The following is a 72,089-nucleotide window of genomic DNA, read 5'->3' as shown; positions in this document are numbered from 1 at the left end:
AGCCTACCCAGGTATCACAAATGCACGTATATTTCACAAACGGATTGTCCAAGACAATATATGACCGCTGAGGCTCAAAAGGGACATCTCTACATGTAAAACCAGTGGTAAGATTGTATATTTATTCAATGTTTAGTCCCAGATATTGACTGTAGAATGACATGGTATAATTTTAAAAAACTTTGTCTCGTTTATTTCGTTATTCAGTGAGCTGCGTTTTCACTGCTGTATTGGCATATTTTAGGGCTAATGTCGGGTTTATCTTGTTGCTACGGAGTATTACATTACATTACAGGCATTTGGCAGACGCTCTTATCCAGAGCGAGGTTAAACTGATTAACACTAACACAAACAAGAACAGCAACAACGCAGTCTATGCTAAAATACAAGCAATAGTTAAGACGAGTGCATTAACTAAGTCACCTACGAAACAACTACCTAGTTACAACCCTAAGCTTACAGTCAATTTAGAGATTAAATTGAGAATACAATTTCTCTCAGCATAATGACGGATTCAAAGACTAAACGAACTCGCCCGATATTGTCTTCAAATGGATCCATGCCAAAGAAAAGTAATGATTCATCCTCTCAAAAAGCTTTTACTAACAAACTTTTAGTAACAAAAAACGAAATATCAACTCGCCACCCCTGCTACCTGCTTCCTACGCTCAGAGTACCGTATTATTTATGTAGACATTGGCAGACTACAGCATAAATTGCGTCTTTTGTTTATATTCAATATTAGTAATTGCAGTGAGAAACTGCAGCTGTAGATACAAGAGTTTGTTATGGTAGCAACGGAACGAAGCGGACTATATATGTATTACCGTCATTGTTTTATTATACCAGCGTGTTTTCGTGCGTTAGCACAGAAACTCAAAACCTATCAATAAAATGGTTTAGCTATTTCTCAGCATAAGGACAGATTCAAAGCGTAACGAACTCACCCGATATTGTCTTCAAATGGATCCATGCCAAAGATAAGTAATGATTCATCCTCTCAAAAAGCTTTTACGAACAAACTTTTAGTAGCCTAGCATGCACTCTGGCTGGCACTGTCTTCCGTTGCTTCCCCGACGTTCAGACCCTCCCCTCACTGATAAAAACTAGACCCTACGGTGTCGGATTACTTGCGTCGCCATGGATGTCTTCTAGCCGCTTGCCGTAATGAAGTTTACTAGATGTCGTAACACTTTAGATTTGGAGGTAAAGCTCTTCCGCACCCCAACTAATAAAAAAGTCCAAATGGCGGGCAAACAATATGGCGGACATAGGTGGTCCCAATAGCAAAGTAGAGCACATTCAGATGCATTGGTCCATGAAGTTTTGTGTTGATCTGACTTATGGTGTGGGCGTTCTGGCCTTTTGAAGTATGACCCTTTGTTATAGCGCCACCATCTGGCCGACATAGGTGATTTGTAGTGCTTGAGTAGTGGGGGGCCATAGGAACCCACCTACCAAATTTGGTTGGTCTACAACTTATGGTTGCTGAGCCTCAGACATTTGAGCGGAGAAAAATAAGAATAATAATAATAATCCTAACAGATACAATAGGGTTCCACCAGCTTCGCTGCTTGGACCCCTAATAAATTATTTTGTCTATGTAGTCATTTCAGTAGGGAAAAGTAAAGATGGCATTTTGAAATCTTGATTTTCTGTAGGGTGTTCGACATTTGTTGGGTAGTTACTTACCGATTATGTGTGAGGTGGACACCCCTTCAATATCTTTCTACGTGCATGTTCTATTTAACTTATTTATGTAGGTGTGACATCCACGCTGCGTGTGGAACTTGCTCTTTCGTTGCTTAGCAATGTCTATGAGTAAGTAATGCTAGTCGAACCTATGCTGATTTGGACCCAGGAGATGAATGATCAAAATGAGTGTATTTATAACGTGATGAAACCAATCCTGCTCAGTTCAGTTACGCCATGCCATTGTTATGAATCAGTGATAGACTTGTGCATTTCTTTCATCTGAGCAACACTGAATCATTTTACTACGTGAATGGGATCATTGACATTGTATGATATGATATTCCCTAGTTTTATTTTGTTTAATGAAACTTCAATGCTCTTGTCATTATTTCTTAGTTATAGCATAGCGTGTTTAAGGTAATTGGATACAGGTTTAATGGGAAATTAAAACGGACCTGTAATAAACTTTTAGCCAATGTTTTAATTCTGATGGGAGAAAATTTGAACTAAAGAACATCTTGAGAAAAAAATCTGATTAGTGTATCATCCACGGCTTCCATTACAGCCGTAGACTATTGAAATTGGCAGTACATCCTGTGCAACCCGCATGGTTTTCAAAGGAAATGAAAAGACAAAGTCATTTGATTGGCTATTAATAGATCTAGCTGCACCACTTCCACTGATAAATATATTCAGGATAACCCAACCCTGTTTCCAGGTGCGCCACACACTTTTCACTCTCCCCATGTTGAGATGCCAAAATTTGTGCGTTGTCCAAACTTTTATGTCCAGCAGTTTTGTTTTTAAAATTGGTTTGAGGATCTTGGTCTCCACCCATTTCCTGCCCCTCACCTGTCCTCAGGCTGTCGAGGCAGCACAGCTGGCAGAGGACCTGAAGGTGCAGCTGGAGCACACCCAAGCTAAACTTCGGGAGATCCAGGCTTCTGTATTGGATAACCGCATAGCCCGTGAGAGGGAGAGCTTCAACCTGAAGAAAGCACAGGTACATGCACATATCCAAATCCATGTGTATACATTATTAACCCTTCCTCTTGTAGTTTTTGTTTTTCTTGGGTTGGGAGGGGGGAGGTTGGGTGGACTCAACGTAATTCATAGGGTTGTATATGCATTCAAGAATAACGTTTACATATATAATTATAACTAGCTAGATCATGATTTCTGTTTACCAGTTACTATCTGGCATTCACTGAATTTATATCTTTCTTTTTTTTAATTTGATGTTTTGAAGGACAAGACAATGAGTAGTGATCACTGATGGGATCAGGAGTTGTAATCGGTAATAAAAACAAAATTACAGCTATGTGCTCACGTGGCATGCACAAACCAGTTTTCCCATTATTAGTCACAATAGCATTACCAGCCTGGTGCCTGTATATTAAAGAGTTGGAATGTTGAGGAAAAACGGTGAAAATGCTTCCACATTAGCTTGAATTCTGAGAAAGTGAATTCTCGTCAACAGGCTTATGATCCATCAGGCTTATTTGATTGCAGTACAGCGATAACAATTCCCAAACCTTTTTTAACCCTGTGTCAACTTGACAGCCTGAAATTTGCTACTGGAAATGATGTTGATAACTGTATATGGTAGGCTTGAGCCATATCCAGATTTTCACGCAGCCGTTAGGTATACCTTATAGAAATTATATGTCCCCATTGCAAGCGCAGATGTGTGTCCCAAGAAGAGACAGATAATGGGTAGCTCAGGCCCCCTAAAGAACAGGGAAACTTGTAACAAAGCACTCCGATTCCCCCCCAAAAAAGCCTGTCATGTTCAAGTTGAATTATCACACATTCATGCAATAACCAGGAGAGCCTTGATTTCATAAAATTATAACTTGCTAACATTTACAGTATGATGTGAATTCCATCAATTGTGTTGTACTGTATGTGATCGTCAGTGCCCATGGATAGCTATCCCTGTAGGGTATCAAGCATACTTCAAGCCTCATTTTTAGTTAAATGTAATCAAATTAGCTAACTAGTATAAAATTAGAAACCGCTTGCATTGTCGATACCTGGGAAGGTATACACATGCTATGGTTATTAGGCAAGTCTCTTAGGATATTAATGACAATAATGTTACACTATAATAATATAATAACGTTCATAATGATGGAATTTAGAATGCGTTGAATGATCAGCTGCATGCAGTAAAACTAATGGACCATAATGAAAATTGTACCTTTGGTATTTTTATATACAATTGGCAATGCCAATGTTACACATTATAGCAACCTAGTTTACTATAGTAGCCGATTGGCAGTGGGCACTTAGCAATGTTGAGGGCTGACTTGGTTCTTTGAACGTCAAGTGCTCATATGCAGGTTTGAAACTGTATTTTGCACTTCAGCAGTTGTCCATCTTTACAAAAATGCCATTAAGAGAACATTATATCAATCGTTATATTAATCATGAATTTTTAATGATGAATTGATTGTATAATTGCCATTGGGTATGCTAAATGTTTGGATCTGGTAGTGCATTGCCTCCCTCACACTCTCACTTTCAGGAGGACCTGTCCAGGCTACGTCGAAAGCTGGAGAAACAAAAGAAAGTGGAGGTGTACACAGATGCTGATGAAATTCTGCAGGAAGAGATCAATCAGTACAAGGTTAGTTTTTCAATTAAAATAATAGCTTATAAAAGGCTATGACAGAGTAGATGTTTTTTTTTTTGGTCACCTAGCAAAAACAGATTTCACCTTTGGCTGCAATTGTTGTGAAGAGAAAAAATTATTTCCATCATAGATTCAAACAGTATAGATTTGCTTATCATACATCCCTCTTAATGTTGTCCAGGGAGTGAAAACAATCAAAACCTGGGTATGTAGTGAAATGCTCTATATTTTTGGAGTGAAAAAAGATAATCAGAGAGCTATTGAGGTTCTGTTCTGTGTGTGGATGGGCCCCAAGAAAAATGGGCCTACACAACCATGAAAGTGATCCTGGAATTATAGGACCCCAACATGGCACAGAACCCGAGCATGTGCATGCAGGGGTAGGACGATCGTAACTATACGCTGAGGTATATTGTTGGAAAGAGTAGGCAGGTTGAGTGCCCTGTTACAATCAGCTAGGTCTATCAGCAAACATTTGCCTTAGCCATGCTCAGAAGTTTTCAAGAATAATATTTTCCAAAAAATGAAGAAAATCAACTCCTACGTTTCGCCTGGTACAGTGTCTTTTACTGCTATCACAGAGTAAATATGTAAGCCGGCGATGATTAGACAAAACTTTCGGTTACGCTGGGCTATAAAACGCTATTCCAAAAGTTAAATTAGACATGTTATACATCGTTAGAAAGCTTATAGTGACACCTATTGGATAAAATAATTGTCAATCAAGTCAGACTGTACTAAAAAGGTTGAAAACACTGTAATGTGTGGACAGCTATGCATGTGTGGACAGCTATTTTGAAAGATACCCAGGCATTATAAAGGAGTGTATATTAGACAAACTGATTTTCCTAGACAATATGACCACTTCAGTCTTGAAAGAGACATCTCTGCGCGTAAAACCAATGGTAAGATTGTATATTTATTCTGTATTTAGTCACTGATATTGACAGTCGAATGACAATATCATTTTAGAAAAATTTGTCTGGTTTATTTTGTTATTCAGTGAGCAGTGTTTTCCCCCATTTTATTGGCATATCTTAGGGTTTATGACGGAATACAAATTTTTGGTGGTGAAATTATATTTTTATGAATGCCCATCTAGTTACTATTGTCCACTGTGTCATGTGCGGGGGGTTTAGTTGCAGATGAGACTGCAGGGAGAGGGTGCTTGTTAAATGGACGACCTGCCGACAATGGTGGGGCTTAGAAATTGTGCATAGTGGTCGTGTATCGTCTACCAATAAAGCTAGAAGACAGAATTTGTGGTTTCATAGTTTGGTTGCAGGACCAGTGAAAGTCTGAATTCAACAATCTCAGGACATCATGGGCGTCATGGGCACTAAGGGGGACTGCACGTAGGAGTTAAGTTATTTGAACACTTGTTTAATTGGATTCAGATCGGTTAAATAACTTGGCCATTCAATAATTTTCCAGTTTTTATCTTTGAAAAACTCCTTTGTTGCTTTTGCAATATGTTTGGGATCATTGTCTTGCTGTCTGATGAAGCACCATCCAATTCTTTTGGAGGCATTTCGTTGAACTTGAGCAGATAAGAACCTTCTGTACACTTCAAAATTCTGTTGCTGCCATCAGCAGTTACATCATTAGTGAAGACAAGTGTGTGAGTATCTGTGGCAGCCATACATGTTCAAACTGTAATGCTCTCCACCACTATGTTTCACAGATGAGAGGGGTTACTTTGAATCTTAGGCAGTTCTTTTCGGCCTCCACATTTGCTCTTGCCATCACTCTTAATAAAAGTGAATAGTGATCTCATCTGTCCACAAGATTTTTTTCCAGAACTCTGCATACTCTTTTAGGTACTGCTTAGCAAACTAACCTGGACGTCCTGTTTTTAGTTTGCAGCTAACTAGTGGTTGGCATCTTGCAGTGTAGCCTCTGTAGCTCTTTGTGAAGTCTACTGTGGACAATTGTCGCAGACACATCCATGCCTGCATCGTGAACAGTGTTTCTAATCTTTTGGGCTGTTTGGAGGTTTTTCTTCATTATAGTGAGAATTCTTCAGTCATGAACTGCAGAGGTTTTCCTTGGCTTACCAGGCTCTGTTTTCTATGCTCACCAGTGTTCTCTTTCTTCTTTTTGATCTTCAAAATGTTTGATTTTGGTCAGCCTGACGTTTGGCATATCGTCAGTTTTTACCTAATTTCTCAGCCTTATAATGGCCTCCTTGACTTTCACTGGCATATCGGCAAATGGCAATAACAGACTCCAAAGACAATCCACAGGCTATAATCAAGAATAGGTACTGTGAACGCTCTCATACCTGCACTAAGGAAGCAATTGAGCATACCTGACTAATCAGAAACACCTGACACACCAATTGTCACAAATGATGCCATGAAATGGGGGGAGTATTCATAAAAAGTACATCTCCATGGAGGCGCTGATGTTGAGCAATAAGGCCTGGCTTGCACTCAATGTTCCCATTAATTCCAAAGGTGTTCGATGGGGTTGAGGTCAGAGTTCTATGCAGGCCAAACCAAACTGAGCAAACCATTTCTTTATAGACCTTGCATTGTGCACAGGAGCATTAGCATGCTGAAACAGGAAAGGCTCTTTCCCAAACTGTCGCCACAAAGTTGGAAGCACACAGTTCTCTAGAATGTCATTGTAGGCTGTACCATCAGAATTTCCCTTCACTGGAGCTAAGGGGCCTAGTCCAAACCATGAACAGCCCCAGACCATTATTCCTCCTGCACCAAGCTTTACAGTTGCCACTATTCAGGCAGGTATTCAGAACAACTTTATAGTACACAACTTTTTTACAGACCAGTCAAGTTCCTCTACACCGTTCTCGATTGAACCATTTCTATATGGACGTTGATGTGTGCATGGGGGCATTGTTTGCAGAAAGGGCCTTCCCCAAACTGCAGAATCGTGAATGTGAAGGGGTGTCCAAATACTTTTGGTAATTGTCAATCAAATAAACCGTTCTGTTTGCTTACCGGGCTGTAGAAGAAGCAGCTTCTGCCAGCTGATCCTTCTTCACCTGCAGTGCACTGGTGTATCTGGATGCTTTAGCATCGGCACGTGCAGTTCAGGGTCAGGCCTTCAAAACACGTATAATGTGTCCTCGTTTACGTCAATGAGACATCCATGACTTTTGGAAATGTTATGTAAGAAAGGGCTGCATTGTAATGTTTCATATAACTTATCCAGACATTTGAAGCACATTTTCAGGACTCTAAATGTCCTCTGTATTACAGGGCGACAGCTCAGGAGGTAAGACCGATTGTCTGGCAGTCGGAGGGTTGCCGGTTCAAAACCCTGCCCTGGGCGTGTCGAAGTGTCCTTGAGCAAGACACCTAACCCCTAACTGCTCTGGCGAATGAGAGGCATCAATTGTAAAGCACTTTGGATAAAAGCGCTATATAAATGCAGTCCATTTACAGTGCAGGTTTTTGTGGGTTTTCAATTTTATTCATTACTGCGATTACCTAATTCGGATCAATATTATGACTAACCATTGGGATATGTATTATTAGTGTATTCTTTAGTAAACACAGTAAATAGTCTTTCACATTGTAATCTTGATATTTGTATGCATGTTTGTTACTGTCTTAAAATTGTGCCCTTAAAATGACAAAGAAACCACTGCGAAATGACTTAAGAAAAGTCTTTTGTTGGCCTGGTCTTAAGTTGACCAGCCACCTGACACATGGGTGCAAGTTCATTTGCTAAGGTGGGCACCAGGCTGTTAGGCTTGACTTTGAAACTGCCTGTCATGAGAAGGTCAGGAGTCAGGCTCCGAGATTTTGAGGGAAAAGGTGGATTTCCTGGACACACTTTGCCTTAATTATATACTGTATGGTATATATTCATGTATTTAGACTTATGAGGACTTAGTTGAAAAATATAATGTAAATAATAAAAGCATGCAGTTTTATTTCAAGTTTTTACATTTTCAGATACTCAGATGCCAAATACACTATTGACTAGTATGTAAAACAGCTTGAGAAAATATGAAATAAATATTTTGAAAGTGAACTTTTATCCGGACTGTTAATAGAATACACTGGTGAATCCTATGTTTTTTGGAAATGAGATCTATGTCCATAACCTTTCTTGAACAGAGTTAAATTGACTAGGTAGCTTTTAAAATAATATCAGTGTATTATTGACTACCATATGTTGTGAAACTTCATTTTCTGTTTTCAACTACAATTACACTTAACGTAGTGACTAGCATCTAAAACATGTGACAGTTTGTAATTTTTACTATTGTCAAAGCAAGTACAAAAAAATGTAAAAATAAAATTAACAAAGTTATTATTGACCAGTTGTTGAGGGGAAGAGAAGACAGGCAGTGGGAAGGAAATAAATTCTAGGGAGTTTGGGGGCATGGTCTCCTATGAGAAGCTTTTTTCAGAAATCACTCTGAAATGGTTCATTCTGTTGATTTCTGAAAGTAGAACATTACCTTATTAAACTTTTACCAAGCCAACCTTTGCATTTTGCCAGCCTTAAAGTAGAATGTGTAAGTGATTGAAGACCCTGAATACATTTATAACAGAAAAAAAACAGGCTTGACTTTTTCTTTTATTTATTTATTTGTTTGTTTGTTTGTTTTTTTAAGTTTAACTGCCCAAAGGTGTCTTCTATTGTGCTTGACATAACTAGCTATTTAATGTTAGCGAACTAATTTCAGCTTACTTAATATAACAATAGAAATTAATAAAAATAAAAGAAATGATAAAGAACTGCAGCTCTCTCCATAAAGCTGTCAATGGGTTGTTTTAATCTTGAGTCAGTATGTTTGTTCATACAAATTAATTAGACTGAGGTTTACAAAAACATAGCTTTGTAACAAATGTGAAGACATAACCCAGTGTTTCCCACAGGATTTTGTAAAACTATTATGGGGACCCTGAACTGTCTAGGGGGATTAGGGGGCAAGCATCTTCTGGAAAAAATTTGGTACATTTTAACAGTTAAATGCGTCAATCTGATGCTCTTTGATAGGAAAATTAAGAGGTTAGATCTGTGAATAATTTTGTGCTTCGTTAGCAATCCAATTATAAACCTGTGCAGCTGCATCACATTTTACATTGACCTCGCATATATAAAAATATGGCACCACATGCTACTAGAGATCGCATTCAACTAAAATCTTGAAGGTGAATGAAAGTTAACTTGAGGAAAACCTCTTTTTCAACTACATTAACATCTGGTGTTGATGTAAAAACATCATAAAACAGTACCTGAACCTGATTTAACATTCAACAGCTTTGAATACATTTTTATAATCGATGTAATGTTACATATCACTGTTGGGATATAGCTTTTCTAACTTGATGCTGGAGACAATGTGGTATTGTAGTACAGTATATACGTAAGTGTGTAGTTAAAGTTACAATCTCAAAGATTTCCGTTTTGTTCTCTATGGCGGTACCAATGGCGAGAAGCGGTAATTGCAGGTGTGTTTTTGGACCTCACTTCCCATAGATCCAACCGGATCCAACCAGTGTCGCCTGTGTGACGTCAGTCAGTTGGCACCTCGGCCACGCCAACTATAATAACACTATTTACTGAATAAAAAATGGTTGTTATAAAAGTAACGTTATGTACATACTCATTCATTGTCTAACATTAGGCTAACTTAAACTGTCTTTACACTGCCGAGCCGGGTTAAAATGCTGTAGCAGACCTAGGGTAGAATTAGTGATGATCGATTTCCACAAACGTTCTTTATCTACCTTTTGCCCGGTATGAACGTCTTTACACTGCAGAGAAGAATTTGCGGGATTCTCTGTGGCTCTTGCAATTATGTATCTCGTGCACAATAAACAGTCTTTTTCGTGAATGACTGTTGTGTAATATTTTTGAAACAACTGCCTTGCAAAATGTTACCCCTGGTGTTTCTGGTTTTGCTAGCTAAACTGTTCGAGAATAAAGCTGAGCTGGGTGTTAAATTAGCAATCAGAACAAAAAGAATAAAACAAAGGAGATTTCATCAAAAAAGGGCATCAAGGCTGAAGGAACATATGAGGAAGCGTAATAAAATAATAACAACGCTAATCCATACTGCTGTATTCTTTTATTTCGTTTTCTCCGGCTTGACATGTTTCCACAGAAATCAGACGGCTCTGCTCCACCTATACCCCGGCTTTATTCTGAATAAATATATTAATGAACTTGATAGCAATGTAAATAATGGTAACGTGGCCAGTTCAGATCAATGATTCGCAACGAGACGGTTTTAGAATGTTGCAGAGAAAATTGCAGCGGTGTGAACTGGTTCGTTGCAGAGTGTCTGAAGCCGTTGCCTGGTGTCTCAAAAGACCCACTTTGACAAATCGCCAAGTGCAGTTTTAGAACGTTTACAATCAGACGTCTAGGAATTTTGCAGGTTTCATCCAGTCTTGTTGCAAATCATTGATCTGAACTGACTTTTTAGTTAGCTACATTGCAACAAGGTAGCATTGCATTCGAGAGACTGTTTGCGAGGTCGGTACCGGTTGGTAGCGTTAGCTAGCGTTTTTTCTAATTGTTAGCTGACATTAGATTGTGTTAATTACAACGCAGCATTACCTGATATGAGAGATGGATACTGTGCGCAACGTTGTCTAAACTAATGTTGCCTTTCTTGACATAGTCTGGTAATTAGCGTTAGCTGTGCAAATAGCTATGTAATTTAGTAACGTTACATTGTCATCAAATGTAATAGGAAATCTACATCAACAAATAATGACCTCTCATGTTACACAAAAACTTATTAGGGTTCCATAAACCCCCACCCCCCTCTGTTATTGTAAGGCTAGCAGACACCAGAAAAAACAGTGCGCCGCTCACACACAAGTGAGTTGAAGAGCGAGCCTGTTGCGTTAGCTCCGGCTACCCTCTCTGGCGGACCAACCACTAATCGGTGATGGAAAACGCGTCACTAACTATGCGCCGCTTCTGATTTTTTCCCGGGAATGTTGCCACAGACACCCAGTTCTTTAATCATAAATAATAATAATATAAATATAATAATAGGCTGAATCACCATTGTGTTACCTAATTCAGCGATAGATAGTGACTTAACATACATTTATTTTAATGAAAATCTTCGAGATTATTACTTTAACATTAGTTGTTTTAACTTGACAGACGATTGTAACTACTTCGTTGCATTCATATTGATATAGATATGTAGAGAGAATGAGAGTTACTTCAGAGAACAGGCTACTGTATCAACTTTGGCCAGCTGCTAATTATTCATACCGCAGTTAAAATATTTGCATCATTTGACTTGTCAACTGGTGAATTTGGACGGTGCAGGGAAATAGAAGTTGTCATTTTTTCAAAATGCCGTTCAAAATGACTGTCTGATCGGTGCCTGCCTAACACTATGGTGGGCACTGAACAGTCAATAACTGCATCAATCTGAAACTAGCAAAGTCACTTGCGTTTGGGCTACCTCTAAACATGCTGAATTAAAGAGCATTTCACTTTCATAAATTAACCCCTCTCAGACTTTATTGTGTGTTAACTTTGGTATTATTCATGGCTTTCACAGATGAAGACAATTAAATATTGTAGAACAGTATTAAGGAGACATTTAGATGTTCACACTTCTGGCAAAGGGTTTAACATTGCAAAAAATTTGTGTCAGCATTTTATTATTCCTGTTGGAAATGTAAAAATGTGGCACCAGGTCAGTAAAAAAATAAATAACTGAACAGTATTTCATGTGAATATACTTCAATTCTGAAATGTCATCTCTGATCTAATATGATTTCTTTCTTTCCATTCCCTCTTTCTTAACCCTACCCCCTGTGTGCACTCCTTGGGTGCTGCTTTCTCAGGCAAAGCTGCGCTGCCCCTGTTGTAACACACGGGACAAAGAGACTGTTCTGACCAAGTGCTTTCATGTTTTCTGCTACGAATGTCTGAAGACACGCTACGACACTCGGCAGAGAAAATGCCCCAAGTGCAATGCTGCCTTTGGAGCCAATGATTTCCACCGAATTTACATCACTTAATGCAAATAGCAAAGAAGTATCAATGGATACAATAGAATAGAGAAGAAGTGGCAGAAGATTAGGATAGGGGGAGAGGGCATACGTTTCTCCACATACAGTTTCTGCATAACTGACAGTAAATGTGCTGAAAGGGAGGAGTGCAGCCAGTGAGAACCAGTGCCTCAATAGGCCCATGGTTCTGCAAGTGGCCGATTAATTGAAACAACGGCTTTTTAAAAATTCTTTTTTTTTTTTTTTTTTTTATAGAAGCAAGACATTGGTGATATTGACTTTTAAGGGGCATTGTATCCTCTCTCTATTTTACTAATTTCAGCTGTGTGGAATCTGCTAGTTCTTTGGGTTGTTTTTTTTTTTTTAATAAAGAGAATGAAGGTGCTACTGCCATGTTTGTTACTGTACCCAGTTAAAATAAATAAATAATTAATTCGTCCTCCAACTGTTAGAATAAAAATGGTGTACAGAATGAGCTGATTTTGGTCAGATAACGGACATCATAAAACACATATTACAAATATTGATATAACCTGTCCAAGTTCACATCTGAGGAGAATAAATATTTTTTTCTGACTGAAGTTGTAGTCATGTTATAGAATTAGGCCTATGCTTCTCCATACTTAAAAGAACATGCTTTCTGTATTTATTTGGTAATATTTAAGTTTTAGTATGCTTTTGATTGGCCCAGATAGTTTTGGTGCGAAGGATATTTTAGATACAGTACTGGCCAAAAGTATTAGGCCACCTGTAGTTTGGGGGGGGGGGGGGGGACTTTAGGTAGAGAATTCAGTTAATATGCACATTTGTCGAATTGTTATTAAAATGTGTCTAAGATTATGTTCAAGTAAAGTAATCTTTTTGTGTTGTTATTAGTAGAAATTGAAAAAAAGATTTATACTTTAATTTGTTAACCGAAGTACAGTACAAATGTGTTTTGTCTTTCTACCCACAATGACATATGACTTTTACTTAATCTTAGATATGAATCCTCAAAATAGCCTTCTATGGCTTTAATTACAATTCCATTACTTATTGGAAGGCGGTCCAATCATTTTGCAAAGTGGGAGGTGGAGGGGTAATTAAATTGAGTTAAATCTTATCTACCTTAAGTTTTTTAAATTTTTTTTTTAGGCTGATCCCTTTAGACTGTAGTGCACTAAAGGTGCAACAAATATGGCAAAGGAGAGAGAGTTTGGCTTAGATGTGTGGGGTCAAGTAAACATTGTGGCACAAGGTTATACCCAGTGAGAAATTGCAAAGAAGCTTATGATTGCCAGGTGCAGTGTTCAGTACACACTCAGAAGGTTCCAGGTGGTTGGCAGTTTCAGTAAATTTAACAACCCCTCCCACCCCATTTGCAAAATGATTGGGTAGACTTTCAGTAATTGATTTGTAATTAATTCTATTTTGTAGAAAGTCTTGTCTAAGATCCTTAAGTAATACTCATCTTTTTGTGTTATTGTAAGTGGAAATTGGGGGGGGGGGGGAGAAGTGTTTATACTTTGGTTTGTTATTCAATAAATCCACATATTACTTGAATTCTTCTCTGCCTAAGGTTTTTTTTTTTTTTTTTTTTTTAAACTGCAGGTGGTGTAATAATTTTTGCCTGTACAGACATTTTTGACACTGTTCTGGCTTTACAATTGCCAGGAGTAGGCTGAAAAGTAGTGCGAACCACCAATTATCAAAGGCTATGTTAGAAGTGCAGATGTATATTTGTTTAAGTACAGGAAATATTACTGAGCATTTTGCATGGCTGGTCAGTGATTTTTTTTTATTAATATTTTTTATAACATACAAGCATCAGAGTAATGTATGTTGGACTTAATACTTATCTGTGTTGCTACATGTTTTAAATGAGTCACATTTAATTTCCATTTTCATTCTAATTGCTTCTTACTCATTAGTGAAGCCAAATTTGTTGGCTGCATGTGATTTTTGTCCTTTTAAAATAAAGGTCATTTTATTTGTATCAAATATATTTTTCTTAGTGTATCAGCACCACACCCAATATCACAGCTGTTAGATAGCATGAATTACATTAACTAAAATGACAGATTGCCTTTGGTAACAGAAAGTTGCAAATGATCTAATTTAATTCATTCCAACGTGGAATATTTGGAACATTAAACATCTTTGTCATTTTCACAAAATCTTTGTCACACTTTACACAAAGTCAGTCTCACAAAGGCTTTTTACATCATATCATAATACCTCCATAAACACACCATAATGGCTTTATAAATCATACCTAAGCAAATGTAATGCAATACAGGCTATAATACCATGATTTCAAGTGTGTATAGACACTATCTTGGGCTTTTGCGTTTAACCCAAGTAAGCATTACAAGTAAGCATCATTTACTACTTTCTCTGGATTACTCGCCAAAGTAAATTGTAAATCGAACGAAGCGATCAAAGTAAACGTAAATACTCTAGGATCGTTATCCACGTCGGCACAAACGACATCCGATTGAGGCAATCGGAGGTCACCAAAAATAATTTTATATCGGTGTGTGCAGTGGCTAAAAAGATGTGTCAGGAAGTAATTTGCTCTGGCCCGCTTCCAGCTCGTAGGAGCGAAGAGGTCTACAGTAGGCTATCTTTGCTAAATCTCTGGCTGTCGGAGTGGTGCTCATCTAGTGACATAGGCTTTATTAATAATTGGCCTGATTTCTGGGGAAGGCCTGGCCTACTGAAGAGAGACGGACTCCACCCGAGCTGGAGAGGTTCTCGTGTCCTATCGAACAACATAGCTGCTAGTCTTAGTAAGGCCAGATCCTGACACTCCATCAGGGCGCTGGCCAGGCCGCAGGCTTCTAACCCTACGTGTTTGCCTGCTCGTTTCTTTATACCTGTGTCCCAGACATATGGCCCTGCGCCTCTGTCTGCAAGGTGCGTTTCAGAGCTAGCCAATAGAAATAGTATTTCAAAAGCCCCTTCAACTAATACTTTTAAACTAGAATCTAATATCTGTTTTATTGAGACTGTGTCTGTTCCACGCATCTATGCCAAACGTAAAGTTAACCGTGGTATTGATGTGGATAACATAATTGTCGTCATAACACGGCACGTTGCTACTAATCATAGTGAACCATCCTTAAAAATTGGACTATTAAATGTTAGACCACTCGCTCCAAAAGCAGATCTTGTCAACGAATTGATAATAGACCATAATCTCAATGTATTATGTCTGACTGAAACTTGGCTAAGACCTGATGAATATGTTGCGATTAATGAAGCGTCTCCTGTGGGTTTCATAGGTACTCAGGTGTCACGTCCATCAGGCGGGGGGGGGGGGGGCTTGCAGTTATTTATCAGTCCTTTTTGAGTCTAGCACCTAAGCATGGATATATGTTCTCCTCTTTTGAAGTTCTTATTACTAACTGTGTTCAGCCCGATCTAGCTAATAAAAGTGCTAGCGGGCAGTCCTTTTTTCTTGTGTCTGTGTACAGGCCACCTGGGCCTTATTCTGATTTCATAAGGGAATTTGCTGATTCCCCCTAGGAACAGCTTTTGCCTCTATTATTGATTCCATTGGTTTTGTACAGAATGTTTGTGAGCCTACTCACTACCGTGGCCATACCTTAGACTTCGTACTGTCCCATGATATTAGTGTGGTAAATATTAGTCGCGCCTCATGACCCTATACTATCAGATCATTTCCTCATTACGTTTAATATTAAGGCATCCAATCCTCCTGTATCAGAGCCTAGACATTACTACAGGCGATCAGTAAACCCTGAGGTTATTCCAAAGTTTATAAATATGCTTCCGGAGTCATTCCTCTCCACAGAAGAAAAGGCTGATGAAAATGCTGATGAAGCTGCACTGGACCAATTGACTAACCAGCTAACCCTTACCCTCAGGAACACTCTTGATGTTGTTGCCCCCCTTAAAAGAAGAAACCCTAGTCGGAAAAGCCACACTTCATGGTACAACGATACCACCCAGGCCCTGAAGCAGTCTACTAGAAAATTAGAGCGAAAATGGCGGTCAACAAAGCTAGAAGTATTTCATCTTGCATGGAAAAACAGCTTTCTTCAGTGTAAGCAAGCTCTTGCTTCTGCTAGACCTTTTTCTCAAAACTAATTGAACAAAACAGACATAACCCAAAATTTCTATTTAGTACTGTGGATAAATTAACTAAAAAACAATCATCAGAGTTTTCAACTTATCCCTCCAATCTTAGCAGCATTGACTTTATGAACCTTTTCGATCAGAAAATTGAGGCTATTAGAGACCAGATTTCCAAACTGTCCCCATCACGCACTATTCCTGTTAATGTTAATAAACAGCCCCACACCTGGCTACAACAGGAATATTTACAGACAGCGGTACTAAACTGTTTTACGCCCATGAGCATGGTTGAGTTATTCAAATTAGTTATGTCTTCAAAACCGACGACCTGTCTACTCGATCCTATTCCTTCAAATTGGATTAAAGAACAATTTCCGGTACTGGGCCAGCATATACTAAAAATCATTAACACATCCCTAGTCACAGGATACGTACCTGAGTCACTAAAAGTGGCAGTTATTAAGCCATTATTGAAGAAACCAAACCTAGAACCTGATAAATTGGCAAATTATGGACCTATTTCAAACCTTCCATTTCTATCAAAATTATTGGAGAAAACTGTTGCTAAGCAACTAAGTGCATACCTTAGCTCTAACGGTATCCTTTAAGTATTCCAATCTGGGTTTAGACCCCCCACAGCACAGAAACCGCACTTGAAGGTTACAAATGATTTACTACTGTCAGCCGACCGTAACTCGTGTCGTGTCGGTTCTTGTACTCCTCAACCTGAGTGTAGCTTTTGACACAATTGATCATGGAATTCTACTGGACAGACTCCAGGCCTGTGTTGGACTTCATGGACAGGCACTCGCCTGGTTTGGATCATACCTATGTGACAGGAAATTTGTCTGTCTGTCAAATTAAAAGAAGAAGAGTCCAGCTCCTCAATAATGAAATACGGTATTCCACAAGGATCAGTACTAGGACCAGTACTCTTCTCGCTATATATGCTACCACTTGGCAATATTTTCCGGGCACATGGCGTAGAGTTCCACTGTTATGTGGTCGATACTCAGATTTATATTTCAATTAAACCTGGCGAAGCACTGCCGCTTTCACGGTTAGAGGCCTGTATTGTAGATTGTAGGTTTGGATGCTTTCAAATTTTCTGCTCCTAAATTCGGATAATACCGAAATGTTGGTTTTATGTCCCAAAATATTAAGGGAGAAATTGTCTACTCTCACCTTAAACTGTGATGGTTGTTTGGCTGAACCTAATATGGTCGTTAAAGACCTTGGTGTCACCATTGATCCTGATCTATTTTTTGACACCCATATATAAAACATATCCAGAATTGCCTTCTTTCAGCTGCGCAACATAGCTAAAATTAGACATTTCCTGTCAGTTGGGGATGCTGAAAAATTGATCCATGCTTTTGTTACGTCTAGGTTAGATTACTGTAATGTCCTGCTTTCTGGCTGCCCTAATAACTCGTTAAAGAGTCTCCAGCTTGTGCAGAATGCAGCTGCTCGTATCTTGACCAGAACTAAGAAGTATGAGCACATTACACCAGTACTAGCGTCGCCTCACTGGCTACCCATTAAGCATAGGATAGATTTCAAGGTTTTGCTCCTGACTTTTAAAGCTCTGCATGGACATGCACCTGTGTACATATCTAACCTGCTCCTACCTTATAAGCCCACAAGGTCACTTCGATCCCAAGACGCAGGCTACTTGGTAGTCCCAAGAATTTCCAAAAACCTAAAAGGTGGTAGGGCTTTCTCCTACAGGGCCCCACTACTGTGGAACCAGCTTCCAAAATTTATAAAGGAGTCAGACACAGTCTCAATATTTAAATCTAGATTAAAATGCACCTCTATGCTCAGGCTTATAATCAGTTATAGTCTGGAGACAGGGTGCGAGAAGCCTATAGTCATAGAGCTTTGTAGGTGGCAATCCTTTCCTTACTGTCACTTGTCAATCAGCTGTGACCCGACTTTACATGGGCTGGCTCTTGATAGGCGGGTATGGTTGTCCACCTCTCATGACTGCATGGGCTCTCCATCCCTGTCCTAGTAGCTATGCAGCCATATATTACTCCTGGCGGGGTCCCCCCAATACATACTACTGCCACTTTACCCACTGTCTGCTATATATTAAATTCCTAATTGCCGTTTCTACCCTGTTCCCCACGCTGCCAGCGGGGCTCTTGCCCCAACCCTCGAGAGTGCTTTGAGAGTCGTCTGGTCTCCCCCACCTCTGCGGTCCAGCCCCTCTTTCGTCATTGCCTCCACCCTGCCCACATCTGTCGCCACCTGCTGTTCCCCATCACCGCCACCCGGCCCCACCCATCATCTGAGCCACATTATAAACCTTATAAAACTGACTGACATGTTGGTCACCAGTCGGCACCCTGAGCCGACCAGAGGAGGATGGGTTTCCCCCTTGAGCCTGGTTCTTTCCAAGGTTTCTTCCCATCTGCCACAGGGAGTTTTTCCTTGCCACTGTTTCCTTAGGCTTGCTCCTGTGGGGGTTTAGGCCAGGGTTGTCTGGAAAGCGTATTGTGACAACTGCTGTAAAATATGCTATAAAAATAAAATTTGATTACATTTGACGATCATAAAGTGTGACATAACTTCTAATGCAACATGTTATACCAAGTGTGACAACTAACAATGTCACTTGGCTAATGGCTAAACATAAAGTGACAAAACAAGCTTGTCACAGTTCGCCTAGCATCCTACGTAACGGATGACGTCACACTTGAAGTTAGTCTCCTTGACTCCTGCTGCAGTGGCAGTAAATGTTTCATATTAAAGGTATGCCATGCAGCTGTGTGTATTCACCTACTCTTGGCTCTCAAGGTGACATGAACCTTCAGTCTTAGGCTTGGTCATCCACTGGACCACTTATGCCGCCGCACGAAGAAGAAGCCCCTACTCCAAGACCAGCATAAAAAAGCCAAAATGAAGTTTGCATGTGATCACCAGGACGAAGACGTAGCCTTTTGGAGAAGTGTTCTCTGGTCAAACAAAAATTGAACTCTTTGGCCATAGTGGTCAGCATTATGTATGGAGGGAAAATGGTGAGGCTTTTAATCTGAAGAACATCATCCCAACTGTGAAACATGGAGGTGGCAACATCATGCTGTGGGGGTGTTTTGCTGGAAAAGGGACTGATGTACTTAAGAAAATAGATGGCATAATGAGGAAGAGGATTATCTAGAAATACTGAAGCAACACCAAGACATCAGCTAGAGAATTAAAACTTGGTTACAACTGGGTCTTCCTGCAGGACAATGATCTTAAGGATACCTCCAAAGTTGTAACAAAATGGCTTAAAGACAACAAAGTGAAAGTATTGGAGTGGCCATCACAAAGCCCTGACCTGAATCCCATTGAAAATTTGTGGACTGAACTGAAAAATCTTGTTCGAGCAAGGAGGCCCACAAACCTGACTGAGTTGCTCCTGTTTTGTCAGGAGGAATGGACAAAAATTCTGGCAAAGTATTGTCAGAAGCTTGTGGAATGCTACCCCAAGCATTTGATTCAAGTTAAGCAAATAAAAGGCAATGCCACCAAATACTAAGAAAGTGCATGTAAACCTTTGACCAACTGAAAATCTGATATAGTACATAAAAGCTGAAATAAATATGTCTCTTAGCTATTATTTTGAAATGACGTCTTGTGGAAATAAAGTACATACCCTAATTGACTTAACACAGAAAATGTATGGTAACATGAAATTTGTGGAGTTGTGAAAAATTGAGTTTGAATGTCTTTAGCCTAGGTGTATATAAACTTTTGGCCTCAACTGTACAAAGATGCTTAATGTAGTGACCTGCTGTACAATAATTAACATTCACAATTTTGCGGTATTGGTTTCAAAATCATTCATAGGATGCTTTATGTAGTATATACTGTACATCCTTCAAAGTGAAACCCTTCTCAGTATTCCTAATGGTGAGGTATTTTGTCATGGTTCTGTGTTCCTGTCTGTGTTTTCCCTGTTGGGCCGCCAGATGGCGGCACTTCTGTTTTGTGTCCTGCTAGCCCTGTGTAATTGTATGATTGTTTTTAATTGTCCTATTATTGGTTCTTGGTTGTCTCGTTTTCCCTGCCCTCTCTGTGGCCTGATTGTTCATGGTGCCCTCCTGTGTCTCATCAGTGTCTGTTCTATTTAAGTTTCCCTCTTCCTCGACTCAGGTGCTGGATCCTGTGGTTATGTCTGGTTGTGTTTTGTGCGTAAGCCTCTACCCATGTACCTGCTCCATGTGTTCCTGCCCATGTTCTGGTTTCCTTGTGTTTTGGACTTTCTGGATTTTCTTTGTTCCTGCGTTGTTTTAAAGTTTTCCTCCGTTTGTTGAAAGTTGCCCTGCGAGGCTTTTTGTTCCCTTTTGTTTCCTTGTTTTAGTAAATTCTTTTGTTCTCATCATTTGGAGTTTTGTATTTTTCCCCCTCTGCGTTTGGGTCCAAACCCCCCACGCATCCTGACAGTATTTTATATAAATGATTCATAGATGCTTTATGTAGTATATTCTTTAAAGTTAAACCTTTTTCAACATTTATAATGTTAAGAATACTTTAATAATTTAATGAGAATTCTGCTGTACCTACTTTGCAGCAAAACCAGTTTCAGCATCCCTAAAGCCAGGGTATTGCCTTATAATCTCTTATAGCTGCTTATTGTAATAGCCTGCTGGTTAAAGTAAAACCGATGACATTCATGATTTTGAGATATTGCTTTTGAAATCATTTGTGGCACAATTTTAATACAAGATATTTAGTTCCATTGTTACAGAAGTCAAGGGGACTAACTTCCCTTGGGTTGACTGTTTCATGAGATCAAGTGACATCATGAGTTATGTCAGTCAGCCTAACATCCTATATAATCATGTTTTGTCACCCTTTATAATGTTTAGCCATGAGTCAGGTGATGTTGGTTGTCACATTTGACATAACATGTTACAAAAGGTGTTTTGTCGCCCTTTAGGAAGCATGACATTTGCTTATGTATGATCTAAGAAGCCATTCTGTCATGTTTATGAAGGCATTATATATGCTGTATAAAGCCTTTATGAGATGGACTTCATTTCTGTTTTTTTTATAACTTAAATGAAATGGTCAGTGCATTCTACAGATTTTTTTTCAGAAATGTAAGAAAATATTTTATGCAACAACACTACTTTCAATGACTAGCCAATGCTTCCATATCAACAATGTCACATCCATTTATACACCTGGATATATAGGCTACTAAAGCAATGCAGGTCAATCGAACCTGTGACCTTTAGGTTACAAGACCAGTTCTTTACCAATTTTATTACACTGTAGTTTTAATGAATCTACACTGCACATTAAAGATGTCTTCAGAGGTGCACTACTTCTCATTTGCTATTCCACAGCCTAGAAGTTGTACCTAGTCCATGCTGTGTTGACAGAAATAGAGAGTGTTGAATGCATTAAAAATACAGTTAACCTGTAGTAAAAAAAATAACTATATTAGGCCTACTGCTTGCACATCTAACAACTCAAGGAATTACACTATTGTCCATCATGTAATCTTTAAAAAAAAAAAAAAAAATGATTTATTGGTATTAGTTAACAAACAAACAAACAAACAGTAATCACTGTATACAGATTATATAAAATATTGAAAAAAAACAGTGCAAAGTTTTCATACACATAGGACAAGCATAGTACATATACAGTATACAGTGTAAATATCAACCAAGGTACAAAGCTGCTTTAAGTGGTGATTATTGACATCTTATATTAGATATAGCCTAGTTATTGTAGTAAAGAAATTAAGAGGGTGTTTATTGCCTGGCCTCTACATAATCAATAAAGGGTTGCCAAGTCTTATTGAACTTCTCAATGGAACCTCGTAGGGTGAATCTGAGTTTTTCCAGTTTAAGGTGTTGCATCTTTGATCAACGCAGTGGGAGTGGGAGGCTGTGCTTGTTTCCAGTTCAATAATTAATCTGCGTGCCAGAAGGGTTATGAACCTTGCCACCGTGGAATTGAGTCCTCTAAGAGGACTATCCTCCCCTGGCACCCCAAATACTGCCAATACTGGGTCAGGTTCTATCATGTGCCCGTCCATTATGTAATCTGTCCAAATACAATGCTTTGTGGACTCCATAGCACATTTGGTAAAACTTTGATTGGAAATACACAATCAAAAGTGTGTACATGCTTATACTTTAGCTGTCTAAGACTCAAAGGTACCTGTAGATATTGGGACACAGGGTATGTCAAATGGGACATGGGGGGTCACTTTTAATAATTTATAAAGTTCATAAATTAAGTAGGCTGTGCCACCATAAATCCACATTGAGGCATATTCATTTGGCTTGCAATTTCTAGCAGTCGGTACTAGCCTTCAGATTTTTTAAGGTACCGTTCAGAAATGATATCACTTAAATAAAGGACAAAATAAAAATTACAATAACGATAGTGTTCCAGCAGCATTGCTGCTTGGACGCATGATAATAAACACATTGTGCTTTTCATGCAGTTGCCTAATTTTTTTTGTTTGTTTGTTTTGCATTTAACACGCTTGTTCACTGCAAAGAAAATTAAATGGCAATAAAATAAAATAATTATATAAATAAAATGAGCAGTGACAAGGAAATACATTCATAATAATCATAATGAGGAGAACATTTTATTTCAAATAAATCGTGGTATTGTAGAGCAACACTATCATAAGCAATGTGCGCTGAAACGCACGTTCTTAACAATTATCCTGCCTTGGGAATCTTATATGAATGTCCTGCTTTTTCAACTTGGTCAACTGGGTGTTTTGTATGAAGTAAAAGACCATTCACAGAAAAATAACGTGTCAAGTTTAGAAAAGACAGGGGGGCCTTAAGGATGACTACAAAGCCTTTTAAAATCAATTTTACAAAGAAGTTAGTCTATGCATACAGTAACAAAAAAGAAGCTGTTTCAGGCAGCATTATCAGACTTAAACTCACCACCTTTGGAAGTTATACCAATATTCATATTATGTTTCGGCTACTTTAAAATACAAAACTTCATTATATTCATAAGGCTACTATCAGATAGATACACCAGGAAATGAAACTCGCATCCTTAGAAACCTAACTTCAACATAATTATCGACGAGTTTCTTCTAAAACGTGTGGCTTTCTTCTGCGTAAGCACACAGAATTCGGGTGCTTAGGAAATGACTCATAGGCGGTGAACTGTACGCGTGGGTGTGATCGCTTTTAAAACAAGGCAGATATTCAGGGTGAGTCATTCATATGGAAGCAGTGCAAACGTGAAAACAGCCCTGTTATTGTCCCAGAGAAACTCAGGAAACTTTGGGGTGGTTTTCAGGACACGATGGATTCAAATATTGTCTCTCTGTTGTATGGGATTATTCTTGTGACTGGAATGAATATCGCTAGGACATACGCGCAGGGAGGTAAGAATTTAAACACTGCTTTTCTCGGTTTCAGTTCGTTTTAGCGATATATATCAATGACATCACCATGGATCATGCTATTAGGCCTATAAATAATGCGCTTAAAAAAGAAAAAACTAGTCCGTTACACAGTCTCTTCTTATAGTTAAATAAAGTCTTTAACAAAAGAGATACTAGGCTATAATTTGTATTTGGTTCCGTTAGCCAGCAGTTCTCTTCAACCGGTTCCGGATTCCCATTGCTTTATTTCACTTAGACACATGCGGATGGCTGGATAGGCGGATTGGCCTGCCACTGATTCAGGCCAGTAGGCGTTACCTCTATCATTACTTGTATTTGGTTAGTAACTGTGGGCTGAGTTTTAAGTTTAGACCCTTTAAGGATGTTGAATACTTGAATACTGACATGGGTTTTATCCTACATTATTCCTCAGTTATAGAAGTTATTACATACCTCACGCATCATGGACGCGTCTCACGCAAAAAAGACAAAGCTTAAAACGCACATCTCTTGCATAGCTCATAAAATCGCTGCAAAATCTGTCTATTTCATTGGCACAACATATTTATTGTTACATTACATTACAGGCATTTAGCAGACGCTCTTATCCAGAGCGACTTCCACAACTTTTTTACATAGCATTTTACATTGTATCCATTTATACAGCTGGATATATACTGAAGCAATTTCGGTTAAGTACCTTGCTCAAGGGTACAACGGCAGTGTCCTACCTGGGAATCTAACCTGCGATCTTTCGGTTACAAGTCCAGTTCCTTACCCACTGTGCTACACTTGTGGAGAATGTTTTAACTTGGAGCCTAGTGTAAAACTAATCTGCTAAGGAGTCATACTGTTCACTTTACCCCTCCTTGCAGGTGTAAAGAATCAGGGCTTCAGCCAGGTTTATGTGCGTAATGTCTGGGCACCTCCTTGTAATAGAAATGGAAAACTAAGTCATCATTTACATAAGGGAAAGCAGGCTTTTCTACTTCCGATTTGGTTCACAGATGACTTTATACTGCAATCACTGTACTACTCATTCTGTTGAATACTTGAAACATCTGAAACATCACTCATGACACAACAGCATAATTTATAAGTTAGTGGAAGTTCATAAGCTTGAAAAGCGGGAAATGAAAAGACTGCAAATCGTACTTGAAGATTCTGGTCACGATTCATTTCTTTTAAGTATTCTAGTATAATCCTGTTACTTGAATTAGGCTAAATGATGTGCCTTGCATATTGGCAACATGTCTGCTGGTGTCTGAGAACACCGAGGCTGTCTTCTACTGCTGATGACACCAGGACATTTCAGCCTTGATTGTTTGATGAAAACGTCTTTAGGGCTAAGAGTACTGTCTTCAGCTCCAGTATGTTGAAGTGCCAGTTGCCTGAGAGTGGGGCATGGGCTTGCAAGCCCAAGGAATAATAACTACCATCAATATACCTTTACCATTTGACAAGCTGGAGGCATTGAATGTCTTCTGACCTTTGCATATAAAAACACTTTGAAAGGGTAACGGTTGGTTAAGAATGATCTATCTCTGTGTCTGCTGTGCCACATCAACAGCAGTTTACATATTACTATTCATGAAAGTATGGAAGGATCTCAATGTCTTCTAGTGCGCTCAGTGCTGCTACTACACTGGGAGCTGAAAAACCCAAAGGAAGTATGTTGAATTGAGTTGTATCCTGTATCTTGGACCGGTGCTGAGCAGAACACACCCTTATGTTTGGAGGGTTCTACTGTCAAAATTACACCCTTTTACAGGATAACAAGGATAACTTTTGTGGTGTGCACGCTTGTGTATTTTGGGGTTGAGCTTTTGTGCTATTCTAGATACTGCCCTTATGTCTGTTACACACGTCTTCAGCAGTTGGGATTCTACTGAGAGAAGAATTCGCTGACTGACTTAATCCTAACTTGATGAGCCATCACTCTACCTCTGGCCCTTGAGGATTCTATCAAAACCATGAAACGTGTCGTATGTATCAAACAGGCACATCAAGTGTAGTATGCCTGTTGTACATGTTATCGCAAGGTGCTTTTCTCTCCTTGATGCATATACATTTAAGGGAGGATCGCACAACTAACAGGTAGAGATATTATAAGTGTGGTTGATTATGTATTCCATTGTAGTTACAAAAGGTCACACAGTTAACAAGGGTTGATTTTTGCATGCAATTTCTTCACATCCAAAGAGCAGGTGTGAAAAAAGCCGCAAGATGGGGAGACAGGTATAAGTCTCGAAGATGCACTGAAAGAATCTTTGCAGCAAGTCACACACAATAAAATGTCTGGTGTTAAATCAGGACTTAGTGTACATATGGTCATGCTCTGCTCCAGGTTTTTTGAATGAACACTGCACATTTTACATTTTAGATCTCATCTAACTGGGAAATGATCAAAATAACATGTAGTGGGCATTTGGTGACAGTAAAAAATGTGAGTAAATGCTCTGATAGGCTGGTGCATTCATGGATTTTGTCTATTATGGAAGGAGCATGCCTTTTTGCCTTTAACGGAACATTGTTAGAAACAGAGCATGGTCAAATTGCATTACTAAAATTATTTTTAAAATAGGGTTACTGTGCGTTTGTTTTTATTTTAAGTTAAATTTAGTACGTGTTGTTACTGGAAGTTTCTCAGTTAGACACACACACCTGCAGAGAGACTGCGAGTGAGAGTTTTCCTTAACTCTAGATAGACTGAATAACCAACGCTTTGATATGAGTTTCCCAATCAAGCGCATCTAAACTTTGCACACATAATCACACAAAATACATTCTGTGCAATTGTTTGATGAAGCTGATAAAGCCTTTAGCGTGGGGATGAATAATTGTGGATGATTTAGTTATAGAAATGATAGGCTAAGAACTCCGCAGAGATAACGCCACCAACATATTTTCAGATTTTCTCTGAAACTGAGACTTTGAATAAACTGAATAGAGCAGCTATATGACAACTGCGTGAAATGTACCCAATTTGTGTTCATGCAGTCCCAGCAAACCACCAAAGTTGCGTGTTGTCTGTGGAATTGATACAAGGAGAACGACAGTACATGGGCTGTGTAAGAGTGCACTCCGAAGAAATTACTTTTTGCATTTTTTTAACCACTTTCCATTCAATTTCCATTTTGTAAATGGTAAATGGACTGCATTTATATAGCGCTTTTATCCAAAGCGCTTTACAATTGATGCCTCTCATTCGCCAGAGCAGTTAGAGGTTAGGGGTTAGGTGTCTTGCTCAAGGACACTTCGACATGCCCAGGGCGGGGTTTGAACCGGCAACCCCCCGTCTGCCAGACAATCGGTCTTACCTCCTGAGCTATATCGCCCCATTTTGTGTTTTGTCATCCACATTTTAATGCTTTTCTACATTTACATTTTCCCTTAGTCTGTATAACAAAACTGCTATAATTTATAAATACAAACGCTGAAATTTTTTTCATCTTTTTATTCAGACACATCTAAAAAGAGGTCCATAGCCGGTTTTGCATCTCAAATCGATTGAGTTGTTACCTTTATAGTTTTGCAATACACGGTCAAACGTTTTAGAACACCCCCATTTTTCCTGTTTAATTGAAATTTAAGCAGTTCAAGTCCAGTGAATGACCTGAAATGGTACAAAGGTAAGTGGTAAACTGCCAGTGGTTAAAAAATAAAACATTTGGTAACCGTAAACTGCCAAATAATGTAAATTTCAGTGTTATAAAAAAGGCCTTTTTCAGGAAGCAAGTAATCTGTTAACAACTTACAGCTTTTCTGCAGCAATGGAAGTAAATTAAGCCTTGAAAGTTGATGCAAATAATTCTTACAGGTGTCCCAACTTTTGGTGATTACTTACAAACCCTTTGTCTGTATAAAATCAGTGTTGGAACAGACTGTATTACTAGACCCTCTGAAGCATTGTTTGGACAATATTGCACTGCGGGAAGTAGTATATTGCTATCATAATGGCGAGAAAAAGGCAATTAACAAAGCAAGACAGACAGACCATTATAACCCTTAAAAGTGTAAGTTTTTCTTTAGAGAAATTGCAAAGAAAGTCAAAGTATCAGTGAGTACAGTTTCCATCGAAAGGCACTTGGAAATTTGAGGAAACTTTAACAGGAAGAGGTCCGGCAGACCCAAATCCACAACAAGGGCATGAATACCGCGTGGGGGCCCCCTGGTGGCCACGGGGGCCCTAAGCAGCCGCTTTGTTCACTTATGCCTCTGGCTGCCCCTGGCTTGCGTGATAGGCAGATCACAGGACAACAGCCTCAAGCACAGCTTAACAGTGGTCGTAGTAACTAAGTCTCAGTTTCAACAAGAAGAGAAGACTTTGAGCTGCAGGTTTGCTAAAATGGCTAATTAAGAAAAAGAGGCTTGCCTGGGCCATGAAGCACCAGCAGTGGACTACTGAAGACTGTAAGAAGGTCTTATGGATCGGTTCATCACGCACGGTTTTTGTTTGCCGTCAAGTAGGTGAAAGCATGGTTCCTCAGTGTGTGACACCAACTGTCAAACATGGAGGAGGAAGCGTGATGGTCTGGGGCTCTTTTGCTGGATCCAGAGTTGGCGACTTGCACAGAGTGGCTGGCACCCTGAACCAAAAGGGCTACCACAGCAATTTGCAGCCCCATGCAATATCCTCTGGTCAACGCCTAGTTGGTCAGGGGTTCATCCTACAGCAAGATAATGACCCAGAACATACCTACAGGCTATGTCAGAACTATCTCCTCCTTTTTCCTCTCATGTAATTTATTTAAGCAAAAGTAGATATAAAATTTATTCCTCCCCTATTTCTCAGTAATTTCACCTAGCACTGCCATGTTTTCACATTACCACAGAGAAACCAGGACCCTCCCCACAGGCCTTTGCTGAAGTATAAATGCAAAATGTTGTGCGACACTTTTCGTTTTGTTGCACCACACTTGTTGAAAGGGTTGTGCAATGCAGTATAAATCAGGCTTTACTGCTCATAAGGAAAAGGAACATTACACACATTTTACCGGTGGTGGCATTGCCTTGAGAATCTATTGAACCTTTCCTGTGACTAACGCATCAGGGGACCGTTCATTTTCTAAACTGTCATTAATAAAAAAACAAAATGAGATCACCATGGGACAAGAAATGCTGAGAATTCTGATTCAAGTTTTTAGAAAGTGACTTGGATTGCAGTGATTACAGACTTCTCAGCTTGAAAAGCAAAAAAGAACAGCCTCTAAATTGGTAGGCTATCCCTCTCTTGTTTCATCATAGCCCTGACCTACTTGGAATGCAATTGCAACATTTTATTATTTAGATTATTTGGCCTGTCAGACTACATTGGTCCTATAAGCAGGTGGTTCCTCCACTGTGTAGGCCTGCACTTATTGCTGCTGTCCATTTTTATTTGGATTTGACTCACTCCAGATTTTTATTATATGCAAAATTATTGTGCTGCTGATTATACTGTTGAGTTGTAACTAACTGCAAGCTATAATTGCTGCATTCTTCATGTGTGAGCTGTTTGCTGAGTAACAGTAGGCTTGCATATGGGCAGAGTATTGATTATGCGTTCATGTTCAGTAGGCTATTGCTCGTCTGTCGTGCACAGTAGTCTGATAGCAGCAATAATTCAGTGATGTGAGCTGTTGTTCATTTCACAACATTTTTATTTGAAAGTAACTTTGGCAGCAGACCTGAACCTAGGCAGCAGGCCTAAACCTAAGCCTTTTGGTACTACCACATTTTTTTGGTGGGGGGGTGGGGGGTGTTGGCAAAAGGCTGTCATAGCCCTGGGGCACATGGAGTCTTAAGTCAAATTTATACTTTGTTGCACGACCAAGTGCCATGCGCCAAAAATGAAAGTGTTGCAGGATGTTTTGCATTTATACTTTGGCATAGGGCTGTGGAGAGGGTTCTGTTGTCTATGGTAATTAGACGCCAAACTGCTGATATTTATGTCCATGAGAACATTGCGGTGCCCAGTGAAATTACTGAGAAAGTTGGGAGGAATAAATAATATATCTACATTTGTTTTAAAAAATGATGCAAACAGAAAAGGAAAAAAGGTGGTCTGTCACTCAGATATATGGACAATATTGATGCAGCCATGACAGTGAATTTCGGTGTTCCTTTTTGCTGTCCAATCAACTTTGTGAGACAGAATATGAAGTTCTGCAACATGACAAAATTCCAGAGGTGCAAGACCCAAAAAAGACACTTTTTTTTTGTTAAAAACGTCATTTTTGTCACTTGTCGAAAGGATCATGCGACAAAGTATAAATCAGGCTTTAATCCGGCCCTACCGGAAATAGTAAACCTCCTTGCAACATCTGGATTAATTCAAACAACAATTGCCAGCTCAGCTGGAATATCACAGTCAGCATTTTGTCCTGTGCTGTCCATAGTGCTTATTGTGCATCAAAAGTCACATCTATTTCCCCACATCCAATGAAGATATTCAAAGCTTTAAACAGGAGTTTTTTTAACTGAGATTTACCGTAAACTCTGCTTCATATGCAAAATGCGATTGGCAGGCAGTCCCCCAGCAATAATCAAAACTTGATATCAGACACTGCATAAATGGAGCATAACAGGCAAACCTGCAAGAGCCCGGTTTCCTTGAAGAGGTTTCTGATGCAAGATGAGATGTGACCATCCCAGTCAAATGGAACTCTCCCATCCCTGGGCAATATTACAGCCTATTTTACTTTAACCTGTGGGCTGCACTATAATAGGATCAGCCACCCAGCAGCCTGTTTTTTTCTTAACACTGTGGAATTTAGGTGGAGAAGTCTTTATAATACCACCTGATCAAAGTGATTGATTAGTTACTCCAGTTTTTATCTGTCCTGCACAAATGAGTAGACTTAAAGTATTTACCAATGTTTAAGAAGCACAGGACCAACCAACATAGAGGAAGCAAGACTCATGGCAGGTGGATAAATGGATACAGCACAAGGGCAGGCTGGGCCCCTTTTGACATGTTTTGATCCATTAGTATACTATGACAAAGAGTCCGCAGCTGTTTCAACAGAGGTACAGTAACACAGATTCAAGGTTCTCAATTTCTAACCACAGGCTACCTGTTGTTTTCACTAAGTGATACACTTCTGCAATCAGCACTGGTTTCTTTGTAGTATTATGTGAACGGTAATATGGAAAATAATTACTGGATTGAGGGAAAATGCATTCAAAGAATGCATAGGCTTAGGCTTCAGTGCTAATTCTGTGGGTCCATGGGCCACTGTGAACAGGTTGTACAGGAATAACATTCCTGCAGATTTTCACTGCCTTTATACACATCAAGAAAATAAATTATGTGTTTACACTGTTATTGATATTTATGTAATATAAAACAGTACAGCATTCAGTCCCACAAATCAGTTTAATACAACATTTTCAAATTGTTATGGACTTTGTAAAACGTAATACCAAAGTTTTATTTTAGCCACAATGATATCATTGCAAACAGAACCCATTTGTTTGAAAATGTGTCATTTATGGTACAAATGGAAAAGGAAGAGAACATGAGTAATTTTAAAAAGATCACATTTTTTGATTTCTTGTGCAAATATAGCAAGCTTTTTCAATATCATTATATTGGTAATAATAGATTCCTGGAAGCATTGATGCAATATCCTTTCCCAGGGAGCAGTGAGAACAAAACGAATGTTAACCTTGTCTTTCCTGTAAGCTTACAGCACTGTCACATCATTGCGTTGATGTCACAGTACTACTTTGCGTTTCCTGCACACTCATTTCTCAGTCAGTCTTTCCGTCAGACTTGACAATAAAGACTGTGTTTTGTTTTCACTGAAATTCACTGTAACTAACTCAATTTGTCTAGGTTTGCCACTTTGAGATTTTCCTTTACTGTTTACAATCCACTTATGACTGACCCAACCCTTCTGAAACATAATTCAATTATAGTAATACATCTTTTTGATATAAAAATGGCATCAATTTTCATATGTAAAATGATTATTCAATACTATTTCATAAAATGATAATATATTTGCATCATATAGCTAAATGTACAGTATGTAATTTCACATGCACCTTACAACCAGTTTCAACCATGACCCCCAAATGGCCACAAAAGTGGATCCTTACCCATATTTTATCGATTCCATCAGGATAAAAAATACAACATCATTCAACAAGTATTGTTTAGTTATCCTACTACATCACATGTAAGTATAGGGTCAATGTCTTTCTTTAGAGTTCATTATTTTGGCTCTGTCTGCTTTTGTAAAGTGAACTGAGTTGAAGGTGAAGTCAGCAGCTACAGATCACAGCACCATTCATTTTATTTAAAATGAGTACCCCGAGCCATATGTTTTGGGGGATTATTTTCTATGGTGTTTTTATTTTACCAACAATAGTATAAAAGGAAATGAATTGAAAGCCCACCAGTTTTCCTGGGGCAAACATTTTCTTTCAGACCAGGCTATAATTTATCCTATGAAAACCAATGAAGATACTGCATACTTCCTAGAGGGATTGTGGCTAAGTACCATAGTGTATAGCAGAGGTGGGCAACAAGAGCTGTGTCTGTTTCTGGTCTTCATGCCAACTTCTGGCCTTAATTACTCAATTAACACCAACATTATTGCCACCTGACATTTTAACTACAGTCAATGAATGAGAGCCAAAGACTATTCTTGTGCCCATTTGTGAAATGTTTCACTGTGATCTCATCTAAAAGTGAACCCTACAGCCAATTAGGTCATTTAGCCAAGGTGATTGGTGTAAACAAAAACCTGCATACACACCGGCCCTCCAGCACTGGAATTTCCTGCCCCTAGTGTATAGTGAGCTACTGAAATACTGTATATGAACAGTTTTTCCATTAATACCCAGTGAACACTAGCTCACGATCAGCATCTGCTTCAGAGTGCACATATATTTACTTTTACTTTTTTACATATAACTACCTTTTTGTACACAGGCCCCTGAGGATTTACAGCAAATGAGCTAATCTCATTTACTCCTTAGGAAGTGAGTCAGCTAGTATATCAGTTTGTGCCCTCAATGGAATTTCCCCAGCTCATTTCTGAAGAACTAGTAACCCACATAGCACCCTCCAATCATCACGGTTTGTGAAATAAGTTATGAAATGCAGGCAATATGAAGTTTTGAAAAAATATATTTCGATGTAAGCTCATACATTGGCATTCCAGTGTCCAGTGTGTTTATTTTATGTTATTTTTACTATTTTTTAAAGTTCAATTCTCTTTGTTTCTTAAAAGAATTTTTAAACATTGATGTTGGATAGCATTGATATGTGTCTTGTCCATAGCACTCTTCTGTTGGTAAAAAAAATAACATGAAATTCAATTGTGCAGGACCCTTTCCATGAGCACTTATCAAAATGCAGGCAACCGTTCAAGTACTTACTAAAACTGAATGAATTTATATGCATTTCTTTCAAAAAAGAATCTTTTCTCCCTTGAAAAAAAAAAATGGCAATGTTACCATAACATTGAAAGGACATGCAGAACACACAATACATCTAAAACATGATTCAATGAATAAATCGGTTGTTTCATAATTGTTTGTATATGCATTTATGGGTTCACTTTAAATTGAAAAAGGAAGTGACTGTGGAAGGAGTTCAATAAGGGAAGGGATGTGGTTTCATAATGAAAAGCAAAAAACACGTATTCATATACTTGCTCACCTCTTTTACCACTAGCAAACATATGCATAGAAACAAGAACAGTCAAAAAGAATCATTACCCCTAAACCAATCTGAAGAATAAGAACTTGATGACACAGCATTTGAGTTATATAGAACACTTAGTAAGCAGAATAGTATGACATGACTGATATTGGAACCGCAGCAGGAAACATACTTTCCCATTATATAGAAAAGATAAAGGTTCCTGGGATTATTTATTTATACAGTCTTATAACAGAAAACCCAATACCCGCCATGGTAACCAGGAGGCCTGCTGGATACACAGTATTGGGGTGAATGATTTGAAAAAGTCAATAAGCGTTTAATACATGTTATAAACTTTGTACCTCTATATTATTTCTCTAAGTATTCATGTACATATTTACATATTCATTGTTTGCAGCAATGATGAGGGAGGCCAGACATCAGTATTCTCGGGATTCGGGGTAATTGCCCCACCAGAGAGCAGGCAGTTAGAGAAGTGAAATAGATAGCAACAGAGACACAGCTAGGAGTTTTCTATGCCTGCATAACTACAAGAGCCAGTCCAGGAAAAGTGGGGTCACAACGATTGAGAGGTTATGGTAAGGAAATGATGCCACCCGACAATAATCTATGGCTATAGGCTTTGCCTACCTAAATATTGAGACTGTGTCTGACTCCCTTAGAAATTGTGGTAAGATGTTCCAAAGTCGTGGGGCTCCAGGAGAAAGCTCTACCACTTGTCAAGTTCTTACCCTGCGTTCACACGGCGAGCAACTCGGTTGATGGGTTGCTCAAGTGTTCTAGGCTGAGGGAGGGGCAGGAGCTCCCCGTTGTATTCTCTTAATGGTCTCGTGCAGCTACATATTATTTAAGAGAAATAACGGCATCATCAAATATGTATATGCCATTTGGCCATATAACATCTCCTTTAGTTTCTATAATTATGTCAGAACACTGATAAATATAACTTGTTACTGCTATCTTACTAGCCATATATCTCTCTATCTCTCTCACTAGTTAGCCACCTAGCTACCAACATCTCTATCCTTCTCACCAGCTAGCTAGCTAGCTAGTGATCTCCCCATTACTCTCTCTTAATAGTTAGTGGCCAAGCTAGCAACCTCTCTATCTCTCTCACTAGCTAGCTAGCAAGGAAGTTGAAACTGCTGTCCAAGCATCGTCTTTTGACGCTTGTCCCTGTACTCTTTTTTAAAAACGTATAACACCGGGTGTTATTGTACCATAATAATAAGTTGTGGGTCCATTTTCCCTCACTGAGTGGAAAAATAATTCACAAAATGGTATCATATTGGTTGAACAAATAGGAAGCCTGAAACTATGATTGTCTGTTGACGGGCAATGCACGTGAAAGGTTAAACTGTCGGCAACATTTTTTGGGCAACTTTGGTTGCTCAGTTGCCCAGTTGCTCGGGTTTCTGGACGTTACTCAGCTACATAGAGAATGAATGGACTTCCAACAACTGGTCAGCCGAATTGCTCGCCATGTGAACGCGGGGTTAGATATTCTTGGGACTACTAAGTAGTCTGCCTTTTGAGAACTAAGTGACCTTGTGGGGTTCCACGGTAGAAGCAGGTTTGTTACATACACGGGCGCAAAATCCATGCCAAGCTTTAAAAGGAGCAAAACTCTTATAATCTTTCCTACGCTTAATGGGTAGCCAGTGAAGCAATGCTAGATCTTAGTTCTAGTCAAGATGTCACAGGCTGTATTCTGAACAAGTTGTAGATCTTTCAGCAAGGTATTAGGGTATTTGCATTAATGAAGCCTATATGTGACGAAAGCATGAATCGATTCCTCTGCATCCCCTAATGATATTACAACCAACCACAGCTTAAATTTGAAGCATACCGGGGTGTCTTGTGGCGTAGCCTATAGAGCACTGCCCACATGCTCATTACAAGCTGCGACGTTGGCGGTTCGAGTCCGACCGCGCGACCTTTGTCGCATGTCTCTCCATCTCTCTTCCCCTGTTCTTCCTGTCTCTCTACACTGTTCTGTCCAATAAAGCTGAAAAGCCCAACAAAAAATTTTTTTAAGCATACCTATAAACTTGCTTCCAGCTAAATTTGAAAAGTAACAGCTCCAGCATACCTCTCTTACAACTGTCATTGTACAAATACCAAACAAAAATGGTGAACGGTGTGACAGTGAAGGTTTCTGATGGTTCTGGCATGGTTTTGGTGCACTCATTATCAATGCAATCATTACATTGATATTACACTTCATAATCATCTTATCATTTGACATTATAATGACCATGTCACTTCTCAGTCTTCAGACACCGGGGGCCTCATTTATAAAATGTTTAGTGCACACAAAATTGTTCCTAAATTCAAAAGATTTGATACTGCATGAAAATCAATGCACAAAGTGAGATTTATAAAACTTGACATGAAAACACTGCTGTGTGTACAAACTTTTCCTTGTGGCTATGCAGCTATACTGCTGTAAAATATTTTCAGATATGAGAATATTTTGCCAATCCCCTCTTCAATTAATAAAGGTGTCCACCCACTTCTGGATTTTGTTTAAATTCTGATTACCTTAGTAGATTCCAAACTATTAGATGAGCCTCCTGGTTGTTTATTATCTGCAAAATTTAACTTATGTACTTTCAATTTCCCTGTCACGGTCATTGATATAAATGAGGAAGAGCAGTGGTCCCAGCACCCATCCTTGAAGGACTCCACATCCTACAGTACCCTGCTTGCTTATAGTAAGGCCCTTTTCATTTCCCCCAATGAGCTCAACACTATAAAGGCTGTGATTTTTTGCTACCTTAAACCACCAAGCATACAGCATTACATCATCGATTTCAGCACCTGTAGTGACCTAATTTCATAGATATTATGAAATATTATGTTGCAAAACTATTTAAAAAAAAAAAAAAGAATACAACTGTATCAATTTCAATATTTTATTTCTAATTTATATACTGGTATGGGAGAATGCACGTAAATACAGGAACATTGAGCAAAACACAAAATGTAGAAAATAGTTAAAGAAATACACATGGCAATATTTCAAAAAAGTCATTTCTTCAGTCATAATGAATTCCGCTCGCTTCTCCCTTCCCTTATTCCCGCTATGCTGATTGAGCCTTTGCATACTGTGTATACTGTCTCTCTGTGTGAGCAGGGCAGGGCTGCTGCTTCTGTATTCATCTTCATGTAATGATGGCATCGGCTCTGGTCTTTCTAGTGTTAATACAAATAACCTTACTAGGCTTGAGTTAGTCTTTTTCTGGAATTTCCAGCACATTAAGATTTTTTTTGCACAGAGAGCTACACCCATACCTCTCTGTCTGGATCTATCCTTCCTAATGTGTTTGTACCCCTCCTCCCCAAGTCATGTCCCTAATCTCAACAGCATCTTAGCCTACCCTATTCATAGCTGACTCACTTCCAGCATTTAAACAGATTTAAGCAAGATTTGTCTTGCAGAACCCATGTCATTGGTTCCTATGTGAGCCATAACCATTGGATCCCTCCCCTGCTTGTCCGCACGCTCCAGGAGATCTCCTACCTGGTCACCAGGCAGGCAGCACACCATACGAGATTCCTTTCATGCAAACAGACTATGCTGTCTACCCCTCTAATGATCTGGAGAGGCTGCCCCAACTTTCTCTCCATGCCTGCTCTGCAGTCTCCCCCCTTCCCAGCTGTGGCACACCAGTTCCTTAAAGGACACAATACTCAGTTCCTAGAACTCTACCGATTGCAAAATGTGGAGTCCAGCAGGCTGGCCCTTGAGATCAAGGATCTTGCTCGTGTTCAACGAGCTGGTGACAGACAAACTCCCTCAGACTGAAACCCTCAGACAGCTTTAGCCACATTTTTACCCCCTATCACCCTATCTCTCCATAAGTTTAGAGTAAGTTACTGCTAAAATGGAGACACCAAGGCCACAACTAAAAAATGCTTGAGGTGGCTCCGAACAACTAACAGCAGAAACTGGAGAGGAAAGATAAGGCACTTTTAATTATCTAACGTTAAAGTTACAATCTCAAAGATTTCCGTTTCGTTCTCTTTGGCAGTACCAATGGCGAGAAGCGGTAATTGCAGGTGTGTTTTTGGACCTCACTTCCCATAGATCCAACCGGATCCAACCAGTGTCGCCTGTGTGACGACAGTCAGTTGGCACCTCGGCCATGCCAACTATAATAACACTTATTATTTACTGAATAAAAAATGGTTGTTATAAAAGTAACGTTATGTACATACTCATTCATTGTCTAACATTAGGCTAACTTAAACTGTCTTTACACTGCCGAGCCGGGTTAAAATGCTGTAGCAGACCTAGGGTAGAATTAGTGATGATCGATTTCCACAAACGTTCTTTATCTACCTTTTGCCTGGTATGAACATCTTTACACTGCAGAGAAGAATTTGCGGGATTCTCTGTGGCTCGTGCAATTATGTATCTCGTGCACAATAAACAGTCTTTTTCGTGAATGACTGTTGTGTAATATTTTTGAAACAACTGCCTTGCAAAATGTTACCCCTGGTGTTTCTGGTTTTGCTAGCTAAACTGTTCGAGAATAAAGCTGAGCTGGGTGTTAAATTAGCAATCAGAATAAAAAGAATAAAACAAAGGAGATTTCATCAAAAAAGGGCATCAAGGCTGAAAGAACATATGAGGAAGCGTAATAAACTAATAACAACGCTAATCCATACTGCTGTATTCTTTTATTTAGTTTTCTCCGGCTTGACATGTTTAAACAGAAATCAGACCCGGCTCTGCTCTACCTATACCCCGGCTTTATTCTGATCAATATATTGATGAACTTGATAGCAATGTAAATAACGGTAACGTGGCCAGTTCAGATCAATGATTCGCAACGAGACGAAACGGTTTTAGAATGTTGCAGAGAAAATTACAGCGGTGTGAACTGGTTCGTTGCAGAGAGTCTGAAGCCGTTGCCTGGGGTCTCAAAAGACCCACCTTGACAAATCGCCAAGTGCAGTTTTAGAACGTTTACAATCAGACCTCTTGGAATTTTGCAAGTTTCATCCAGTCTTGTTGCGAATCATTGATCTGAACTGACTTTTTAGTTAGCTACATTGCTACGTTGCAACAAGGTAGCATTGCATTCGAGAGACGGTTTGCGAGGTCGGTACCGTTAGCTAGCGTTAGCTAGCGTTTTTTCTAATTGTTAGCTGACATTAGATTGTTTTAATTACATTAGCTAGCTAGCTAACGCAACGTTACCTGATATGAGAGATGGATACTGTGCGCAACGTTGTCTAAACTAATGTTGCCTTTCTTGACATGGTCCGGTAGCTAGCGTTAGCTGTGCAAATAGCTATGTAATTTAGTAACGTTACATTGTCATCAAATGTAATAGGAAATCTACATCAACAAATAATATGACCTCTCATGTTACACAAAAACTTATTAGGGTTCCATAACCCCCCCCCCCCCCCCAGTGCGCCGCTCACACGCAAGTGAGTTGAAGAGCGAGCCTGTTGCGTTAGCTCCGCCTACCCTCTCTGGCGGACCAACCACTGATGGCTGATGGAAAACGCGTCACTAACTATGCGCCGCTTCTGATTTTTTCCCAGGAATGTCGCCACAGACACCCAGTTCTTTAATCATAAATAATAATAATAATAATAATAAATTAATATAATAGTAGGCTCAATCACCATTGTGTTACCTAATTCAGCGATAGATAGTGACTTAACATACATTTATTTTAATGAAAATCTTCGAGATTATTACTTTAAGCTTTTAATTAATCCATGAAAAAAAACTACCAGGTGCGGAATCGTTCCGGTTATAATCAACTAGCTTACCTTTTACTAAATAGCAGTAACGGAAGGAACGCTTCGACTAGGTTCTATTTTATTTGCATCTCAAGATGAAAATTTATTTGGAATCAGCTTATAATAAACTACAGCTAACGTTAGCACAAAACTATAAAGGCAAACTACAGATGGGTGACAAAGGAAAAACCTGAATAAATGAGTGGAGAAACATAACATGCAGATGTTTCCATACAAATGTACTGCATGGGACAATTATGCAATTAACATCCTACCTTGCTCTGTGCTATGTATAAAAATGCTGAGCAGACCCAGTTGACCTTGATTTTGGATCAAGATGGCAAGAGGAAAAGATCTAAGTGATTTTGAAAGAGGGTTCATTAAGGGGCACGGATGGCAGGAGCTCCAGTCACAAAGACTGCTCAACTGGCTTGTTTCAATTGCAACAGTGACTAAGTGACATCTGCATTCAGTGAGGGGGTTTGGTGGCTCTGTTATGCTATGGGGGGGCGGGGGGGTCATTTTCCTGGCATGGTTTGGGGCTACTTGTCCCCTTAGGGTGAACAGTCACTGCCATTCAATACAAAGTTATTCTGAGTGATCACCTTTATCCTGTGGTGAAACATTCCTATTCTGATGGGAGTAGTCTCGTCCAGGATGACAATGCCCCATCCACAGGGCACGAGGGGTCACTGAATGGTTTGATGAGTATGAAAATTATGTGAATCATATGCTGTGACCTTCGCAGCCACCAGATCTCAACCCAATGGGAGATTTTGGACCGACGTGTTTGGGAGCGCTCTCCACCACCATCATCTAAACACCAAATGAGGGAAAATCATTTGGGAGAATGGTGTTCCATCTTTCCAGTAGAGTTCCAGATACTTGTAGAATCTATGCCAATGTGCACTGAAGCTGTTCTGGCAGCTTGTGATGGCCCAACACCTTACTAAGACACTATATGTTGGTTTTTTGTAACTTGTCACCCGTCTGAATATAACGACAGTTCTGTTTTACTGCTGGGAGGACAGAAATCCATGAAAAAATCTCCCGTCACCACGAAGGTAGCCAAATTAGCTAACCAGCTAGTTTGCTAGCCAAGTGCTTAACATCATGCTGATTGTGGCCAAGGAAGCTTATGAATTTCAGTCGTGTACAAAATATGTGTCTACATAGTGTATCCACCATACCTAGTGGTATAGGACTACTTCTCCACTGTGTTAGCAAAACATCATGCCATTTTACAGTAAAAAAAAATCAAATCAGTTTGTCTCCACATTTTTTTAATGCAAGTCAATTTTGATGTGGTTTCAGAGGATAATGTCTTAGTAGCGAATGTAGCTTTCACTTTATTTTTGTATTGTAATGTTTAATTCCACCATTTTATTATAGTCTTCCATCTATAGCTTAAAAATACATTGTATGTTTGTCAACAAGTTACCCTATGAAAATGACATGGATGTTTGATGCTTAAAGTGTACAATGTGAGATTTTTCCTGACTGTAAACATTTTGTTTTTTCAACTCTTCTTCACACAGTTGAATGTAAGAAAGAAGAATTCTGGAATTCTGATGCAGGCCAGTGCTTGCCCTGCTCTACATGCAAACAATTTCCAAAAATCCCATCGTGTGACACATGTAAGTGAGAATAATTTCTTCACAGAAAGTAAACTGGGGTCTTTGGCATTCAGTTAGAAATGTTAATATAAATTTAATAGATAGTAAATGGACTGCATTTATATAGCGCTTTTATCCAAAGCACTTTACAATTGATGCCTCTCATTCACCCATTCACACACACACACACACACGAACGGTGAAAGGCTGCCATGCAAGGTACCAATCAGCTCGTTGGGAGCAATTAGGGGTTAGGTGTCTTGCTCAGGGACACTTTGACTTGCCCAGGGCGAGGGATCGAACCTGCAACCCTCTGACTGCCAGACAACCACTCTTGCCTCTTGAGCTAGGGCTGGGGAACAATAGTTTACTTCAGGGTGGGAAGATGGAAAAATGGAGGGAAGAAGGGGGAAGAAAAAAAATGAAGCAAAAAAATGGAAAAGACAAGGAAAAATGAAGATGAAAGAAAAATTGAAAAAGTTTGGGATTCTTCTCCATGTGTTTTCATGTAGCAATTTTCTAAAAAATATGGAGAATTATTGAAAATCACTACTTTTTTCTTTTTAGGGTAGGAATGCAGAGGTAATGAGTTTGATCTCCACCTGAGACATATATAAATCTGATTTTATCGATCATACAAACTCTTTCTCTTTTGTTATTTTATACTTTATTATTTTTATCTATGGTAAACAGACAAATTTTATGTGTATTGTGTAATAAAGTAGCCCTAATGTGTTCCCTTTGATTAAACAGTGAAGGCTCTTTCAATAAACAATTAATATCAATCAACAAACAATCAACTACATCAGAAGTTAAACACTTTTACTTAAATAACTTAAAATAAATGAGAAAACATAGTATAGCTGTTAAACAAATTATAACCACAAATATATAACTATACAAATATATAGCATGAGCAGATCTTATAAAATGTCACAAAGTATCCATACGAAGGATTCATTTTAAACTATTCACAAGATTAACTTGTGATTAAAAAACATGTTATATCCATCCATCCATTATCTATACTCGCTTATCCTGAGCAGGGTCGTGGGGGGTGCTGGAGCCTATCCCAGTGTGCATTTGGCGAGAGGCAGGAATACACCCTGGACAGGCTGCCAATCTATCGCAGGACACACACACCATTCACTCACACACTCATACCTATGGGCAATTTTGAGTTTCCAATTAGTCTCCCTGCATGTCTTTGGATTGTGGGAGGAAACCGGAGTACCCGGAGAAAACTCACAGGGAGAATATGCAAACTCCACACAGAAAGGCCCCAAGCCGAGATTCGAACCACCGTGCCGCCCCATGATATATCGCAAAGATTTAATAAAATATAATTTTAAATAACCACGTACAAATATTATTTACAAAAGGGTAAAAACAAGTTATATTTTTTACATTTCTTTTTAATGTCCTCTAACCACTTTGGCATGGTCTCTGTGTTTGGGCAGCATAGTGTGCCTTTGTACTGGCTGTACCCTGTTCCATCAGTTATGAATAGCTCACATTTTCTGTGTGAATTTACAGTCGTGGTCTTACTGAATAACTGGTGGGTTACTCTGCAGCCAGTGCACCGGAGGGTAATCATAAGGTAGTATCGGCCGATGTTCAGGACCTGCCACACCTCTTGTGAATACCACACCCAGATAGCTGCTGGCCACACACTGGACCGCGTAAGCTGACATTCCGCTGGTAGTAGGGCATCCACACCAGGAGCCTGTGGTTGAGAAAGTGCTCTGGTGTGGGAGCCCGGTTGTAGATCAGGTGGTTGGTACCACAGCTTCAGGTCACTCCGCAGCCTCTGGTATTCTCCCAGTGAAGCTGCAATCGTTTTCTGGTCTGCCAGTGGGATGTCTTGCCTTGTCTCTACGGGGATTGACATGCAGAGAATCAGCTGAAGCAGGCAGGATGGCGCAGGGAGTGAACACAGGCAGGGCAGCACAGGGAGTGATCACAGGCAGGACAGCACAGGGACTGATTACAGTGCTGGTGGGAGCAGGTGCAAGACCAGCTGCAGCAGATCCACTCTGATAGTACAGGGCATATGTAGACTGTGACACACACATATACGTGCACGAACACACACACACAAGCACTGTCAGTTGAAAAATAATCCAGGTGGACTGGAAACAGGAGTAAGGAGTAAAAAGGCATACAAATACAATCACACAAAAGACAGCAGCTAAAGTCATTTCATAATATGTCACAATGGCTTCAATTATTATATATAAATGAATCAATATATGATCCAAAGATTAATTGCATTCAATACTAAACTATGTAATTAAATCATGTGTGCTCCAACAAACTGAGCAGACTTCTTAGCCAATTCAAGTTTTGGCATTGCAGCAGCATTGCATGTACCACCAGGTCAAGCTTTTACAAACTGGGAGAGAATGACATGTGAGAATATGGGGAAATAAATAAAATAAAATAAAAACCCGAAAAGAACCATTCCAAATAAAAATATAAAACATTCTAGTTAAGTTTGTTGTCATGGTAAAATAAATAAATAAATAAATAAGTGAAGATATCAGCAGTAGGAAACTTAAAATATGGTAGATCATTACCATTCCTAAATTCAGTGTTGGCTGTGGGGAGAATATGTGTGAGGCCACTGCAGTGGGGACAGAAGGAGCATGATTGATCATGATAGCTGGACTGCTGACCTCCTGTTCAGAGTAGTTGAGATATTATGTCAACCATTAGAACGAGAACATGCAAAAGAGCGGGCATGATTAGAAAGAATAGTGAAGCACTGCACTTGTACGTCACTCTGGATAAGAGCGTCTGCTAAATGACTGTAATGTAATATAATGTAGTGCTTCTCGGGTAGGCTCAAAAAAGCTTCATAACCCATAACTGTCCAATCAAATTTTATGAAGTCATCCATTGATGTACAATAGTCTTGCCTCATTGAAGTTCCTTTTAAAATTCTTAGCGTGTCGCTGTTTAGCACAATACCAGGCATGTTTTTGAACCAAGGAACTTTTTTTAGCTTCACAAGGAAAACACTACATGGCCAAAAGTATGTGGACACCCAAATGTGCTTGTTGAACATTTCTTTCCAAAACCATAGACATTAATATGGAGTTGGTCCCCCCTTTGTTGCTATAACAGCCTCCACTCTTCTGGGAAGGTTTTCCATTAGATTTTGGAACATGGCTGCAGGGATTCCATTCATCCACAAGACCATTAGCCAGGTCGGACACTGATGATTGGTGATAAGGCCTGGCTTGCAGTTCGTGTTACAATTCATCCCAAAGGTGTTTCAGGTCAGGGCTCGTGCAGGCCAGTCAAGTTCTTCCACACCAAACTTGGCAAACCATTTCTTTATGGAACTTGCTTTGTGCCCGGGGGCATTGTCATGCTGAAACAAGAAAGGCCCTTCCCAAAACTGTTGCCACAAAGTTGGAAGCACACAATTCTCTAGAATATCATTGTGTGCTGTAGCATTAAGACTTCCCTTCACTGGAACTAAGGGGCCAAGCCCAAACCATGAAACACAGTCCCAAACCATTATTCCTCCTCCACCAAACTTTACAGCTGGCACTATGCATTTGGGCAGGTAGCCTTCTCCTCTCATTCGCCAAACCCAGGTTCGCCTGAAACATGATTCATCACTCCAGAGAACCAGTTTCTACAGTGCCAGAATCTAATGGCAATGTGTTTTCAATCATTCCAGTTGACGCTTGGCATTGTGCATGGTGATCTTTGGCTTGTTTAAGGCTGCTTAGCCATGGAAATCCATTTCTTGAAGCTCCCAACGAACATTTCTTGTGCTGACATTTCTTTCAGAGGCAGTCTGGAACTCGGTAGTGAGTGTTGCAACCGAGTACACACTATTTGTATGCTCTTCAGTACTTGGCGATCCCGTTCAGTGAGCTTGTGTGGTCTACAACTTCGCTGCTGAGCTGTTGTTACTCCTAGACATTTCCACTTCACAAGAACAGCACTTACAATTGACAGGGGCAGTTCTTGCAGGGCAGAAAGTTGACAAACTTACTTGTTGGAAAGGTGGCATCCTATGATAGTACCACATTGAATATCACTGTGCTCTTTAGTATGACCCATTCTACTACCAATGTTTGTCTATGTAGATTGCAGGGCTGTATGCTTAATTTTATGCAGCTGTTAGCAATGGGTGTGGCTGAAATAGCCAAACCCACTAATTAGAAGGAGCATCCACATACTTTTGGCCATGTAGTTAAACTGACTTTTTCAGCCTATTTTTAAAAAATGAATTCTCAGCTTTTAAAAATTTATTTCTCTGCATTTTTTTAATGGCTTGCTTGACTTTCATTAGCAAACCTCTCATCCTCATGTCGACAAACACCAACAACAGAATGAAAGGGAAATCAAAAAGCTAGAATCAAATCTAAATACTGAAAGCTCTCTTATACCTGCACTAAGTAAGCAATTGAACTCACCTGACTAATCAGAAAACCTGCGACACATTTGTCTGGAACTCTATGATGCCCTGAAATGGGGGGGGACTATTTATAAAAACTGCTGTAATTTCTACATGGTGAACTCAAAATGTATAGAGTAAAAGCTGAGAATGTGCACTTTAAGCTGATGTGAGTTGTTTGATCACAAATTGAAAATTGGAGTACAAAGCCAAATCAATAATAATAATAAAAATATTTAAACATATATATAAATAAACAAAAACAAAAATAAACAAACATATGTTTTAAACATCATACACTGTATAAACAGCCTAACTGACAAGAACTGACTAATGGTATTGAGTATTTTGTCAATTAAAGCATTGTTAATCAAGGAAAATGATTGAAAACATGTTGAGACTAATGAGCAGTTTCAAGGCATGTTTCCGCCCTGTCTATTTTAAAGTTTAACAATTGCCAATGATATTAATATTATTTTGTTCAGGTGAATACTCATATTAATCAGGTGAATGCATATATGTTGTCCTACACTGTACGTTGGTCTGGATAAGAACATCTGCTGAATATCTACTTAATGAATGTAATGTTTCATGACATGCCTCTCCCCATACCATATCTTGTCAACACTGTCATTGTCCAATAGTGATCTATGTTACAGCACTATTCTTATTATCCGCTATCCTTGATTTAGCTATTTTGGATCATTACTGTGTATTCCTTAATGTTAACTGTAGACCATGTAAACACAGAATGTATAATTTGAAGGTGTTACCTAAACTCTGAAGCTGCTGAAAAGTTTGAACATTTTTTATCTTCTTCATCAGTACCTTCTTTGTCTTCTCCTATGATGATTTAATGAGTGATCCTAATTCTACAAGAAAGCCCTTGATGTGCCCAAGTTAAGGTTAAAAAGCTATCCACAAAACAGAAAACCCAACTGAAAAATTTTGAAACAATTAGGCAACTGAAAATGAATTGTCGCAAGGCTGAACTTCAATGGCATAAGATAAAGCTACATGTATACTTTGAGATTTGTAAAGAGCAACTTGCTGGCTACAACAGAGTATTAAAGGATGCCAGTCCTTTTTCACCAAAGTAATCACAAATCATAAAGATAATCAAAGAACTATTTTTTCTATAATTAACTGCCTCTTTAATGCATCTCTCTTTTGAGGATTCTATGTCTAAGTATGAGGAGTTTGTGAATAATTTCCAAGGCAAAGTAGCTAGTATTACGTATAATTTTACACAAATGGGGACAAGTCAAGTTTTTGGGGAAAGTAGCCATGACCTCTTTTAGACTGGTAGGAACTGAGTCCTTGAATAATATTTTCTCAAAACTAAAACCATGTACTTGCTCTCTTAACCTTATCCCCACTAGCTTTATATGAGTTCCATTGTCTTTCAGACAGTCTCCTAAGCATTATTAACTGCTCTTTGTCAAATGGATACTTCCCTACTACTCTTAAGACTGCTGTAGTGAAACTATAAAAGAACAATTCTGATTCGTCTGTTTTAAGTAATTTTAGACCTATCTCCAATCTCCCCTTCTTAAGCAAAATTTTGGAGATGGTAGTTTTTAAGGAATTAAATTATTTTTTAAATAACACTGTAACAGTTCACAGAACCACACAGGCACAGACGGGAATGATGCACACATTTATTGCAAGCCACAACACCATCACTGTTGCCGTTGTCGTCGTTGTTGTTGAGGTTGCTGTTGTTGTGGCTCCTGTATTTCCTGTGTGCATGTCAGGTCTCCTGGTCTCACTGCAGGCAGCACATATAAAGGTTAGCACCAATCACGTAACTGCCCACAGCTGCGACTGCCGGCCGGCTAAACCACTCCCCCATCTCTCCGCCTGCAGCCGGCACCACAACCACACTGCCTCCTCACAAACACATATTGGAGAAGTTTCAATCAGGCTTTTGTGCTAACCATAGGACAGAAACAGCTTTGGTCAAAGTAGTGATTGACCTTCGACTGAGCATAGACACTGGAAGTGTGACCATTCTTATTTCGCTGGATCTGACAGCTGCATTTGGTTTTGTATCTACTTAACTGGGAGGCATTCTAGATGCTAATTTTTCTGGGAGAACTGATATTTTCTCTGGTTTTCCTCAAGGATCAATAGTTGGCCCACTTCGATTCTCATTACTGTATATTTGCTCCCACTAGGTAAAATAATCTGTGATCATGATATGAACTTTCATAGGTATACGGTTGACACACAATTATATATCTGTGTAGAGCCTGATAATTTTTATGCTCTAAATGTTCTGATTAGCTGCCTGTCAATCATCATGGTCTGGATGAGCAACAACTTCCTTAAATTAAACGAGGAAAAACAGAAGTCCTACTAATTGGCCAAATAACACAGAGAGACAAATGATCAAGTAAACTTGCTCTTCAGAGTAAGCCTAAAGCAGTGGTGATAAATAACAAAGTACATGTACTTCATTATTGTACTTAAGTAGGATATTGACGATTTTGTACTTTTTCTGAGTATAACTAATATTAGCAACTTTCACCTCCTACTCCACTACATCTATAAAGAAATTATGTACTTTTTACTCAAATATATTTCTTTTGACAACTGTCGTTACTTGTTACATTTCGTATGGTTAGTCGTCAGCTAAATTTTGTCTGGATTAGCTGGAATAATGTAGTGAAAACATGCATGGTCATTTCCCCCCTCTTTTAATTTTTTTGATGGCTGATAAAGGGTAACAACTTCACACGTCCACAAGATAAAGCCCAAAACTTAGAGTCATTTAAAAAAAAAAAAAAACTTTTTCTGGCCAATTACATCATTACAAATGCCCCAGGCCCACAAACAATACATCTCTCCATTGGGCATTTAGCTACACCAGCCAATCAAAACATCACATACACGCACAAAATGGACATATATATTTCTAACCAAAAAAACTTGCGGCTGCTGCGACTACTTTGCTGGTGGCTCGCTGGTAACGTGCTCACCTATGGGACCTTCGAGGTCTGGGATTTAATCCCACCTAAGACATCTCTAATTTGCTACACAAGCTATTGGCTAACTAATAATTTTACTTTAAAACTATAGCTTTTGCAACTGTATAATACTTGTGGGAACTCATTTATATTCCTGAAATCCATTCTTTATCATTTCACATGCAAACTCCATTCATCCATCCATTATCTATACACGCTTATCCTGAGCAGGGTTTTTATTGATGTTGGCCTATCTATTCTCATAAGTAATTACTCATTGTCATCACCAGCACCATCATCATGCAAATACAAAACTAGTACAACATTTTTAATGATAGTAGGCTATTAGTAGCAATATCAAAATGAAAAAAAGAATATGGTGGAATCAGCATATTATCGTCTTAATTTATTAAGAATCTTTAATCTTTGTATTTCAGCATTATTACTAATCATTTATTTATTCGTCATGATTCATCACAATGAAAAATTGGTACAAGACGGTTATTATTAGTATTAGTGTTAAGAGTAATAATATCAGAATAACAATATCAAAACTAATTCATTCAATAGTCTGTGATCATGTCAAACTTAACCTATATGCCCATTTGGCAGAAAACATATTATTTAAACTATTCAATAAAACATTTTCTAGTCATGTCTTTGGTACCACTGTTCTTTTCTGACACTTGACACTGTTCTTTTCCAGTGTCAAGTGTCTATTTGTCACAACTGTCAGCTGTAGTTTTGCCAGTCAAATTATAAGGTTAGCTAGCTAGCTGAGGAAGGGAGCAAAGAGGAGTCCTAACTACAACTAAGCACATCAAATTGCCTTGTAAACACAAAAAGTGGATCTTGGAAGAGAAAAGTATCACGGGTTGTCGAGGGAATGGACCCAAATGCAGAGTAAAAAAAACCCCAAGAACTCCAAAACGGAAATTCACAGATTTTAATAACAAAAACTCAAAAACAGAAAACAGAAAATCCAAAAAGAAGCCAAACGGGCAGGGCAGAAACAGGCAGACAAAAACAGGCGCGGGGAAACACAGGCAAACTCTTAGGCAAGACACACGTGGAAACACAAGCGAAAACACAAGGAACCAGCACCCGAGTCAGGGAAGAAGAAGACTTAAATAGACAAGACACTGACGAGACACAGCAGGGCACAATGAACAATCAGGCCACAGAGAGGGAAGGGAAAACGAGACAACCCAAAAACAATAATAGAATAATTGAAAGCAATAATACAATTAAACAGGGGGAGAAGGACACAAAACAGAAGTGCCGCCATCTGGCGGCCCAACAAGGAAAGACAGAGACGGAAACACAGAACCATGACAAAAAGAGAAAACATACCAGGAGAGAAAGGTAAACAAGTTGCCAGCTCGGGAGTTGAAATTGAAGGAGATTGCTGATAATTTTGTAAATGATGGCTCCTCGAATGCCTGTCGAGTGAGTACATAAAGTGCTTTTACCTTGTTGGTGCAATCCCCTAGTGAGATTGTTAAACTCAGACTACCAGTGCTCCTGCAACCAAACTATGAGTTGAAAACACAAACTCTGTGTTATATAAGTTAGTAGACAATTCAGGACATCAATGCTGAACACAGAGTTTCTAAGCACCACTGTTGTCACGCTGGTCGTCCATTTACCAAGCACCCCCTCCATGCAGTCTCATCTGCAACTACACACGCCACCCATGACACATAGTGATTATCTGGGCATTCATAAAACTTCTTTCACCACTAAAAATTCATATTCCGTGATACCAACAAGATAAAGCCAAGAATAGCCAAAGGTATGCCAACACAGCTGTGAAAAATGCTGCTCACTGAACACTGAAATGAACAAGAGCAATGATAGTAGAATTATATTATGGCATTCTACTATCAATATCTGTAACTAAATATGGAATAAACATTAAATCTTACCTTTGGTTTTACAAGTAAATATGTTCCTTACAAGATTCAGTGGACATTTATTGTCTTGAATATTCTGTTTGCGAAATATACGGTCATTTGTGATGTCTGGGTATCTTCCAAAATAGCTGGCCTAATACCACACGTTGCTTATGGTGTTGTCGCCCTTCACTATCACGAAGTAACAGCTGCTTAGTTTTATGACCTTATGTTTCTCAAACAACTACAATAGTTCCTTATCAGTCCCCGCTTCAGTGTCATTGGATTAACATTACTGACCACCATGTCTTGAGTAAAAAAGTTCAGCGCTGCTTTGATCTCTACAGCTGCAGCAGAAATAGCGTTAGCACGCCACTGCTGCAAACACTAATCTTCAACTAAGCTTCACTAGCTACCAACAACTTTACCTTACGAATTAACTATAGCTGGCTAGCTAGCAATTCAGTTAGGATGGCGTCATGTTAGGCACCTAGACCCAACCATTATTTTCTTAATAATTTTCTAAATTTCTAAAAACTGCAGATTGCTATATCATAATGTCAACTAGTTTGGTTGTTGGTAGCTTCTAGCTGGCGACACCACAAATTACACACAGAAAATCTCCTCAGAACATGGTACATGTTACATTTTTAGTTCCGAATTTCCTCCCACCTCTTGACCTCTACCACGAATATCAACTATTTAAAAATGTACCACTTCTGTTCCACCGAAATGTGACCCTACCGCATGGACAGACAGTGAATATGTATTTATTATTATCCCAATAGCAAGTTTGTCCTACTGTTGGCGATTTTGCCATATACTGCTATGTGATGACCCATTATGGTTTCTGAGATCCAGATAATGATAATAATAATAATAATAATAATAATAATAATAATAATAATAATAATAATAATGCTCCAGCAGCTTTGCTGTTTTGACCCCTAATAATAATACTTAGTAATAATTAATATTAATAGTTACTATTATTAATAATAATTACTAATAATACATTTTATTAATAATTAATAAGAATAATCACTAATAATGGTAATGGGTGGAATGGTGGTGCAGTGGGTAGCACTGTTGCCTCACAGCAAGAAGGTTGTGGGTTCGAATCTCGGCTTGGGGCCTTTCTGTGTGGAGTTTGCATGTTCTCCCCGTGTCCACTACGCAGAAAAGAAACAGCATGTGGAAAAAATGTGAAGAAAAGCCTCTAGTACCACCACTGTTTTGTTTTTTCAGGCACTGTAAGCGATGAAGCCTCATACACATGGAAACTCGCTGCCATTTCCAGTTTGTCTGCACTGGCAGTCGTACTTGTTTCTGGAGTGTTGCTGGGAGGGGTCCTGGTGCATCAATACCGGTCTAGGATGAGAAGAAACCTACGTGGTAAGAGTATTTTTAAAATTTATTAGTTGCATCTCAAAAATCTCTAGTTTAGTGGCGCAGGTTTTCATGTACAGCAATGCTAAAATCTGACCTCCCCTTCTCTCTGGACAGCCTAGCCCCTTCCATTTCTGTTTCCCTTGTCTCCTTGGTGACCACAGCTCAAAATAAACAAGTTCCCTGCCCCCACCTCAGTTGCACACATTGTTGATAATATTAAGGGGCGGTCGCCCAGAAGCACAGGGGTATGTATACGCAGAGGAGAGTGGAAAGTTCTTTAGCCAACACAGAGGGAAGCTCAGCTCTGCTCTTAGCTCCAGTTAAGGAACTCATGTAGGAACAACTGAAATAGAAAGCCATAATACAAATTCTCATAAGAATTCAGTTGTTTTGTTTGCATTCATTGTTCAGTTAAATCGGAATGATCTGTGTGAGATTATTTTATGCAATAACTAATTTGTTTACAAAACAAATTGACCATACAAAAAAACAGAACACTTCTGTGCAATTCTCCTTTAGACATTAGCTGGTTGAATATTACATGTTTTGTACTTCCACCGTTCTGTTTAGTGTTGTAATGTTCTGAATGAGCCATGTCCATTTTTTAGTGGCAGTACGATAAACCTGTCCAATATATTTTAATTAATCAATACTGCTAACCAGTTGTTACAGGCTATTGTAATCAATTAATTGCAGTCATAGAACCTCTCTGTATTTTATTCAACAAATTAATATAGAACATACAGTGAACTCCATAATGTTTGGGACAAAGACATTTATATATATCTTCATTTGGCTTAGCTTTTTTTTATAATGAAGACAAGTGAGCCAGTACCTGTACCAGCCATACAGGCTCAAACCATAACACCTCAGCCACCATTTTTAACAGTTGAGGGGGGAGGGGGGTTGCTTTGGATCTTTGGTAGTTCCTTTTTTGCCTCTACACTTTGCCATCACTCTGACAAAAGTGAACCTTGGTCTCATCTGTCCACAAGACCTTTTTCCAGAACTCTGTAGGCTGTAGACTCTTTTAAGTACCTCTTAGCAAACTCTAACCTTGTCATCCTGATGAAAACTAGTGGTTTTCATCTTGCAGTGTAACCTCTGTAGTTGTGTTCATGAAGTCTTCTGTGGACAGTAGTCACTGACACATCCATGCCTGCCTACTGAAGAATGTTTCTGATCTGTTGGACAGGTGTTTTGGGTTTTTTCTTCATCATGGTGAGAATTCTTCAGTTATCAGCTGCTAAGGTCTTCTTTAGTCTACCAGAACCTTTGTGATTACTGAGCTCCATGTGTTCTCTTTCTTCTTAATGATGTTCCAAACAGTTAAGTTTGGTAAGCCTAATGGTCAATGTCTCTGACAGTTTTTTCTTATTTTTCAGACTCATAATAACTTCCTTGACATTCTTGGGCACAACTCTGGTTCTCATGTTGCCAAATACGAACAACAGACTCTAAAGGCATCTAAAGCCTAGAATCAAGACTAGATACTGAAAGCTCTCTTATACCTGCACCAAGGAAGCAATTGAACAGACTTGACTAATCAGAAACACCTGTGAAGCCATTTATCCCCAAACATTATGGTGCCCTGAAATGGAGGACTATGTATAAATAGTGCTGTAATTTCTACATGGTGAAATCAAAATGCCCTTTTAATTAAAGCTGAGAATCTGCACTTTCTTTGATCAAGGTTCCTATCAGCTCCCACCCCCAGTTCCCATACAGAATACTAAACAATTGTAATATACATAGTCAGACATCCAAAAGAGAAAAAAGGGGGAGGCAACAGAAACAATAGGTTATGTCTTTATGCTGTCAGCTTCCACACCCTCAACAAAGGATAGAAATGGCTGCCAAATAGCATAGAATTTCCTTGTGGACTCTCTGATAGCATGGGGCTGGGAACCTCAGCCCTGACATTTACATTAGAGCGATCCCAATATTTGCCCAAATTAACACACCAAATAATAAGTTGGTCATAGCAGGTCGACCACCTGATCACCCAATCAACAAAAGAAAATACAAATTAAACAGCCCCGGTGTGATAGCCAGTCCCATACTGTCTGTGTTCCACTCCATACAGCAGTCTACTGCACATAGTTGTGTTGCCATATGTTCTGCCTCACTGAAATCAAAACATCAGCTTCAAGTAGACTGTGGTCTGCCTCAATTGTATTCCTAATAATACAATAACACCAATTTTCAGATAATATCCTGTTTACTTTTAAACCCTGTTGTGTTCAGTGGCATTGTGTGGCAGTCACATCTACTATGTTTTCGATACTGGACCCTGAAACAGTTCATCCTCTCCTTGTCTATCCCTGCCTCAGCTTAACCTGATTTGAAGTGTATAAAAAAACAACAGCAATCACTAGGACTGTTGACAAATGCTATCATAAGGCGCTTTTCCACCGTAGGGCCGAATCGTTACCAGGGCCGCTCCGTGCTGTTCCACGCTGCTCAGGACTCGTGGGAGCGGTTACCGTTTCTGTTTCCTGTATCTGTCGGACTGCTAAAACCAGGACTAGGAAGTATCTAAGAATAACTAGTGAAGACAACAAGTTACGCGGTGGATCAGCGACGGCATCCCGTTGTGTATGTAATAAATATGCGCCAGTTGTTGTCGTCGCTCCCCATTCTGTTTGGTTTGTGTTATGTTATGTTTCGTTGGCTGACGATATGGACGAGGATTCTGTGTATTTTGGTCTGTTTTTGGTTTTTCTTTTTAGTGTATCCTTCCCTGACCATCACTGTTGCATGCATCACAAAAACTATTACACTACTAACTAACGCTTACATTACAGTGTGAAATATCCACATTATATAATACCACTAACCTATTTAAAGGCACTCAATTTCAAAAATAACGTGCATAACTGAAATATTTTGAGCAGTAATACTTACATAGCAATGATGAAATTTTATCTGTGTTCAATAGATGGAGACAGGGACAGTAAATCAACAATACAGTTCAATCCTCTTCTGTTTTGCTCCAGAAAACGATGTCAGATAGGTCTATCAGCAAATATATGGCTTAGCTATGCCCAGAAGTCCTCAATAATAATAGTATTTCCCAAGAAATTACGAAAAATCGTTAACATCGTTTCGTTAGGTGCAGCGTCTTTTACTGCTACCACAGAGTGAATGCGTAAGTGAATGCAATGATAAGAAAATTTTCGGTTACGCTGACCTATAATACGCTATTCAAAAAGCAAAATTAGACATGTTATACATTGTTAGAAAGCTAATACTCTCACCTACTGAATAAATTAATTGTCAATCAAGCCAGACTGTACTAAAAAGGGCGACAATGCCGTAAACGACACGTGTGGTATTACGCACAGATATTTTGGAAGGTACCCAGGCATCACAAATGCGCGTATATTTCACAAACGGATTGTCCCAGACAATATATGACCACTCAGGCTCAAAAGAGACATCTGTACGCGTAAAATCAATGGCAAGGTTGTGTATTTATTCAATATTTAGTCCCAGATATTGACTGCACAATGACATGGTATCATTTTTTAAAACTTTGTCTCGTTTATTTCGTTATTCAGTGAGCAGCCTTTTCACTGCTGTATCGGCATATCTTAGGGTTGTCTTGTTGCTATGACAGAATATGATTTTTGAGTGGCATTTTTATTTATATTAGCTTCTCTACTGACCTAGCTTACAGAAGAGGACGTGAAGAGACTGTATGCGGAGTCACAAAACTGATGAAATGTGAAACCAATCAGTGAATACCTACGTCATTAGGCCGCCCACCCGAATGGTTCTGCTGCACTGAGCACGGTTGTCTACCCATGCCAAAAATATCGTGTTAGGCACGGTTTGTAAGTGTTCCACACCAAACCGTTCCCAGGTGGAAACACCATTGGAACCGTTCCTCTTCATGCTCAGAACCGTTCAGCCCTGCGGTGGAAAAGGGGCTATATTTGGAAAATAACTCAGAATATACTAGTTGTTCAATTTACAAATATAGACTAATGCAATCAGGAAAACATGAATACTCCTTGACATATTGTGCATTTGCAAATAATGCCGTATTTCACTTGGTGTTCACTTGGTAAACTATGGTGTTCACTTGGACTGCTGCACCCATTATGTTTCTCTTGCTGGATGACCTTGCAACAGCTGTCTGTCTCTTCTGCAGCTTCAGTTCTTTTCACATCAACAACAGCACACCATTTAATTATTCAATTAAATAAATATTATAACACTAGGCAAATACTCAAAGCAACTAGATTGTTAAACTCCAAAAGCCTGGGGCCAAAGTTTGGGAATTCAGGGACAACAAAACAAAACAGAAAAAAACAAGACATAATTTTGTTGACTAAAATAGAATGCATGCTTATACTGTAGATAAGCCTACATTAACTATGATTTTTTGAAATACAATAAAAACTATGTTTCTAATTATAGCCGAGGTGCATTTCAATACATATACAAAGGCCAGTCCCCAATATCTGGACTCAGATAAAGCTGTTTCAAATGGGAATACAGTAAGCTAACGTTAGTTAGATATCATGTCTAGCTACTATGATGATAAGACACCAGTGAGTTATCTTGGCTATTTATTAAAACTAGCCAGAGATTTATTTGTACAGTATCTGCAGTATGGAGTGGACGCTTGGCATTGACTAGATATGAGAAACACTAAATGTTGGCATTTAAACTGAAACTTGTAGTAGAGTTTAATTCATGGATTTAATGTGACATCTTGAAATAACTGGCCACCATATTGATGACTTAAAGCGCTAGTTTAGTTTTTGTCAGTCAGCGCCAGCAGTCGTACATGGAACTATAATTTAGCTTAGCTAGTTGATTGCCTTTAGTTATAGGATGTAACCGTAAATAAAAAAACCCACTGCATGTGTTTGATAAAATCTTCAGGGAAGGCTTTCCACTAGATTTTGGAAGATGGCTGCAGGGATTTGCTTCCATTCAGCCACAAGAGCATTAGTGAGGTGGGGCACTGATGTTGGGCGATAAGGGTGATAACCAAATAACATGTAAAACTTTTCACAGTGAGTTTTTCTTGTAACAAAAATGTGTAGTTAATACCTTCAATGAGGTTAGATTTTTTATAATGACCCAATTGGTTTCTGTGCAGCATTAGGTGCAAGCACAAATGCTCATAAACAAAGACAAATGACCTGTTAAAGTGAGCCCAGATGCCAAATTTGTTTTAATGTTTGTTCATGGAATGGCCGTGATTACATTGCGGGCAGAATGTGTCATCTCCCTCTGCAACTAAAATGTTTACACAGGAAGAGGGAAGTGGATAATATGATAATAAAGCATATTAAAGAAAACAGCTGTTTCTGACAAGATAGGTATTTATGTTGTTATTTGAGTAGCATTTCTGACAATAAGAAAAATAAACTGTCAAAATATGTTTTCTGAAAAATCGACAAAATATGGTTGACGTCCTTATTAGGGTCTTACACAAGTTTTATGCTGTTATGACATGACAAGAGAATTACCGGATCCATAAAAAAATATTTGAATGGCTTCTATGCTGATACCAGCCCAATATTAGCTGGTATTAGTATATTTATTTTTCACAAATATTAATGTTATCTTCAAATCACAGAGCTAAGCATTCATCCTAAGGTAGTGAATCACCCCGAAATGCAATGTGGTGTGATGTCAAGTACAATGCAGAATGATGAAAGCTGTCCTCATGAGGGAAAATTACACTCTGCTGCCCCCTACTGTCAGACACTGCAAGGATTTCCCTCTGGCCGACAGAACCTCTACCGCAGAAGCAAATACGTTAACTGAAACCCTAAACCACTGTATGTATTTTTGGGTGTTCTTATGTTAGACTGCAAAAATATAGGAGGAGAGAATAGAAATTCCTCTATGAACCACTCTCTCATTGCCCATCTTCCACCATGGTCTGAAGACTAATCTCTTCAGACTATACCTGGACTAACAAACTATCACCACTTTGCAGGGCACTCCAAATCTGGGATAATTTTTATCACTTAAATCCCCCTCTTTCATGCTACACATGTATCTCTTGTGCCACTATCATGTTACATGTACCTCCATCCAGCACTTATTGTACTTTGTATCATTGTCTTGATGTTGCCATGCCTCCTAGTTTGTCTTAGGATAGGCTAGATCAGAGAGTAATGTTTACTGTGTGAACTGGACTTAACATGTTCATGGCTATGAATAACTGTTACAAAATGTGTATTGTACCCTTGTCGGACCTGTGTTTTGTAGTTGTTCCAGTGATCTTCGGTATGCACTTATTGTACGTCCCTTTGGATAAAAGCATCTGAAATGATGCATATGACCTTCTTGAGCTGATTTATCATGACTGGTGGCCTTTGTGGCAAAGGTAATTGTGTCTGTTTTTTAACATCTGCAAAAAGCGGGTTTTAATTTCTCTTCAGCACAAGATCAGCATTTTAGAGTACGTGAGAGTTGCCATAAATGTATCAGTTGTGAGGCAGGGCTGGGGGTGGCCACTGTTTATGTGGTGGGTTATGGCTTGGTGGGGCGGCATGCCCCATACCTATACAGTACCAAGAGTTTGGCACTTTTCAGGGTTGCCTACAGAAATGACCATAATGATCACAGATCTCAGCCTTTAAAAAAAATTATTGCTGTACCTTCTGACCCCATTTCAACAGACGGAATTCACAAACAACTTCACATGTCCACACAATAAAGTCCTATTTTTTCTGCCTGATTACATTACACATGCTCCAGGCCTACAAGCAATTAATCTCCCCATTGGACATTTAAGCTACACCAGCCAATCAAAATATCACATACACACGCAAAATTGACATATTTTTCATCAAAGAAAATTTACGGCTGCTTCAAGTATTTAGTTACATTACATTACATGACATTTATTTAGCAGACGCTTTTATCCAAAGCGACGTACAAAAGTGCATTTTCATGATCGTAGACAACTGCTGAACACGGGTTCAGTAAGGTACAATTACTTATTTTGTAAAGCTATTTCTAGCCGAGAACACTATCCTGGTCTAACATCTGCAAAGCCAAACTAGGCAGAAGAATAAGCTAGAGTATTAGGACAAATACAATTTACCAAGAAGTGCAGGGATGGGGCAACATGTAACAAGTGACAGGAAAAGGGTTTTTTTTTTTTTTTTTAATATATATATACACAGCGTGGTGGTGGTTATTCTAGGTATAGTCTGAAGAGATGAGTCTTCAGGCCACGGCGGAAGATGGATAGTGAGGGGGAGGTTCGGAGAGGGACGGGGAGTTCGTTCCACCACTGGGGAGCTAGGGTGGAGAAGCTCTGTGATCCCTTTGGGCGGGTGGGAGGGGTTGCAAGACGCCCTGCTGCCGCAGAGCGGAGTGGTCGAGCAGGCACATAGAATTGAGTCATGTCCTGCAAGTAGATGGGGGCTGTCCTGTTGGCGGCAGTGTAGGCAAGGGTCAGGGCTTTGAATCGGATCCTGGCAGCGACCGGTAGCCAGTGAAGTGATCGCAGCAGAGGAGTGACGTGGGAGAATTTGGGGAGGTTGTAGATGAGTCGGGCAGCGGCATTCTGAATCATCTGTAGTGGCTGTATGGCACAAGCTGGCAGGTTTGCAAGGAGAGAGTTGCAGTAATCAAGGCGAGAGGTCACCGTAGCCTGGACGAGCAGCTGGGTGGAGTGCGTTGTCAGGTATGGTCGAATCCTCCTGATGTTGTATAGGAGGAATCTGCAGGACCGTGATGTTGCCTTGATGTGCTCCTTGAGGTCCAGCTGGTCATCCAGGACCACCCCCAGGCTCTTTGCAGAGTGAGAGGCAGTCACTGTGGTGCCATCAACCGTGATTGAGAGTTCACGAAGCAAGGAGGTCTTGTACGGGAAGAAGAGCAGCTCAGTTTTGTTGAGGTTGAGCTTCAGATGGTGGCTGGCCATCCAAGTGGAGATGTCAGGCAGGAAGAGATCTTATCATTGATCTGTGTGGCCGAGGGGGGGAAAGAAAAGAAGAGTTGTGTGTCATCTGCATAACAATGATAGGAAAAACCATGTGAATTAATGACTGAACCAAGAGATCTGGTGTATAAGGAGAACAGCAGAGGACCCAGTACAGATCCCTGCGGCACTCCCGTAACAAGTGGATGAGAGGCAGAAGCAGACCCCTTCCAGGTGACCTGGTAGGTCCTATCTGCAAGATAGGAAGAGAACCAAGACAGGGCAGTCCCGGTAATTCCCATCCCAGCCAAGGTGGAGAGGAGTATTTTATGGTTGACCGTGTCAAAAGCTGCAGACAGGTCAAGAAGGATCAGGACAGAGGAGAGGCGTGAGGCTCTTGCAGTGGCAAGTGCCTCCGTCACAGCTAGTAGTGCAGTCTCTGTTGAGTGCCCGGATCGGAAGCCAGACTGGTGAGGGTCTAGCAGGTTGTTCTGATGGAGAAAAGAGGTTAATTGTTTAAGAACTGCTCGTTCGAGGGTTTTGGACAGAAAGGGTAGAAGGGATACGGGTCGATAATTTGTTACATCGGAGGGGTCTAAGGTGGGTTTTTTGAGTAGTGGGGTAACACGAGCCGTCTTAAAAACAGAGGGAACATGACCAGAGGAGAGAGAGGAATTAACAATGGAAGACAGATAGGGAAGGAGCTCGCTGGAGATAGATTGGAGAACTTTAGATGGGATGGGGTCAAGTGGACAGGTGGTTGCGCAATGAGAGGCGATGAGTTGTAATACATCGGAGTCCTCCAGCATTTCAAAGGAGGTCAGTGTGGCTGTGGGGTTGTCCTGGGGGGTTGGGGGGCTCACTGGATGGGTAAGGGAGTTCCGGATTGTAGCCACCTTTCCTTCAAAGGCGGCCAGAAAGTCATCTGCGGAGAGGGAAGAGGGAGGTGGGGGTGGAGGAGGAATGAGGAGGGAAGAGAAGGTGGAGAATAGTTTACGTGGATTAGAGACACATGCGCTGATCTTGGATTGGAAAAAAGAGGCTTTTGCAGACGTGAGGGCAGATGTAAAAGTCGCCAGCAGGGTATGGTATGCGGTCAGGTCATCAGAGGATCGGGATTTTCTCCACTTTCTCTCTGCAGCCCGCAGTGATGTTCTGCTGGAGCGTAGTGACTTGGTCAGCCATGGGCAGGGTGGTGAGGAGCGTGCTGGTTTGGAGACAAGAGGACAAAGTGAGTCGAGGGACTGAGAGAGGCAGGAGTTGAGGGTGGAGGTGGCAAGGTCAACTGGCAGGTTAGAGAAAGACGCAGGAGGGGGAAGTGTAGACAGAGCAGTGGAGACGAGGGAGGATTGTGACAGAGTAGGGAGATTTCTCCTGAAAGTTACTGTGGGTGAGCTATTGGATGAATTGAGGGGGAGTGAATAGGAGAGGGAGAAAGAAAGAAAGAAGTGGTCCGAGACATGGAGGGGAGTCACTGCAAGTTGGGGAATGGAGCAGCCTCTGGTGAATACAAGGTCTAGTTGGTTACCAGCCTTGTGTGTGGGGGGGGAGGAGGACAGGGATAGGGCGAAAGACTGGAGGAGTGAGGCAACCCTGGACAGTTGGGAGGTTTCTGGTGGGAGGTTGAAGTCTCCCAGTAGAATAGCAGGAGTGCCATCCTCAGGGAGAGAGCTCAGGAGAGTGTCCAGCTCGTCCAGAAATGAGCCGAGTGGACCTGGAGGGCGGTACAGAACAATAACGTGAAATGTAGAGGGATGAGTTACAGTAATTGCGTGAAATTCAAAGGAGGAGAAAGTAGGGTTAGGACTGGGGAGGACACAGAACTTCCAGGACAAGGAAATGAGTAGACCGGTACCCCCGCCTCGGCCAGAGGCCCTGGGGGTGTGCGAGAAGGAGTATCCCGCAGACAGTGCAGCTGGGGTGGCGGTGTTATCGGGAGTGATCCAGGTTTCCGTGAGAGCCAGGAAGTCAAGAGACTTCGTCTTGGCAAAGGCAGTAATGAAGTCAGCTTTCTGGACGGCTGACTGGCAGTTCCATAATCCACCTGTGACAGTGAATTCCTGAGGTGTGGATAAGGGTGGGTAGATCAAGTTAGTTAAATTACACCTGTGGTGAACAGACCATTTGGGGCGAGGCAGCGCGCACAAGGGAATGGGGTTTAAAAACATGATAAACTGACGACGAGGCTCCGCTGGAACTATAAATACCGGGTGACAATTACGTGTTTGCATTAGCTTCATTAGGGCAGATAAGCACCAGGTGAAGCTACTCGAAATTAGCTCAACAATACGGGGCAGTTAAACACCAATCCCCACACAGTTTCACTAACGCCTTTAACTAACTAACAACAGCAAGTCAACTACAGATATTCTCAGCTAACGCCCAACTAAGCTTGCTGACTAGCAACAGTTGAGACAAGTTTTAAAAAAGATTAGGCTACCTAAATTACACACAACTATGTTCTCTAACTAGCAACAGCAGAAACAAATTAAGTTATGATACGCTTATCTGAATCGCGGGGGACGGCAGAAGCGACGACACAATCAGATGCACACTGTTGAACCACAGATGAACACCACTTAAATAGCACCAGGTGAAGCTACTCGAAATTAGCTCAACAATACGGGGCAGTTAAACACCAATCCCCACACAGTTTCACTAACGCCTTTAACTAACTAACAACTAACTTTAACTAACTAGTTGGTGGTGTGCTAGTAACTCACCTGTCTATGGGACCTTCTGGCGTGGGATTGAACCCCACCTGAAGCTCTGGCAAATCTCTAATTCTTTACTCATGTTTATTTGCTAACTAATAATTGTCTTTTACTCTAAGACTATTACTTTTGCTACTGTATAATTATTGTGGGAACTCATTTATATTCCAGAAATCCATTCTCTATCATTTCACATGTAAAATAGGATGAGTATCCTTTGTCTCCCAGTGCTTACAAGACCGAATACAGACAGTATCTAAATGACTGAAGGGATGGAAATATTTCACAGAACAGACTGTATTATGACATTCCATTGAGACGTTCGGTTAACTGGCTAGATTTGCTTGCAATGTGAAAGTTTTGTTGCCGGCTAGGACACAGTCAGGCCATATGGAAGTACAACTTGAGCTGAATTAAGGTTGAATTGAGCTAGCCTAGTCTTTTATGTCAAAACATGCACCCTCGATTTCAACTTCTCTAGACGTCTACATTCCATCTATATTCGAGCTTGTGTTTACTGGGCTACCTATTTTAAAAGCACGAGCAAATGGCAGCATTAAAGAACGTCATCGTATTGCATGGCCATTTAACTAAGCATATGTTTATAACTTCATTCCCTTATGCATTATTCACGTCCAAATCATTTCAGAATGTTCAATGGATGCATTTATCAAAAGCCACGAACAGGGAGCCATATGCATTTCATGACAGCAGATTTCTTGATTTACTTAAAAAGTTACAATGGAAGTGTGTCTGTCGCTCTGGATAAGAACATCTGCTAGACGCCTGTAATGTAATGTAATGCAAATGCCACATTTCTAAATGAATGTTAGCTAGCCCTGTTCTCTATCTCCCCACATACAAACAATTTTTACGTCTCTCAAACTTTATCAATACTTTTAATGGCAGGCCTAGATTTAAATGAATGACTAATAGACAGTGCTTTGTTGGCATTGTTGTATGTTGAAAACGTGTTTTTCATCAGATAAATACATACCTGAGACGACCTACCCTGTAGATAAAAGTAAACAAACCAAAAACAAAACAACAACAACAAAAAAACAGTGGTAATGTGTAGTAGAGCAAAGATAAGAAAGCAATAATGTTTTAAAAAGGAGTTTATTTGTTCGGCCATTTTCACCTTCTTTCTTCTTACTAATCTAAATTCTTGTTAATGCTCAGTCTTACAGTCACTCTTCAACCTCGATTGCCAGGACTTCTTCTTAACAGGCCATTATTTTATTTGGTTCTATGAATTCTTTGTCCTCTACATTATGCGCGATGCGGAGTCGAGGAGGAAACAGTATGCCATGTCGGATGCCGTCGTCCTTGGAGCAGCTTGCTGACATCCATGAATGTTGCCTGGGCCTTGCTGATGTTTGCAGTGTAATCCATAAAAAGATGGCTATCAACTCCCTGTTGATTCCCCCGAGCAGAGATTGACTATGGGCATGGTGCAGCAACTCAACACAGTCTTGATAATAATTAAGTTTGGCTACAATGGTGCGTGGTTCTCCACCTTGGTTTCTTGGCGGCAGGCACCTGTGTGAGCAATGAATTAGCACATCTTTATCTATTTGTAGTACTTCTGTCAGCAGTGTTGAGACCAATGCAGGAGAGCTTGGTCCAGTTGTATCAGTGATCCCCAACATCTCCTTTAATGTTGGATTCTGCCCTCCATATTCTCACATTCTCTGTGTCATTCTTGTTTTAACTCAGTTATCATATTCTGTAAAGCAGCCACCTCATCTGACCTCATTAATAGCCCCTCTCCATCTGTTTTCTGTTAGCCTTTCAATCTCAGAATTAATCACCGCAGTGTTACTTATTATTTCCATTTTCACTGTTTGCAACTCACGCTTAAGAAAGTTAAAGTCTTCAGCAAGTACATTTTTCAGCAAGTGAGTTTATCACCGGTGAAATGTCCAATTTTAGCAAGAGAAGAATCTCTACATTCAAACCCATAACGTCCATCTCACTGGGGTCAGGCAGACGTGGGGTCTTTTAGCTGTTGGCAGTACTCTGGTCCGAGGAGGTGCTGGGCCTAGTATTGGAGGTCCACTGTATTAATCCTTCCGCAGGTTTGTCACCATCTATGCACACAGCCAGCACTGTTTGACTTCCAAAATAAGTATGAAGCAAATTTTACGATTTTATGGAATGAAAGGTGGTATAAAAACTTTTAATAAAACAATAGTTCAGTGGGAGCTCAGGCTAAACATGTCCTACTCCATTGCTGCCCCCCCTGAGAATCTGCACTTACAAATCTAAAATTGTGGAGAACAGGGACAAATCAAGAAAAAAGTATTTTCCCCAAACATTATGAAGCACACTGTATATTACATAGTTATTACTAAGATATGAGATGTTACTATCTAGAAACTTCCATAATTCTTGGAAAATATCTACTCAATTAAATGCATGTCCAAAATACAGAATCTATAATAATAATAATAATAATAACAATAATATAATTATTATTATTTATATGTTATTATTGTTATTTCCATTGTATTTTTAATGGTGAACTCTTTTGGTTTGTTTAATCATGAAAATGTAATTTTTTTGTTGTATTTCACATTCTCCATTTAATACTGCAAAATCGATAAATAAAGATGCCTCCCATTAATAAAGCAAGCTTTGTCATGAAACGTGATGCTTGTAAATATATTCTCATTTTAGAGCCTATTGAGGAGACTACAGGACCTCTTTATCAAGTATAACTATTTCAGTAGGTGAGTATGAATCTGTTTATCTGTCTATTTAGTTGATAATTAAATAAAACATATGGGGTTTTAGCAGATTTCCATTTTCTATAGCAACTCAGAAGAGTGTGTACATAAAGATGTAGGCAAAAGAGCAGAGTTGATGGCATACTATCAGTGTCACTAGTAGTATCAACAATAGTAGTAAGTACATAAACCTACAACCACCTACTGTATAAAGTTGAGTGCCACAGTTGGTGAGTATAGCTTAAATGTGTGCAATGTGAAATAAAAACTTCTAGGTGATACACTTGCATCATATACTGAAAATAATGGCAAATTTAAAAAAATCTGAAATCTAGGAAAATGGATGTAGACATGGTAACATAGAAATGTGAAGTAGCCTACTGACTTCCCTGAAAACATGTAGATATTATGTAGAGTATTAAGATCTCTAAGACATGGACTACCAGAATTTCTGTTAATTTGTGTACAGTTAGCTTCTCATTCATTTGGGCCATCTCTCCCCACTAGGCTTTGAGTTGGGGAACTGGGACTGGCACAGATGGAGACCAAAGCTGGAATGTCACACCAGTCAACTCAATCTTGGACTCAATTATTTTTCTTACCAGGAGGGGACCACTGAGATTTACTTAGGGCAGTTTCACATTATTTTACATTATTTATTCTGAAACTATATTAAATTATAATTCCTGACATTTTCATATTTTCATAATAGTCAATATTTGGAACAAGGCAGTTTGTGAACACAGATACTGTAATATCCCTGGAGGAACTTTGGATAGTGAAGAGATTAATCTCAGTCTTTGGTCAATTTGATGAGCGCTGTATTCTTGGGGTACCAACTGTGAGTGCACAGACCATAGACCGTATAAAAATATGGACAAAGTGCTTCATGATATCACCCACTGATTTGCTATGGTTAGTGCTCACTGGCGCATGAAACCCAAACTAGGGCGCAGCCACATTGCCCGCAAGCACAGTGGAGCGAAAGAGTGGAGTCCACAACTACAGGAAAATCCACCCCGACTACCTTAAATGGTAATTAGACACACCCATGTCTGGCCTTGCAACCACAGAACTATACTGTCATAACATTTCAAAAAAGTTAATTGTGCAAGATACGTTTAGTGTTAAGATATTTACATAGAAAAATAGATTAAATAGATCACTAGCTAACTAGCCACCTGGTTATACAGACAGATAGATAACAGAACTCTAGATAGCTAGACAGATTTATCACGAGATAACTAGCTAGCAAGTTTGCTAGATAGACAGATAGATCGATAGCAAGACAGTAAGCTTGCTCCCCCTAGCTAAGTAAATCCCCCTAGCTTATCTTCTTAAAGCTGCTTCAAATCTGCTTACAAATTTGAATTTTGGCGGAATTATTTTTAAAAATCAGACACAGGGGAGACATTACAAGGGATAGGATTAACTAGTTAAACCATCATTTCTTGTGTAAAAAATTTATTGATATATTTCCTCTGAAAAAATTGGCCCCTTTTCAGGCTTTCCCCATTGACTTAACATTCGGTGGGCAGGATTTCAAGTTCTGTTTGCAACCAGGCGTTGCAGTTCACGCAGTAGCCACTGGGGTAAAAGGCTTCACTAATAGAGGCAAGTTGTTGCCCCTTGGCACAGACAAAATATCAACAGCTATTCACTGAGCTCGCCTTATTTATATTTTCTGCCATGAGGTAAAAAAGAAGAGTGGATTACAGTGATATAGTCTTTGTAGTCTTTAAGATTCTTCTCATACACTCCACAGACATTTTGTTCTTACTGATTTTCTACACCTTGTACGATGAATATCCGCCGTACATTTTTGCCTGTAAAAACTGACAGGACAACCTATTATGAGACTGAGGGGAATGTTAAGGGAGTATAAGCGCAAACATTGCATTTTCCCAGTAATATTGCTCATAATTTGCTTGTACTTTGGATGAACTCCAATCAAAACTCACGAGAACTGAGTATTTTCTCCTCTGTTGCATAGTTATTTAACATATTGCACATCAGTATGCAATATAAGGATGAGTGTAAATGACTCATAACACACTGGAACTGCCAGTTGACTGCTGTGCTTCTTAGTAGTCATCAGTCATTCTGTTTAAATGACAAAACGTCAAGATCAAATAGTCAACAACTGAGATATGGGAGTGGTATGAAAATGAAGTGCCTTAACTGCTATTTACCAACAAAGGAAGCAATATTTTAGTGGAAAGTCCATGTTTTGGCAATGGACTAAGCACAGCAATGGTAGGTGGTAGATACAATTATAATGAAGCCCAAAATGGCCATCAACAGTTGTAACTATTAGCACAAATTATATGGATAAAATATAGGTCTCACAAGTGTCCTGCTTTTATGTACATATTTTTAAAAAGTTGTTATTGGAGAAAATGAAGGACATTTCTGGCATTCAAATTTGTTGTTAGGTTAACATTGCTTATTGGCTGTAAATGTGCCTTGTCGGCAATTGCTCATGTTTGTATTTATGAGACTAACAATGTCCACTTCTGTATGTCACTCTGGATAACAGTGTCTGTTAAGTCACTGTAATGCAATGTAACGCAATGGGCCTGTATTTAACAAATTCTTCATACATTTCAAAGAAATAGAATATCTTTTCATTTCACACCCACATGTTCTTGTGGCATGCAGTGTCTCCTGGAACAATTCTAGTACTCATTTGACTGTACTTGTTCTCTTTGTCTAATAATTCAAAGTTTATTCCTGTTATTCAATATTTCTTAAGTGTGTGTACCTCATGCTATTTTTGTCTATTTGCATTAGGTTGTTATTTATATGTTTTAAAAATAGCTAATTGCTATGGCACACATCAAAAGCACTACCCTTTAAGCCAAAAGACACGCAAAATCCTAAATTTTCCATTCTGTATAGGCAATTCATCAATCAAAAAAAAAAAAAAAAAAATTTAAATGTCATGAAAACATGAATTACTTACATTAAATAAGATTAATTAACATAATTGTTAAATCATTTGATTAAAAAACCAGTGCAAACTTACATTTGTGAGATGTCATGGTAGTAATACAGGAGACTGAAGATAATTCAGACAACAATAATGTAATGCAAACACAAATCATAACCAAGGTAATCTGGATGCATTTATCCACAGGTTTTAAATCATGTACAGTGAATCTATACCTGGCATGTCTTTGGGTTGTGCTAATTCATACTCATGAATCCAGAATGGTGGCTTGCTTATAAGGTGAAGCAGAACTCATCAACAGGGATGACTGTCTGGTAAATTGCAATATATTGCTGTCATTTGAAAACCATTCTGGCACCACTGCTGCATGATAAAAGCAAACATTGTCTCACATGATGACATAAGTAACCTAATCAGCTTGTCTGATGTAACTGTGCAGTTCACCCAGGATGTCCAATAGATATATGCAATTATACGGTCTAAGTAATTATCTATGCCTCACCACATCAATATCTGAAATGGCCTATGCAGTACCATCATCTGAAATTACTGCACACAGAGTAATGGCACATTTCTCTGTGACTTATTTTGTAGCTGATTATACTATGGCCACATCTTAATGTTTTTGTCTTCAAGGTGTCACTAGCCTCTTAAACATTACTAAATATGTGTATTGATATATTTATTCTTTGACTCCATTAAATATACATGGGGACAGTCTGTACTACTGTAAACAACCACAGTATCTGGCTCAGAATACAGCACAATTAAATGAAAACCACCCTTTATAGAAACCTGTTTTCTCTGAATGATCTGTTGGTCACAGAGATGCACAACTGGTTCTACCTCATTATTCAACAGGAATAATCGGGATATTATTCCATCAGCATTTATTTTTACAACCAGTCAGATTTAAACATGACTGTAATTCTATTTTCATAATTTCTCAGAATAAGACAATATCCAGTAAAGTCAGAGTTCAAAACCTGTAATGGGGATACAAAGTCAAATTTGTGAAGGAGATACAGTATTACATATAAGCTCTTTCACTCTGCCTGGATACAAAGCGGAATCCTTTTTGATTAGACCAAAAAAAATGATTTTCATCCAATTCCCTGGACTCAAGAACATCCCATTAGGTTGTATTTCTTTGGCCTCTGCACAAGTAAAAAAAAAAAAAAAAAAACAGTATGAGATTCATGGAACGAAGGTCTCTGCTTGTCAAGCACTGTCTCCACTCCTGTTTAGACCAAAGCAGGCGGTGGTAGTCACTAGCTAGCTGCTAGCTAGTGCAGTACTGCAAGTGAAGACATCAACATTTATTTCTTTTGAATTTGAAATAGATAATTACATTTTAAAACGAGATTTTTCAGTGCATATCAAGTGTGACAGTACGAACAAGCTGCAAATAGTGATTAACAAGAACCAAGCACTAACTGCCAATTTGAAGCCAGTAAATATGAAGCCAGTCTTTCACTGCCAATTTGAATGTGCTTATATATACATTTATGTTAAATTACAATTGAACCCTTGCAACGAAGAACCATGTATGTGACAACTGTTTCATTTTTAGAAAATGAAACATTTCTTTTTTGGGGTTTATTTTTAAACACCCACAGTTGAAACATATTTAGGTATTGCCTAATGTTTGTTATTACATTGATTATTTCTTTTGATTTAATTTTTAAAACATTTTTATCAATGTTTTAATTTCTATAATGTGGAAGAACAGTACATCTCCATGGAACACCGCATAAAACTCGGTGAAGAACTGCAGTTTCCTCTCCTCCGTTATGTTGCTGCAATCTTTCTTGCATGAACCGGCACATACTTTCCCCTTGTCATCAAAAGAATGAAACAGACCTGTGAGCTAACGTAGTGACAACATAAGTAGCTAATGTCAAGACAGTTAATAACAGCTGACGTTAACGTTATCGATAACGTAAAACAATGTTAGCGTTCACTAATAGCAGGCACGATACAACAGGCTGTTATCAACCGAAGCTTTAGCTTAGGCATACCCTACTTTAGTTAACGTTAGCTAGCTAGTATGCTGATCAGTCTTCAAAACAGTGAAGTGGGCATCTAAACGGCACAGTACAGATTCACATTACAGTTCATTTTCCTCACGTTACGTAAGCTGCAGCTGTCTGACTATGTACTTGATGTAACGTTGCGTTATATAGGCTACTGTTTTTCCACAAACCACAACGTACATCTTTATGGCCTTTTTTCCTAGGCTTATCTTCGCCTTTTCTGTTCGTGTAGGGTATCCCTGCGTCCCTTGCAGTCTTCCGCTGGCGGTCCTTCCAGTTGTTAATAATTATTTTCTTTTTTGCCGACATTAAGCCGGTTAACGTCGGACATGGACAGACGCGCTGCTCTGTTCTCCATTTTCAGTGTTGGATATAAACGGTTCTTCCAGGCGAGTGGAATTTTAAAAGTAAAAAAAAAATAAATAAAATACCGCATTTTTGCCCATGCGAGAGAACTTTATTATGAAAAGAGGGTGTCAAACAACAACATGTGCCACATGTATCTCAATTTTGATTAAAAAAAAAAAAAAAAAAAAAAAAAAAAAATAATATATATATATATATATATATATATATATATATATATATATATATATATATATATATACGGTTCTTCGTTGAAAGGGTTCAATTATTATATTGTTTTTCTATCATTTTATAGTAAAATTACTCAATGACAAAATATGGTGAGTCTTGTTTTTAAGGATATAGTTAATAATAGTAATAACATTGACTGTAATACTGTAAAATTTACAGCAACTTGCATGCAGTAATTTGCAATTAGTAAATGGTAAATGGACTGCATTTATATAGCGTTTTTATCCAAAGCGCTTTACAATTGATGCCTCTCGTTCACCAGAGCAATTAAGGGTTAGGTGTCTTGCTCAGGGACACTTCGACACGCCCAGGGCAGGGGATCGATCCGGCAACCCTCCGACTGCCAGACAACTGCACTTACCTCCTGAGCTATGTCGCCCCCGTTGCAATTGTTATTGCAGTACTGAAATTATTACTCTAATAAAAATTACAGAGGTTAGATGGGTACTGTAAGTGCATTTACAGTAACCATGCTGTGAAATGTATAGAAGCAACGTACAAGCTAATTCCTGCCAGCAAGTTACTGTAAATATTACAGTATTGCTTTTACAGTAATTTGCTGGAAACTACATGATTATTTAAAATGATATTTTTTACTCAGGCCTAATGATATCCGTCCATTATCTAACCCGTTTATTCCTGGTCAGGGTCACAGGGCGGGTGCCTATCCCAGCATGCACTGGGCGAAAGGGCAGGAATATACCCTGCTCAGGTCACCAGTTGACTGCAGGACACATGCAATATTCACTCACACCTATGGGCAATTTAGAGTCTCCAATTAGTCTAACATGCATATCTTTTGACTGTGGGAGGAAACTGGAGCACCCTGGGAAAACCCATGCAAACACAGAAAAAACATATAAGGGGGACTTCTTGGTAGGTTTTGAACTGCTCCTGTAACGCCCCGTCTTTTCACTGACAGGCCTTTTGACTTTGCCTGACAAAACAGAAGTGAATTTGAAAACAGCAGAACTGCAGTTGAGTTTTCACCAGTCCAAACAGACATTATAAGTCTTTAAGCCAAAACCCAGGAGAAGAAAAAATAAATAAAAAGATAATAATCAGAACAAAAAAAATATTGTTCCAGCAACTTTGGTGCTAAGACCCCTAACAATAAATATAGCTGCAAGCAGCAATTACTAGGGTCCAAGCAGCATAACAGCAGTTGGCAAGCACAGAGATCCAATGAAAGCAGGCACAAACTTTACATATATATTTTCAAACTTAAATGATGACCATGCCATAAATGTAGGGAACTGTCTGATGCAACAGTGAATTTTACAGTGAATTTTTGAATACTGCTTGGATTTTGGACTGGAATCTAAATATCAGTACACATACTAAGTTTCATAACTTTAATTCTTCAAGATTTTGCCATAATCACTGGAAAAGTAATAACTGCCTAAAGGTTTGTGAGATGAGGCAAAATTCGAAATTTTGAGGAAATCAGTTAATTTTTGCCAGAGAAGCATTTTAAGTTGTTTTCAAGATATTCAAAATGGCAAAACATACACTATTGTAGTGGTTCCCTGAGGCAAATTAGTTTTTTTCTTTTGAGGAGGGACAACTACTGACATTCTTTTCAAGTCAAATAGTGTAGGTTTAGGACTGCTTAATAATTGCAATTTCAACTGGCTATTATACCAC

The 72,089-nt window shown here is 39.3% G+C and overlaps 2 protein-coding genes and 1 long non-coding RNA gene across 3 annotated transcripts in view; 2 read left to right on the top strand and 1 right to left on the bottom strand.

Annotated features, from left to right (window-relative positions):
- The window catches only part of rnf40 (ring finger protein 40), a 48,032-nt gene extending 34,178 nt beyond the window's left edge, over positions 1-13,854 (top strand). Inside the window, exons 18-20 of the mRNA XM_064324455.1 lie at positions 2,558-2,698; positions 4,226-4,327; positions 12,145-13,854. Coding sequence (XP_064180525.1) covers positions 2,558-2,698; positions 4,226-4,327; positions 12,145-12,321 — 420 coding nt within the window. The 3' untranslated portion in view covers positions 12,322-13,854. The remainder of the gene's footprint in view (positions 1-2,557; positions 2,699-4,225; positions 4,328-12,144) is intronic.
- Positions 13,741-14,133, bottom strand: LOC135249172 (uncharacterized). The gene is made up of 2 exons (XR_010328605.1): positions 13,994-14,133; positions 13,741-13,941 (listed from the first exon to the last, which is right to left on the bottom strand). It is a non-coding gene; the product is annotated as an uncharacterized LOC135249172 (long non-coding RNA).
- Positions 14,134-23,559: 9,426 nt separating this feature from the next.
- si:rp71-1c10.7 (uncharacterized) lies at positions 23,560-67,883 on the top strand. The gene is made up of 5 exons (XM_064324522.1): positions 23,560-23,773; positions 40,745-40,843; positions 51,358-51,504; positions 64,807-64,859; positions 65,364-67,883. Exons 1-4 carry the CDS (start codon positions 23,692-23,694, stop codon positions 64,845-64,847), a joined length of 369 nt encoding a protein of 122 aa, XP_064180592.1. The 5' UTR covers positions 23,560-23,691; the 3' UTR covers positions 64,848-64,859; positions 65,364-67,883.
- The last annotated feature ends 4,206 nt before the right edge of the window (positions 67,884-72,089 follow it).

Source organism: Anguilla rostrata, chromosome 2 (genome assembly GCF_018555375.3).
Source record: "Anguilla rostrata isolate EN2019 chromosome 2, ASM1855537v3, whole genome shotgun sequence".
Taxonomy (NCBI): Eukaryota; Metazoa; Chordata; class Actinopteri; order Anguilliformes; family Anguillidae; genus Anguilla; species Anguilla rostrata.
The sequence above is the reverse complement of the archived record's forward strand: the minus strand, read 5'-3'. Positions and strand labels throughout refer to the sequence as shown.

Coding starts and splice junctions, on each gene's coding strand:
- si:rp71-1c10.7 (XM_064324522.1), top strand. CDS start 23,692: ATGGATTCAAATATTGTCTCTCTGTTGTATGGGATTATTCTTGTGACT. Junction 23,774..40,744: donor TAGGACATACGCGCAGGGAG/GTAAGAATTTAA, acceptor TTCTTCACACAG/TTGAATGTAAGAAAGAAGAA. Junction 40,844..51,357: donor AATCCCATCGTGTGACACAT/GTAAGTGAGAAT, acceptor TTGTTTTTTCAG/GCACTGTAAGCGATGAAGCC.